General features: G+C 37.0%; 2 protein-coding genes across 3 annotated transcripts; one reads left to right on the top strand and one right to left on the bottom strand.

Moving 5' to 3' along the window:
- Window positions 1-11058: 11058 nt before the first annotated feature.
- On the bottom strand, window positions 11059-53969 carry LOC103437031 (uncharacterized). 2 transcript variants are annotated; one of them, XM_070823973.1, is made up of 65 exons: window positions 53717-53969; window positions 53334-53437; window positions 50849-50983; window positions 50712-50762; window positions 50108-50202; window positions 49902-50019; window positions 49200-49301; window positions 48905-49093; window positions 48653-48813; window positions 47950-48120; window positions 47563-47649; window positions 47126-47450; window positions 46914-47018; window positions 46744-46839; window positions 46032-46099; window positions 44877-44997; window positions 44586-44792; window positions 44277-44480; window positions 44004-44113; window positions 43530-43626; window positions 43337-43435; window positions 40821-40985; window positions 40671-40745; window positions 40173-40580; window positions 39741-40088; window positions 39520-39651; window positions 38571-38684; window positions 38294-38487; window positions 38042-38150; window positions 37687-37830; window positions 37238-37528; window positions 30726-31376; window positions 30435-30626; window positions 29228-29331; window positions 28329-28618; window positions 28135-28219; window positions 27647-27982; window positions 26773-27132; window positions 26172-26661; window positions 25501-25664; window positions 24402-24564; window positions 24010-24279; window positions 23523-23717; window positions 23045-23087; window positions 22542-22666; window positions 21892-22389; window positions 20568-20943; window positions 20182-20339; window positions 20000-20073; window positions 19546-19894; window positions 19366-19464; window positions 19141-19296; window positions 18598-18779; window positions 17134-17637; window positions 16230-16407; window positions 15998-16134; window positions 15264-15390; window positions 14816-15037; window positions 14376-14735; window positions 13873-14031; window positions 13506-13787; window positions 13217-13429; window positions 13048-13100; window positions 12212-12320; window positions 11059-11707 (listed from the first exon to the last, which is right to left on the bottom strand). In XM_070823973.1, the coding sequence occupies exons 1-65, from the start codon at window positions 53811-53813 to the stop codon at window positions 11360-11362; spliced, it is 12774 nt and encodes a 4257-aa protein (XP_070680074.1). In that variant the 5' UTR covers window positions 53814-53969; the 3' UTR covers window positions 11059-11359. The 2 variants fall into 2 exon arrangements, with proteins under 2 accessions (XP_070680074.1, XP_028960333.2); XM_029104500.2 differs by having other exon boundaries at window positions 20182-20943.
- A 2687-nt stretch (window positions 53970-56656) lies between these two features.
- On the top strand, window positions 56657-57793 carry LOC139196744 (uncharacterized). Its single transcript, XM_070823083.1, has 2 exons — window positions 56657-57191; window positions 57690-57793. Exons 1-2 carry the CDS (start codon window positions 56657-56659, stop codon window positions 57791-57793), a joined length of 639 nt encoding a protein of 212 aa, XP_070679184.1.
- The last annotated feature ends 2436 nt before the right edge of the window (window positions 57794-60229 follow it).

Here is a 60229-nt window from a genome sequence, read left to right as displayed (position 1 = left end):
AGACCAAAATCTGTCATTTTCCATGTTTTGCATCTAAGTTTTGTTCATTTACCGTTAAAACCCGCGTGAAGTGATGGAACTGAAGCTTTTGTTTCAATTGAGTCCCTTGTCTAGAATGTAATTGCATGAGCACGTCAAACCGTTTATGAACTGTTGTATGGTTTTGGTTGTGCATGTTTTAAGCTTTTTATTGTACGTTAATAATGAAATGCGGCTCCATACCACTCTCCTAAAGATCTAGAATGTAATTGTGGGCATGAAGTAGTCACTTAGTACCATAATCTAGTAGTATTTTTCTTCTCTTGTAAGTGAGAGGTCTTAGGTTCGATTCTCGTCAAGGGAAAAATTGAACCACATTTTTTTATAGCTCATTGTGAGGTTAAGCTCATTCTCATGCTCGTGTAGATAATAATATCGTTTGTTCAAAAAAAGAAAACAAAAACATTTGAGGCGTGCCTAGGTGACTTCGGAGGTGGGGCAGGAATGATAACACATTTGCCCAGTGGGAGTAGGCGAAAACTTGCCTAGACGGCTAAAGACAGTTCACTGGGCGTTCCCAGATCCATCAACAATCTGAAAGTAAAGTCGAAGGGCTTTGTCCTTTAGTTAACTGTTACAGTGCGACGACATCTTCAGGAAGAACCTGACCATAAAATAGAAGATTTTTTTTCTTTTTTCTAAAGACTTTGTCTAAAACGACGTCATTTTAGACAATTCTTTAATTTTTTTTTAATTGACTTGGCTCAAAACAACGTCGTTTTCATCAAGTCTATTTTTTTTTATAACCCACAATAGTCCCTTGTTTTTTTTTTTTTTCAAAATAATCCATAGATGTCCCCAATTATACTCACAACAGTCCCCAATTATTTAGGTCCATTAAGGCTTCGCCTTACACCTCAAGACTTTTAGTTAGGCGGGGCTATCCATAAACGCCTTGCCTTCGCCTTTTAAAACATTGGCTAGCATGCACGAATATCTGTAGGTATTCTATTCTTCTTTTTCTTTTTCAAATGCTTGTTTATCTGTGAAAAAAGAAACGAAACGTCGGGCCTATATCTATAATTTGGTGTGATAAGCATTGGGTGGTTTTGTTTTGAACAATGTAGAGAAAACCCACAAACAAGCTAGCTAGGGTTGTGCTTGGTCTATGTGTCTTAGACGACACTGCATTTTTGTGGATCAGAAAATATCTCTGGAATTATAAGTTTTCTTGGCTAGCAGGTGGCCCTCAACCATTGGTGGAGGGAAATGATGTTTTTGCATGACAACGGTGAGGGTTCGAATCTCATCAATGACAAACTAATTTCTAATTTAACGACAATATCACTCAACGCAAAAAAAAATAAAAATAAAAAAATAAATAAAGAAGGTTTTCTTGGCTTTGGTTGATTTAGGATAAGAGAGAAGTAGTAGTGCTGGGAATGGCATTAGCAAGTGAGCATGTGGTTTTCACCAATGTCTTTGCTGCTTTCACTTGTCTTGGATTTTATTTCTTTCCATTAAGCCCTCAACTGTGGAGTATTCAAACTTAATCGCTTCAACGACTCCGTATTTTTTTTTTTTTTTTTGGGAATGCTTTGGCCGCTCACGTATGCCTCCGTCTCATAATCGGATCGTCTGTACTCATCACGCGATGGGTAGATGTGAGGAGGAGGCGTATACGGCCGGCCATTCCCATCCTAGTCGCACCACCGGCAACCCCGTGATGAGAAGACCCCATTAGGGGTGGGCACTTGAAACCGAAAACCGAAACCGAAACACGAATCGAATCAAACCGCACCAAACGGTTTGGTTTTGCGGTTTTGAAACGGTTTCGGTTTCAAAACCGAACCGCGGCACACAAAACGGTTTGGTTTCGGTTTTGGGTTTTCAAAACCGCACCGAAACCGAAACCGAAACCAAAACCGCAATTTTTTTTTATTTAGTTCATTCAACTAGGTTATACTTATACATTTGGTTTTGCGGTTCTGGGTTTGCACCGAGTGGGTTTGCACTTTCAGTGACTGCTTCTGCGCCGCCTCCTTGCATCTCTGCATCTGCCTTTGCGACCTGGTCACCTGACTGCCTGCTTGCATCTGCTTCTGCCTGCCTGCCTGCCTGCGAGCGACTGCTTCTGCCTGCCTGCCTGCGAGCGACTGCTTCTGCCAACTCTATTTTTCTCTCCCTCTCGGTCAAAGATAGACTCAGTTCATTTTCATATCTGAAAAAGTTAGGGTTTTGAAATGTGGAGGGAGAATGGCACTCTCTGAAGCAACCTCTGTTGTTCCCCCAAATCCCGAAACCCCCAGCACCAACCACGCTCATTCCGACCAAGGGTCTCTGCCTTCCTCCCCGGATCCCGATCCCACACCGTCTGATCTAGATCATGCGGTCCTCGACGAGCTTCAGAAACTGGATTTGAAAGAGCCGGTGGAGGAGGGGGATAAAGAACCTGATGAGTTGCAGAAGCTGGATTCGACAGAGAAGGTGGAGGAGGACGGAGTTGGTGAGTTGCAGAAGCTGGATTTGAAGGAGGAGGAGGACGGAGCTGGTGAGTTGCAGACGCTGGATTTGAAGGAGGAGGACGGCTGGGAGGGAGAGGAAGAAGAAGAGAAGAGTTCCGGTGAGAGAGAGGTTGAGATTGGATTTGTTTGTTTATATTTGCCCAGCCTCTGTTAGTTTCAGCTGAAATTCTGCAGCAAAGCCATTTATGTGTTTGCATTTGTAAGGTTGTAGCTGAAAATGGTGTTCTTTTCGTTTACATACATTTTCAATGAGATTTTGCGTTAAAGAATGGTGATGGCGAACTCTGAGTGGCTTAGACTGCATGATTAGAACATTTCTGCTATTGGTTCTCACTTTCGGTTTACATACATTTTCATATTGGACGCAGAGATTTGGGGGCGTGATTTTGGGATTTTGGGGAAAGAGGAGAGGAGTTTGGTCGCAGAGAGTGGGTGCATGTTTTGGGGGATTGTATTTAAGTTTGAAACCGCTTGAAACCGTTTGAAACCGCACCGAAACCGTTTGAAACCGCACCGAACCGAACCAAACGGTTTGGTTTCATTTCGATTTTGGCTTCAAAACCGCACCGCACCGCACCGCAAAAAGTTTCTATTTCGGTTGTGGTTTCACTCGAAACCGCACCAAACCGCACCGCGCCCACCCCTAGACCCCATTCCAGGATTTTTGGCTTTTTTCGACCAATGCCGCGTTAAATTCCCTCTTGAGGAATGGCCGGTTTGGTGGGGTCCAGTTGAAAAGAGAAAAACTGCAAGAGATCAAAGCAGCTCAGCTCATATTTTATTTTATTTTATTTTATTTTATTTGTTGGTCTCACTCAGGTCACTTTTTCAAAGTCATTTTCTGTATACGTGGTTACACTTACACCTCTTCCATTCTGACAATTTCCAGGAAAATGTGAATTTTCTTTTAGGTTACAAGGAACTTTGGCGTTTACATTGGAAGCAAATTGTATCAATGATCTCCTTAACGTTAATTGAATTGAAGTAATGGTGTTTTAACTAAAAATTAATAGTTATTGATTTCTTAACTTATAAAAACATGCAGCTATGATCTTTTCATCAACTTCGTCAGAACTTCCATCAAAATGAGTCACATGTCATGCACGTGAAGCTAAATTAAGGGAGAAATATAGAAATCAAAAGTCAAAATTGTCCTTAACTTTAATCCAATTGGAGTGGTTCCTCAACTTTAACGTAATTAGAGAAATGATCCGTTAATTTTAATCCAATTATAATAATAGTTCTTCAACCATAAGTCATTTTAACAGAAGTTCTAACCAAATTGACGAAAATGATCATAGATGCACATTTTGATGAATTAAAGGACTAATGCTCCAATTGGGTTGAAATTAAAAGACTATTGCTCCAATTCAATTAAGGGACTATTACTATAATTTTCTGGTTGAAATTTTAAAACTGATTAAAAAATTTGAACCACCTTTAATTTGTACTGGTTTTGTTTCCCTGTTTTTTTGGCCTTGACTTATGGACCAACTTTCAAGGGTATATTAGTCATAAGACGTGGATAGATTATAGATATTTTAGTATGCTGAACACACTTGAAGCTGCAAGCATTCATGCATGAATCTTGATTGGATATTCTTATGTGATTAAAATATCTTGAACTAGCTCTTGTGATATTTTGAAATATCTTGAGCTCCTCTCTCTAAAGATGAAAAGATCTTCAACCGATGATTCATCTCGTCTAATATTTTGAGACCAAAATCTGTCATTTTCCGTGTTTTGCATCTAAGTTTTGTTCATTTACCGTTAAACCCGCGTGAAGTGATGGAACTTAAGCTTTTGTTTCAATTGATTCCCTTGTCTAGAATGTAATTGCCTGAGCACGTCAAACTGTTTATGAACAGTTGTATGGTTTTGGTTGTGCATGTTTTAAGCTTTTTATTGTACGTTAATAACGAAATGCGGCTCCATACCACTCTTCTAAAGATCTAGAATGTAATTGCTAGCATCAAGCGACCACCTAGTACCACAATATAGTGGTATTCTTCTTCTCTTATAAATGAGATATCTTAAATTCGATTCTCGACAAAGATAAAATTGAACCACATTTTTTATAGCTCATTGTGAGGTTAAGCTAATTCTCATGCTTGTGTAGATAATATTGTTTGTTTAAAAAAAAAAGAAAAAAACATATGAGGCATGCGTAGGCAACTTCGGATGTGAGGCAAGAGTGATAACGCATTTGCCCAGTGGGAGTAGGTGAAAACTTGCCTAGACGGCTGAAGGCAGTTGACTGGGCGTTCCCAAATCCATCAGCGATTTGAATAACTTACAGTACTGTTCATTTTAACGAAAAACCACATTTTTACACTAAAAAATCAATCTTGATACTATTCACTTTACCCTTTATTTTGTCATCATAGTTAAAACTCAAAGTTTTCAATCTATTTTCATTAGTTTTCTTTTTTTTTAAATGACTTGGCCCAAAACAACGTTATTTTCGCCAAGTTTATTATTTTTTATATAATCCATAATAGTCCTTTTTTTTTAATAACTCACAACTGTCCCGAATTATACCCACAACAGTCCCCAATTATTTAGGTCCCTTAAGGCTTCACCATACACCTCAAAACTTTCACCTGGGCGGGATTATCCATAAACACCTTCGCCCTAGCCTTTTAAAACATTGGCTAACATGAACGAATATATGTAGGTATTCTATTCTTCTTTTTCTTTTTCAAATGCTTGTTTATCTGTGAAAAAAGAAACGAAACGTCGGGCCTATATCTATAATTTGGTGTGATAAGCATTGGGTGGTTTTGTTTTGAACAGTGTGGAGAAAACCCCACAAACAAGCTGGCTAGGGTTGTGTTAGGATTGTGTTTGGTCTATGTGTGTTAGACGACACCGCATTTTTGTGGATAAAAAATATCTCAGGAATTATAAGTTGTCTTGGCTAGCAGGTGGCCTTTTACCACAGCGGTGGACAAGAATGATGCTCTTGCATGATGACGGAGGTTCGAACTGTGTTAGTGGCAAATTAATTTCTAACTTAACAGCAATATCCCTCGGCTAAAAAAAAACGAAGAAAGGTTTTCTTGGCTGGGAATGGCATTAGCAATTGAGCATGTGGTTAACAAAGTCTTGGCTGCTTTCACTTGTCTTGGATTTTATGTCTTTCCATTAAGCCCTCAACTCTGGAGTATTCAAACTTAATCGCTTTAACGACTCCACATTTTTTATTGTTTTTGGGAAAGTTTTGGCCGCTCACGTACGCCTCCCTCTCATAATTGCATTGTCTGTACTCATCACGCGATTGGTAGATGTGAAAAGGAGGCGTATACGGCCATTCCCATCCTAAGTCGCACCACCGGCAACCCCGTGATGAGAAGATGTCCCATTCCAGGATTTTTGGCTTTTTTCGACCAATGCCGCGTTTGCATGGATGATAGATGGGAGTCGTATATCTATTTGTGTACATATATCCTAGTTCCCACCTGTGTTTCAAATTAACCAAAATAATGGAGGTGGATTGTCTCCCCTCCCATTTCCATACTCTTTCCATCAATTCCTGTTTTATATGGTCACGGTTAAGTCAAGTCAACATTTTATATTCTTATTACTTTTTTTTATATTATTTTTATAAAAAAAATAATATAAAATGTTGATGTGGCTTAACCGTGACCACACAAACAGGAGGGGATGAGAAAAATATCGAAATAGGAGAGCAGACAATCCACCTCCCAAAATAACCTCTACATGTTGCGTGTGTTTTCATAGACCGACTGAAGTTTTAATGAGAAATATTTACTTTATTGGATATTAATAATAATATCTGCAATGCTCCAAACTCGAGGTAGCAAATTAATTTATTGGGTTGTTAATAGGTACTCGTTAAGACCCGTTTAATTTGATATACTATAATATAGATGTGAGATCGGAAGTGGTGGTGATGGTGTAAAATGAAATCAAACTAAATGAATCTGGAGACATTCCAAATATAAGTATTATGACTGGAGTGTTCTACCGACATCAACAAAAAAAATTTGCCTTTCGGAATACATGAGCCAAGGTCTAGAAAGTAATATGATGTCCTCAATAATAGTTTTGAATCGCTAAGGCGCTCTGCACTTGGTCCAAAATAGAAAACATGAGTTGGAATCTTGAAGATCTTTATGTTGATTTTTGTTTTTTTTGTTTTTTTTTTTGTTTTTCTTTTCAAAGTGACGATTTGTGCGGGCATGTACTTAACAAGTCTACCATAAGTATTCTTGTGGAGGTTACGAAAACCTTATCTCTTCGACGTTCTCACTTCTCATATCCGATTCATCTTTGTCTCAATTCATGAGGAGAACCCCAACAAATTACAAGGAAACTGAAATCCAAAAGGGACTTGTTAACTAATAGGCAATTGGTTGAAAATTCACAACCAAGTGTAAACAATGAGCAGAAAGAAAAAAAAAGGGGGGACAATTTTTCCCATATATTAGGGTTTCTCTTTACTGAAAAATAGACTAGCTCTTGACTTTGTTACGGTCGTCCATTCTTTCGGGAACTAGAAAGACTTAGAGGCATTTCAACCTCTCCCTACCTATCATCTTTGGAGTTTCTAACTCTTACAGAAACACTTTCTATTATTTGAAACCGCTTTTAGCCTCTCTCCCTTGAGTGTCACATGCAACATATTTAGTGTAACTTCGAAAATAGTCGAATAATTAAAATGCCGACTTGAAAAGAAACAAACACAAAAATATCTGTCATGCCTTAGTCGGGAATCATGCAACAAATTAACTTGCAATAAAAAACCAAAACTAAAAGAAGGGAGCCTTACATATGGAGATAAAAATATACACAATATTTTGAGTAACTACTAGTTTTTATACATTTCAAGAAGAGTAAAAACACAAAAATACCTAAAGTCCAACCAAAAAACATGAAAACAATTTTTTAAAATACTAGTCATACCCCTAATAATAATTCTATTTGTTAACATAGCCCAACTTACACAAAGAAATTAATATGCTCCATCAACTCAATCCCTCATTGACCATTTTTTATGGATCACTTTCGAAACAATATATAGAATCAGTTTGTATCCTTTATTATTAGAATCAGTCTAACCCCTCATTGATCTTTTTTGGCAAAATTAATTTCAAGCACATGTATTGAATCAGGGTTTAGTACGCAGTTGAAATCTTCTCATGGTTTGGTCATAGCTTCCTGAAAAATTGAGCTCTAGTTAGATAAGTGAAGTACAAGAATACCAAAGATACATTATGTTAATAATTTTGATAAGGGAATTGTTATTAAAACTCTAAAAATCTCATTTTGCACTCCAAACTTTCTATAATAGAAAGAAAAAAACATTTGTGAAGAGTGTAAAATGAGATTTTTGAAGTGCTACTAACAATTCCCTTTTGCTAAATCGCAAACCAACTAAAATTCATCTTCAATACTTAAGAAGCTTGGTCTTGAGAATCAACTTTTACACGAAATCAAGCTCTAATTGCATCGATGATTTACCAGAAAGCTGATTTGAGATGGAAAGTCTCTAACTAGTTTTTTGATAAATCATCGAACAACAAGAATTCACCTCCAACTGTCCAAAAAAAAAAAAAGGATTTTGGTCTATATCAAATCTGAAATACATAAAAACGATATATGTAAGTAGTCCAAAAATATCAGTAATATTTACCATGAAAGATACATTTGAAATTTAATCAGAATCTACTAATTAAGCTAACCTAATTAATAATAATCTACTATATATATTACCATAATTTAAGAAGGTCAATAATTATTATAATAGTGTTCGATATATGAAACTTAATACGCTAACTAAAGAATTAAGCAAGTGACATTTTACCATAGTGGTGAAAAGGTGTTGAGTCTTTGCATGACGGCGTGGGTTCAAACTCCGTCGATGACTAACCTAATATCTAATCTAATAAAATCTATCGTTTGACCAAAAAAAAAAAAAAAAAATTAAAGAATTAATGTTTAAAGAGAAAAAATTTGAGAATGAAAAATGCATGCATAGTGGATCTTGATATGTTAAAGAGACCTAACTAGTACCAAATATAATCATTCTTAATGTGGTCAATCCTTAACTTCAATTAGTATGCATATATGTGGATATCAGTCAAGTTTGATAACAAATATATATGCTAGGTTATAATTTATTTATTTTTAACAAACATTATTACCTACTCTAAGGAAGAGATGAATAAATTTTTTGGGCCCAGAAGGCTAGAGCGAATTGGCTCCAACTTGGTGATAAAAATACAGAATTCTTTCAAACTATGGCTAATATTATACGAAAAAGGAATGACATTTCTAGGATTAGAGATAATTCTGGTATATGGTGGACAAAAGGTGAGGGAATGGAGCAGGTGTTTGTGCAGGATTTTAAACTGCGTTTTACTGGCCGTCCCTGTAGCAATAGGTCTTTGAACACAAGTTTTACAGATATCATTGAACCATGTATAAGCGATGATCAGAATGCTACCCTCTGTGGTGGCTTTCATGCTGCTTTCTTCCAAAATGTTGGAAGGTTGTTGGACCTTCGGTAATCGATTTGGTCAGGGACTTCTTCACCAGTGGGTCAAGTCTCAAGCTTATTAATCATACGAATATTGCTTTAATCCCTAAGGTTGATAATCCGGAAACGGTCTCAAACTTTAGACCAATTAATCTTTGTAATGTCACGTACAAGATAATTATCAAGATTATGGTTAATCGATTGAAACCATTTCTTAACACTTGTAATTCTTATAACCAAGGAGCTTTTGCTCCTAACAGATCCATACAGGACAATATTCTTATAGCTCATGAGATTTTGTCCAATTTTAAACGCATGAAGGGTAGAACTGGAGCTATGGCTGTTAAGCTAGAATTGGAGAAAGCTTACGATATGCTAAGTTGGGATTATATTAGAGAGGTCCTCGTTAAATTTGGCTTCCCAATTGTTAATGACAATGCCAAAATGGAGCTGTTAAAGAGAATTCATAAATTCATTAATACAATCAAAGATATTTGCCCGTTGTGCAATAACAAACCCAGAGAACCAGAATCATTTATTTATTCTTTGTGTCTGTGCTAAGCAGGTTTGGGGTTCTCTTTCGATGGGGAACCCTCCAACTTCTAATCAAAACCTTAATTTACTTGATTATAGGTTTGTTGACAAATCTGGAAAATGAGAAACCACGTTGTTTTCCATAATGCTAAACCTTACCCGTCTGGAGTTGGTCCTTTAGCCGTTAGTTTGGGTAAAGACTACGTAAAAGCCCTAGTATTGCTAAAAATAATAGTAAAAGAATCATTAGATGGATGCCTCCTAGGGAGGGTTTCTGCATTGATGGCTCAGTCAAAGACTCGGTGGAGAGGTTTGTGGTGTGCCTGTGGTTGCTGGTGCTAGAAGATTGGGGTCTCCTTGCTCTTAAGAGTGGTGCATTGAAGATATCAGATGTATTGCGTGAAGCAAACTTTGTGGCTGATGCTGTTTCGAGTATTGGCTTCCATTTTGGCAACCTTCACATATGGGATAGGTCATGTCCCGCTGTTGAGTCTAGGGCTTTGTTATTTGACTTTCTAGGGTCTAGTTCTTCTAGGGGTGACTCCCTCTAATCTTCTTGCGCTTTTGTATCCAAAAAAAAAAAAAAAAATTTACACTAAAGAGGAGGGGATGGGGTTAGGTTCATAATAGACTAACAATAATGTGGTTCAAATTTGCGTTTGGCGATAATCGAACCTAAGACCTCTCACAAGTGGCCTATGTCCTAATTAACAACCTTAAAAGTCAATCTAATTATCCTCATTTATGCAAATCTACGCAATTGTAAATTAAATTTGTAAATATGTGATAACAATTTTATAAAAAAAAATTAGAGTAAAATAAAAGAAAATATTTTTTAGAGACTTTTGGGTATTTTTCTTTCAAAAGATGCTATTTGAGGATTGAAACACACATTGAATACACCTGACCTGTGAATATCTAGTAGTGGCCGCAGAGTTGGAGGTAAACTATAGCCGGTCGTTGATTTACCAAAAAAATTAGTTACTGAGTTGGCATCTCGATTTAACTTTTCGATAAATAAACGGTTGGATTAGAGCTTAACTCCATAAAACTTTGACTACCAAGTTGCCTTCACAATGAAGGTGTGCATTCTAGTTGAAGCAGCCAGTAGGTTTCCACCATATATTTCATCCGATTTAAAAGACTGATCACTGATCACACCCCACAAAAGCTTGTGATGGAACAAAATAATGAAACAAATAATGGGCTAACAAAACAGTGTAGTATGTAGGATTAATGAATAATGCTAGTTATACGCAAGTGGCCCTGGTGGAGAGGAATGTTATTCTTGCACCACGGTGTGGATTTGAATCCAGTCGGCTCTCTAATCTAACAAATCTATCGTTTGACAAAAAAAGAATAACGCTAGTTGTACTATTGTAAAACCACATTACACGACAGGTCTAAATTGATAGTTTATTCTCCCACATTCGTTTTTGTATAGAGAGAGAATTGCTCATTCACTTGAAAAATAAGCAGAGAAGAAAGGGTAAGGCCAGAGCCCAGACCTGCATATAAGTATAAATTTTTCTTTTGACTTGCCAGAATCCAATCGCAGTCACACGATATTTGGTTCCCAGGCGTTGATTCTAATTACCACAATGAAATTACACACACAAGCTGTTGATCTATAATTAGCACCTTGGGCAGAACATCAACAATGGTGATACAAATTGCATCCAACGCTATACGAGAGACGATATGCTATACAGCAAGCATTGTAAAAGGACGGAATTTTGTATGCATGATAGAGCCCTTAGAGCCCTTTTCTCACCAGCAAAATTTGGAAAAGGCCTTTACAATATAAACTCACATTTCAGTTCTCTTTTAGTGATTCCAATAGAGGCCGAGGATCGTTAATAACCCTCATAGGTTTCCAGCCAGATTCTTCCTTGGTTTGCCTTAGAGCCACAAGGTGAAGTGCGTCGCTTTGGACTTGATAAATGTGACACGCCCAGGGGTAAGAATCTGGAGCAGACCAAACCTTTTGCCCTTCGAATTCTGCCTCTTCAGCAAGTGATTCAGCCACACAATATGCTATATCAAGTTCTGGCTCAATAAAACTAGGCACAGCAATGCATCCGGGAGACACATATCCTTCTGGAGCCCGAGGATGCCAAATTGATACCTGTGCTGCATAGTCCTCCCGGCAGTTCCTCCATACCTGCATATGTACGTATGGAGGTTATCAATATATGAACAAAGGAAGGTTATCAATATATGAACGAAGGACAAAAATTGCAAACTTAACCATGAGCTAGATCAAGATTAGAAGGTTTAAAAGCAGTTTGAAAATGAGTGAATGGTTTATGATGACAATTCCAATATCCCCTACTTTCATTCCAATCGTTATTATGTAATAAAAATGAAACGCTCTTGACTATTCCACATGTGATCTGCCTGTTATATATGAAAAGAAAACATACAACTTTCCCCTGAATCCTGATGATGATTAAGTTGATCATCAATATCTACAATTTGTATGAAGGAACAAGAAAACACTGAGCTTCAACAATTCGTCTCCATTTTTCAGGAGCTTATTGAGAGACATGCCATTAAGGCAAACCACAGATGTAACAAAAAAAAAGATGCGACCTAAAAAGTTCTATTAATCCTCATAGACTAACTTAACTAGGATATAAGTCTACTGGTGATTATAACTTCTTACCAAGTCATAACCAACTGGAAGTGCAAACAATCTGTCAATCTTGCAATAAACAGCAGCAACGTTTGGAGGATGGCTGCCAATGTGAGCAATATCACCAATTGAGACATAGCTGAAAATATAAAAACCACTCATCAATTTTCAAAATGACAACGAGCAAGTTAGTAGCATCTCGTAGTGAAATGCATAATTTCAGGAGACTGAAATGTTGAACTAATAAGAGAATTGAAGCACGGTTCTACTTTCATTAGAATATGGGGTATAAAAAAATATTTTCATCTTAGCAGAAACACTTGAGACATGTTTTTCTTTTCTGTAAATCACATTATATAAAAGGCTAAAGAGAACCATATATGGCCATTTTCGTTGTTTCTCAACTTTTTCTCCCTTGATTGGGGGAGAATAGGATGGAGCCCTAAGGGTAGGGCATTAAACCAGCGATATACCATAAGCTTTAGCTCAGCTAGAGAAACGTCTAGGAACAGCACTTTTCAACATGCCAGTGGGTCCCTTTAAGTTGAGCAAGAATGTGACAGTGCTTCTGCAACTTAATGAAGTTCAATAACAAATAGCCTTTAAAAGTATCCTAGCTAATCATGTCTTGGTAGAAATTTGCGGTTTTTTTTTACAGTAAATGTCAACATTGCAGATAAATATTTTAGGAAAAAAAGAAAAAGAAACAGCGCCTCTTACTGATGCAACAGAGCATTCACGTGAATTTATAGGCTCTTTGATTGATACATAGAAAGATGCATTTGAAGTCGGAGACCAAAATATAAAATGCAATGAACATTAATGTTTTCAAGAAAAATAGAAAGTAGAAAATCGATCATAATTACCCGTCAGGACAGATGGGTCTCCAAATGCTACATATTACATCATCTTCGGGAACCTAAATATATAAAACAGTTATTCATCTGAGACTACAAAACCATAAGCTGCCAAATCTTGACCAGATAACAAGAAAGTACTAAAAATGGAAACAAGGTAACGTGAACAATAAATCACCTGTTTTCTGCACAACGTGCATCGACTTCTGGATTCTTGTTCGCTGCTCCAAATCTTAGAAAAGTTGATATTGTGTTTAACAAATCTATCATTCAATGCAGAATTGTATGATGGAAGCTCTCTCAGTCTAGTAATTGCCTTGTTCTGTATACAGTGCTCTCTCCCATCAGCTTCAGACCAGGAAAAATACACATGTCGCTGCCTTGATGGAACCTGAGAATGGTGAATCCTATTAGAATTATGTATATGTTACCTTTTAGAAGAACTAATCTTCATGTACAGTATTAACCTTCAGCATTAGGCTTTTCATGTCCGACTGATATGCTTTCCACATCTTACGTACTATGGAACAGATCCTAACAGCTTGGGGTTCATTTCCCGGAACTTCTTCAACAATGCACTTTATCACCCGAACAAAATTTTCTGATCTCCTAAAATTTTTAAGGTGGAGGATCAAGTGAGATGGTTGATTGCAGCCTGCTTTTGCCAACTCCACAGCCATGAGCTCTTCCCAAGGTACATCCCACATGATCTTGCAAGGTTTCTTATCCATTTTATCTGGAGCCAAACACTAGGAAGCAAAGAAAAAAGATTGAATGTCAAGCTTTAAAAAAACATTGGGCACAGTACAGCTATTGCAAGACCACTTGACTAACCTGAAGCAGCATGACTCGCTTATTCGTCACTAAAACAATCCGTCGGTAAGGCACAACATAATGATCTTCATAATAGTCAGACAAAGCAAACTTTGATGGCTCCTTGAATATTTCAGTACAACCAAAGTGCCGATGTGCTTCTGCAAGGTATAAAATCATCTGCCAAAAAGAAACAAAGAAAGTAAAAAATAAATAAATAAGACTTATACATTAAGATAATAGCGACGACTTTTTGGTGTGAGGAATGTGACAGTGTCAAACAAAATTACCCCTAGCCTCACAAACATTTGTAGTAGAAGGCTAATAAATAACATATACTTTTGATTCGTATTTGATATGTGTATGTCAAGAATCTCAGCATTGTGCCAATTGAAATGAAGACTTAAAATCACAAAACTGAATCTTTTACCATCCCCTTATGCATCCTGTATCCTACTCACTCACACTTCCAGGAAAACCAAAGCAAATAGTTTATTTGATCCTGAATTTAAGTAAAAATTTACCTGCCCAACAGCTTCTCTCTCACAATATTCTCTAAGCACAGCATCAGCATGGATTGCTCGGGGATTTCTAATTCTCTGGAAGGTTGTCTTGCTATTGAAAACCTCTAAACATTTGGAACAACTTGCTCCAATTCCATCAACAGTCAATGACAAGAAGTCCAATGCCCCACTGACTGGTTGCACTATCACTCCTAGACAAGCACGCCCAAGCCCATGAATTAGTCCTAAAACACCATCTTGTCTTGCGCTCTCGACAGGCTTATTCACCACTCCAGATACCCCAAAGGCAACACCTTGCACAAGTGCTTCTGTACCTTGCATAATTCCATCACCCACCCCAGTTACTCTCCTTGACGTCACCTGAAACCATTTCAAAAACAGCCTTTCGTCATAACATTGCATTACTAATTTTTATTTCTTGGTTAATATGGAAACCTTACCTGCTTCGAACGCAGTTGCTGAAATTGTCCATCAGTTGACAGCTCAGCAAACCCTTTACTAAGAGAAGCCAATGTTGAACTTGTCATACCAAGTACATCGACTGAAAATATCAAATGTAAAGGATTATGGATCAGATCTCTCCAAATACGGTGACCAATGGCAGAAACAATGGAACTTTTCCGCATGAATCTGTCTTTGTGCATCACCCTTCTCAAATGCACCTGCAGCAACGACATATTACTGTGATGACTATAGCCTCATCTCAATATTATGATGGATTGGAAATATGTTCTGTAGTTTACATATGAAGACTATTTATAAGTTTGAGAGACTGGAGAGCAAAATCATAGCATCTGAATAGAGAACCACCCATCAAAATAAAATGAATAGTGATACTATTTTGCAGATAAAACATATTTAAACATCCAGACAAGGTATGGGGCTCACCTGAATCTTGAATGCACTTCCGACAGCTGATAGTATGGGGCTCCACACTCCTAGAACCCCATGAGGTCTTTGGGCTGGTGCTGTTTCCAATGACACCTTCAGCCTAACTTCTGAAACATCTATTTGGCTGAAAAGAAAGGAAAGAAAAACAGAAAAAAGAGAGTTAAGGAAATAGAACTATTATCCCAAAATCAAGTTACAAATTTAATCCTGATAGTTCACAACTCATATTTCCCTAACAGTGGACACTTGCAAAGTTTGCAGGCCTTCTGCAACGTCCCACACATACAACTCCAAAATACCGCCACTAATTCAAATATTTGGGTGATAATATTACGGGAACATGAGGGGAGAGAGAGAGAGAGAGAGAAAGAGCACCCAACGGGTAAGGGGGATGGAATTCGTAAGGTATCAATGTTTACTTATATCTTTTCTAAATTATAAAACTTCTATGTAAGTCTCATATGGCTAATATTAAAAGAAAGGAAACAGAATAAATGCTATTGCAGATAACAAATGAACCATATTTGATTAATGAAAAGAAGGCCAAATGCCTTAGAATATGAGCTTAACCGCCAAATAAGGACAAAGCAGTGGTGGTCAATTTTTCCCCCTTTACAATTTCTTTTTTGTTTGGTGAAGGAAAAACAGCTCTCTTCAGCGCTCATAACTATATTGGTGCAAATCCAATGAATTGCAGTTTTCTGCACACAAGCAGAAGTTGTGATACTTACTCAATGCGTATTTCCGGATCAACTACTGTGACACTAGGACTTTTAGGCAAACGATCTAACTGTAGATTATTGTAGAAATCCACCAAAGCCCAAACTATCGGTTCGTGAATATTAAGCCTCCAACTCTTATCGGTTACCTATCATGTCATCACAAATTTTGGTCAGAGCTTAGGTACTTCTCACTGTTACGACTGATAACATACATTTTAGGCATCATGTAAAAAGGCTTTACCCGTATACAAACATAAGGGTACACCTGGACGCCGTCACTATTATCATTGCGCATTGTAATAGTCGTTTTGAATACTGGATAATGCATGTCAGAGTTCATTTCTGGAGCCAACAGAACTGGCATCACTGTTAGAGGGAGCTGGTTGTCCAACTGCAGATGACCCAGTATGAGCTTGAACCTAGCAGAGAGACACAAATGTTAAGTGTAATTGTAAAGCATCTTATTTAATAAGAAAAGCTACATTGGAGTGAGGATGGATCTGAAAACACGGAGTTAGAATGAATGTGCTTCAATAGTAAACATTTGACACAGATAACGAATCACATATTCAGAGAGTTTTGTAAGGTCAAACTACAGTGTTTAGCTTAAAGAACTTGGGTTCTGAGTCTCCTGACAGAAAATTAAGAAGCAACAGTTGCTTTCACAGGCCAGAATTTAGTCTACAATAACTTTATTGAATATAAACCCTAGAACTTGGTTTGCAGGAAATTTGAATGAAAACTTATTTTAGGTCTTTTAATTCAAACTTCCATACTCACAACACCACCTTTACAGCTATAATTCACCAAATATTCAGTGGTTTTACTTCTATTTAATAGTCATGACAATACCAAACTGGTCCTCGATTTATACATACTAAAAATAGGCAATTCATACAATTATTTTTAGGCATGCAAGTGAAACAATTCTTTTAAACTGCTTCATAGTTCTAGTATGTTTTAACGGTTTCGTAAGTGAGGTGAATACAAATCACTAGTCCTCATTAATTAATGTCATTAATAGCTCAATGCATAAGATAAATGAGTGATAAGAATAGTTGAAAGTTCAGAACTTCACATAACATTACAGCTGAAAGACATCCTTAAGAAAATGATATAGGAGTATACGAAGGTTCTTCTCTTACCTGGTTGTTGTACCACCATCATAACCGGTCGAATATGATACGAAGACTCTCTCAAAATAAAAGTAGGAGACCTCTTTTGGTCTATGGTCAACAATAGAGATCCCTACAATTCCAAACTCAATTATAAGCTCAACAGGCGAGGCACTATTATTTTGAATGGTGTTTTGCATTTGAGAATGCCTCCAATTTCCAGCAATTTGCAAATCCAAACTTGTCCCAGAAGTTGTGGTGTCTGTGAACCTAGCTACCTTGATATCACCAACTTCCATAACATAAAATTGTAATTCAAGTCCCTCATCTTCATAACATATCCCGGTCCTTTCCAAATCAAGTTCCCAAGGCCCAATTGTAGCACTGTCAACCTTTGCTTCCATGATTTTTTGGCCATAAGGGTCTTCCCAAGAAAAATTTGTAGTTGAAAGAGGCCCTAGGCGAATCCAGGCATCCTCACCGAAAGCAGACTGGCGAATTCTAATTGTTTTACTGACTGTTCTGTTCTCAATTCTGCTCAAATGAAGCTTTAAAAGGTTAAGTTACCTCTCTTTCTCTTTCTCTCACACACACACATATATATATATGTGTGTGTATATATATACACACAATCACAGAACACACACACACACACGACCCTTTTCTTAAAAGAGATGCCCTTTTGCTATTGACTAAAACAGATCTCAAGTGGGCCCAACCATCACTGCTAAAAGTTCAACGAAATCGCAAATCATTTAGCCATCTAACTACAACACAACAAATAAACTAGCACAATGTGTCTGATAACACTACGACATTTCATTGTGATAATCAAATAGTGTAACAATTTTCGACTTATATGAGTTTTTGCAAGGGCTTATCCCCGAGCGGGGATCGAAAAACTAAACTTCGGATCACTTGATCACACTGTGGAGTGCACAGTGATCCTTAAAACTTAAGAATGGGGCGGTGAATAGGTGTGTGTACATCAATGTGCATGTATGCATGTCAACCTCCTTAAGAGGGATCACCATAGTTAAATGGTTGAAAGGGATCATTGGGAGGTCAATAATTTGAATAGTCCAGTTTCTAAATCACTAAAGGAAATCAGCCAAATCCTAAATCGTTTGACCATTTGGCGATCTTTTCGGTCATATTTCATTGATCGATAGCCTTCTAGCCAACATTTTGACAATACCCATACATGTCTGTTCCTTAATACATACCGTACATCCTGCAAAGAGAATGTATATGTATGCAACTATGCACATATATAGGGTTAGGATCCGGGGATATATATAATACACACCATACTTCTAACCCATATATATGTGTGTATATATATATATATATATATATATATATATAATATTTATCAGCACATAACCAAAACATGAGAATATAAATGTATGCATATATATAGGGTTAGGATCCATAATACACACCATACATCCTAGCCCATATACAATATTTACCAGCACATGATGCAAGTACCTGATGGGACCACTGGTTGATCCGAGGCAGAATACAACGGTGAATCGTGAACCTTCTTCATAGCCCCGAATCTCTGTTCTTAAAAATGTCCGAGTACCATCATGCTTCCTCAAAACAAGGGAAATGGTGTCCTCCTTTACAATTTGAACAGGGAATGACCAGTCGGTATTTTCTAGTCGAACCTAACAATGGAACCAAAAGAAATAAATAAATTTTTCAGAATGCATAAAATGAAAGCTCGGACATTCATCTATGTAAACCGAAACAAAAAACGTCCAGCATGATTCCTAAAGAAAAGGTTCTAGTTCGGGCAGGATACGACCAAACGAAGCCTAAATTAATCTATCTGGCTTTCATGTAGCTTTTGCTTCTCCAAATATGACATATTTTATACTATAATTCATAACTTTTATCACATAGGACATGTCAGGGACTCTGGGGTCACATGTCCCTGATTTTCCAAAACAACGGATACAAATACAAGGACCATTGGTACATATGTTTCTATAAAGATAATGATATTACAATATACACTCCACTAACCTGAAGTTTATCATGTCCTTCTGACTCACGATGTACAAATGAGACCGTTGCATCAGATGCTCGAAGGATCTTTGGTTCATCCTCACTGCATAACTTAATGGATATGTCCCGACCAAGTCTATTGGTAAAAGTCATATATGGTCGGACAGAAATTACCTGGAAAGAGGGAAAAAGGGTCAATAACCAATCTTAAGATTTATTAGAATCTCTAATAATTAAATTTACCTTTGTGGGAACAGACTGATATAGGCATGGTTTTGTTGTAATAAAAATCCGCATACAACTGCCTTCACCATCCTGAGCATAGAGATCCAAAGACCCATCCTAAAAAAGAAGGAAAGAGAAAATCTCAACAGGATTTCTTGACCAATAATGGATCAATATAAAACTGACATAGACATCTACCGTGTCATCAAGGGGAGAAAGATCTTTGACAGGTCCAAATTGCTCATGTCCAGATTGATCAATGGACAACGCAAGGCCCAACAATTTAAATTTCAAAGACGAAGCAATTGTATGACCTTCATATATTTCCTCTTCAGTTATTTCCTCCAGGATAGTTTCATTGTCCTTTGTAGAACGAAATGGATTACCAACCTTTTGCATATGTTTCTTTCCTTTGATATCTAGAAGCCTAAGTTTGAGAGGGGGACACCGAGAAATTGAATACCAATAAGGAGCATACAGCCTAATGATCTTAGCTTGCAGTGGCCGTTCTTTGTCAGAATTCTGTTCAAGAACAATTTGAACAATCCTGCAGAAACAATTACCATGGAACTATCAGACTAAAAGAAATGCACTTCAAGCAATGTAAAGGTTAAGATACACAATATAATTTATGATGCAGATTATTTGAAACCTTCCAGATATCGAACTTCTCAAACTTATAGTTTTCGGTGGAACTTCATGAGGATGGGAAAAAAGAACAGCTTCCTGCAAAAGAAATAAATGAAAGCGTGGGATTTTATTAAAAAAACATTATGCCAAAAATCGAATTATACAAAAGAAAAAAAAAAGGACTAGTTTGGTCTTAAAGCTCACATGTATAGGCAGCCACCCTCTTTGCGGAAGCAGTGAAAGGAACAAAGGGCTTCTTATGTCAGCACTATAAACATTGACACTTTTTCCTGAAAATAATACTCCTCTCGAGCAAACAAAAAAGTTGCCACTATCTTGCATCTCAAAAACAGAATATTCAGCTGCAAGTGGAAGAAAATTGGAGATAAATAGCGGGGACTTGATTACAAGAGTCCAATCCTGGATAGGATCAGAATGAATATCTTTGGCAATCTCTGTCGCTTGTACACTCATACAAAACCACAACTTATGAGAACTTGAAGAACTACCACTTATCTGAGTGCAATATAACAGTTCCTCGGACTCAGTGAGAGAAGACACACTTATCCCAGAGCATAATTTTGACTTACCAGAATCCTCTGTTTGTTCAGACCCATCCACCACTGAACTCCAAGAATACTCACTACTATTGCAGAGAGAGGGCCTCAAACACAATACGTACATTTCAGGTTGTGTTAACCCATATAGAGGAAGAGATACCGTATCTCCAGGTTTCAAAAGTCCAATAGATATTTCCTGATGTGTATCATTTTGTTTTCTATTCCTGATCCATCTCCTTTGCCTTGCACAGTTTGCAGATCTTAATGGATCAAATGACTCGGGCCATTTTAAACTCTCAACATCTGGAGCATAAACCCAACCATCAGCAGTGTGAACAGATTCTATATCCAAATGCCAATCATCAACCCATTCCCAGCCCAGTGGTAACTCAACTGCCGGAACTCCCTGCATTACTGACAGTAATCAGAAACAATCTAAGAGCTCCAGAATTAGTATTCAAACCTGTCTAATAAAAAAATTAAAAAATTAAAAATAAAAAGCTTAATCATCCCCTAAATTAAAATACAGCCAATAGTCACAAACATTTGTTACTTCTCATCCGAAAAAAAGAAACAAAAAGAAAGCTGAGCCTCAAAAAGGAAGACTCTCTGCACCGTCACCTTCACATCAGTCTGTGTCATACAAAGATGTGAGTGGGTTTCTTCTAGATTGGAGTGGCCTTGACCAAGAAAGTGTAGTTCACCGAGGATGTTTTTCGCAGAAGGCTAAACTTTGTAGATTTGTAGTTTTGGTTACTACTTGAGTAAATGTATAAAACAACAACCCAGTATACCATTCCACGGTACAGGGGTTTGTTTTCCAGGTGATCAGGTATCCTTAAGTTAGAGGTCTATGAGTGTAGCAGTACTGGGCTGTGTTGGAGCGTTAGGGTTTACTCCTGTTTATTTTGATATTTATGATGTGATTCAGTTAAAGTAGAACCTTGTTAATTTACTTTTCCGTCAGGCTCTGATGTTCAGATGTCAGCATGCCGATTTTGGGCGAATATCTACATTGGGGTGTGACACAAGATGGGGGAGGAGGTTTTACAAGTTTTATAAATGGTTACATCGCATTAATTTCTCTTTTTATAAATGTTCTCATATCGTCAGTCGTAACAAAAGAATAATAGTGTACCCTTTAATCCATATAATGATATATTTAGGGACACTGTAGCTACCAATTTTGGATGAGAATATGTAATAAAAGTAATATACAACAAAACTATGAAAATCAACATGAACCATAAAGCTAATCATGTAAAGCTTCAGTCGGAGAGATTTAAATTCAAGGTTAAACCTACACAAGTAATCAACACATGCACATGCCAAGAACATCAACAAATATCTTTACCTGATGAGATCCTCCACTTTCAATGATATCTTGGCTTGGTTGAGCAATGTTGCCAATCCAACCAGTACCAGGGCTGTATTTTTCAGTTTCAAAGAACTCATCAGTCTGAAGTTTCTTAAATTGTATTTGACCTTCAAGGGTACTAGCATTGTTTTTTAGAGTGGTATCTTCCATGGAAACTTTAGGTACAAGGCACAAATCAAGTTCAAAATCCGTACTGTTCCGTACGGAAACAAGAGACCTAATATCCACATATCGATTGCCATCATTCACATGTACTTCACTAGCAACAACGTCATTCCCTAACCTCCAACAAGCAGCTGGTGCAGCATAATTTAACCTCACTGTAGTCCAAGGCCCTTCCCTGCTTGGACTGATCTGAATAAAACCAGATTTTCTGCCACTGTCATCGGTTTGACCACTTATCTCAGCTTCAGATGTCGGTGACAACAGCACTGAACATCTGATTTTGCCACACGACTTTTCGCCATTATATCCCTGAATCACAACTCACGTAAATATTACAAGGTTGATCTACTTGTCAGTAAACTCTTGATAAATTTCTATCCCTAGAACAAGGTACATGTTCTGACATAAAACAGATACGATAAGAAAAAAAGATATTTCTAAAACATGAATGTGGCCTCTACCGTAGATTCTGTTTTGGATAATTCAACCCAGGTCCATTTGTTCACGCTATCATGTGGGTAAGAATTATCATGGACGATCCCCGCAATCCTCTTTAAAGGGGTTGAAAATAATCCAAGAGGGACCCCTAAAATCAAAAATGAAAAGTTAAACCCGTCTTGCCCAAAATTGATAGTTTGACAGACAAGAATGCGTAGTTCTTAAGTACAACAAAATTAAAAACAATTTAATGAGAGCAGAAAATACTTAATATATTTAGGTCCAAGTTGAAAAATAGCATGCATAACAGAGGAACTAAACAAAACAAACTATAGCATACATTTACACTTTTTAAATGAGGACAGTGAGTAGGATAGAGGTGGTGCAATGAAACCTGAAATACTATCTTTAGTTGCCATTTTTGTTATCATGATGACAATGAGAGTTTCAATACAATAGAGAAAAGGCATCCTATTAAATAACAAATCCAGGCGGTGACAGATCAAATAAAGAATAAACGAACTACCTTTTCCCAGTTCCGTCACAATTAATTGCACTGAGTAGTAGTCCTGCACAAATTTGGATGGAATGGCTTGAATGGGATAACCAAGAAGATTACTTATATGTTCATACAACATCCAAACAATGATATATGAAAATACACAAAATGGTTTATACTGTTTTAATGAATTATATACATCTATAAGCAGGATTACTATCTATCATTTGAAATGTATGAAGCCAACATTCAGTAAGTGACAGATTAGAAAATTCACTTAGCATGTCCCAAAACTACATTTTAATTAAAAGATGTTACACAAATTTCATAGCACAGGAATAATTATCCATTAAATGTCCAGTAATCATCCTTTTGGTAGAAACGTAAAATCAAAGTTCAGTAATAACAGATGTGAAAATCAATGTGCAAAGACCTATCATACATGCAGAAGCAAAGCAGTTAATTAATTGGAAAAACATGCTAAAAAGAAAAACATTCTACATACTGGATTGTCGACTTTAAAGAAAAAAATTTCATTCCACTTGACCAACTCAAGCTCTGAAGACAAGTGATCTGAGCTGCTTCCGCAAGTACGTGCACTTTGTTGATGGCTCAGTGATCCACTAGGGAGATTCGGGTCAGGACTAAGGCGAATTGCTACGGTATACTGGGGGGATGTTAACCCTCCAACCTGTGGAAACTGAAATTGCAGATAAATTTGAGTAGTCAAGATACGGAAACCCATGTCACTATCTAATACAAACACACACATAGCTAATTTCATGAAATTCATACATTTTTTATTATAAAATAAATAGAAGGAAGTGTAAGCAAATTTATTTGTTTATTCTGAAAGAAAGAAACTTTTTTATTACAACAAAGACAATAACTAACAATAAGCCAAAAAAACTGGTCAAGATATCCACTGGAAAAGAGAAGAACAAATGGAAGGAATCATAAGAAATTTATTTTTATGAGGAATGAGAGTATACCTGCCCGTCCACTATGATAAGGGTAACCATTGTTCTAACTTTACGGAAAAGTTTTCCTTGCAAGTGAGAGTCCAGCATATTCTTGGAAACAGGAACTTTCACGGGCCTCATATCCCCAGACGGCATCTTAATTATGGTTGCGAGTCCCCTTAATTCTGTAGCTCGAACAAAGATATCCTGACCAAGTTTGTTTTGTGGCATTATATTGTAGTTTCTCTTGTGATGTGCGTCAATAGCAGATCTTCCACCATCTGTTGGAGAGGATACTTCCTACTCGATGTCATGTTAAAAGAAAAAAAAAGGTGAACTGTAAGCAATAACCGTTATATGCTGACAGGAGAAAGGGTGTACAAGAAAAACTTCTTTTAGTGATGGAGGCAGCAGAAACTCACTCTTTTTCCATCATATTCGTGCACATGAATAAGACTGTTCCAGCTTGCATAAGCTTGAATAATCATATTAGCGTTAGATACAGAAACATTCAAGTTCAGATCCCTGGTACAGGTAAGGCGTAACTGGGAAGCTGTAGATGTAGCAGTAAGATCATATTGGTACCTGTATGTGGGCCAATATTAATAAATAACTACGGATGTTTCCAAAGTGAAATTTTAACCGAATATGAGCAGAATTGAGTTATAGGTGATGAGGAAAAGGAATACAAAGTTTCACCCCAAAAAAGATGGAAAATGAAGCCAGAAAGAAAAACACTAGATGAGATATAAGATCTATTCTTTAACCTTTCAACTAGTGGAAACTTCCTAAGCACCAAATCTAGAAACACTTTTGACTTTTCTATTTCTTCTCTACTCCACATTATCCATTAGATTAGATATAATTGCATTTCGATTATCATCACCTAAAGTACACAAATACCAAACACCTTCTAGCTCTCCAGGCGCAGTACGGGCTCCTCGTGGGCGAGTGTATAAGCCTGACATATACAGTTGGACAGTTCACCACCAACTTAAGCTTTTGGAGAATGTAGATGAGCATTTTCCATGAAAGTTACTATTGAACTGACCATACTGTGATATCTGGTATAATTAGGGCGGGATACAAAGTCTTCAATGAATTATCCCTCACGAGTCATAACCCACAATCATTGACAGCATCATTTAACATATTTTAAATCCGAGCATGGTCAACAATGACCAAAACATGTACCAACGCCCATACTGTGATATCTGGTATAATTAGGGCGGGATACAAAGTCTTCAATGAATAATCCCTCATGAGTCATAACCCACAACCATTGACTACACCCACAAAAAGATCCATAACCTTGAGATCCCATGGCCCTTTACTTGACTTGATCCCTTCAAAATTTCCAATTTTTTTTCCATGCCACCCACTATGTATGTTCGACTTTTCTAGCTTTCTAGGTTCCACATGGACTCCTTTTAAATAATGAATTCAGAACTGATAAGCTACCTAATGCATCCTATATATTTTCCTAGAATTTTTTAATATTGAGGTAGAACAGAAAATTACCTTAAGAACCCATCTACTGGCTCAACAAGGGGTTCCCAAACTTCATACTTATCGTTATATGATCTAGCGGCCAAAGAGAAGCTCACAGTAGAATTCAAGTAGTCGGTTCTTCCATGTAAACTGAACCCAATTCCACTTAAAGAGACATTAAACAATGGAACCATCTGTCATATTCCATGAGACAAAATCATTAGACAAATAGCTGTAACTAACAGAAAATTAAAGTAAAAGAAACTTGAGCTTTAAATATAACAACCACCAAAGCTAAATATTATGTACTTTTGATCTTAAATAATTAAATACAGCGTAAGAAGTTATTATAAATAAAGCCAACTCAGCCAAGAGCATACCATTATTGTACATAAGGTTAAACTTTATGAACATAACAGAATTGTACATAAGAGGTAAGTTTTCTCAATTCCTTGGCACAATATTGCTAATATGATTGGAGGCCCATTCATTCCTTGAGCTTGGCTCATATTTATTAATTTAGAAATATAGCGTCCAGTTATCACTTATCACGGATGGATAATTGACACATACAGAAAAAAAGTTTGTATTAAGATTTGGAAGAAGAAAGGTTCCCTAATCATACTTCTCATACTTCATTATTCAATTACACATTACTATATTTCATACTCCATATGTGCTATTTTAGTATGAATTCTTACCAAGCCACCATAGTCATCAAAAAGTGCAGCAGAAAAAGTTCTGAATTCTGCATCAATTACAGTATCATCTGAACCACTTGGCACATTTGACTCGGCCAGCTTTAAAGCAAACCTTCTTGGAGGTTTTTTGAACCCACCACGAACTATAAAGGTCCCCAACTCATTGCCAGCTGACCAGATACTAAAAGAAACTCTGGTATGCTTCGCATCAGATGTATCCCATACACTTTCCTCTGAAAATTGATCTCCAGCTACTATATCACTGCGCATGCATCTTAATGAGCTGAAATCAGATTGTTTTGGTGTTCCCTTGCATGCAATACAACCAAGGGAAACAAACCCTGGAGGAGCCTGAGGAAGCCAGAAAGATATACTCTCCATTCCCCACTGTTTCTTAACTTGCCCAACAAGCTGGAAATCAAGAGGGGCTTTGAAGATCCCGTCATCTCCTGTTTCATGAAGAACAATGCAGGTATTTGGGGGCTCGTACCTATGTTTAGTAACCACCAAACTTATGTTACTTAAGATACAACAGAAAAAGACATACACATAAGCATAAAGTAATATAGATAAGATATCCATGAACACCATTATCATATACCCGTTGATTGCAATATCACCAAAATATACCATCCCATGAGGGACAACTGGACGCCATATAGACAGTTTCTTCCTTGAGTTTGAGCCCTGATTCCACCATATCAATTGGAAACTAGCTACAGCTTCATAATGCGGCCCAGAGTTTACGGTTGCCAACCTTTCTGATTGGACATCATGACGTTGAGAAGAAGTATCTTGGACAGTGAAACGATTAGATGATTTTTCAGATGCTTCTGAAAATCCAAATATCATGTGACGCAAATCATAGGCTGTACCCATTACACTAGACATATTTGGACCTGCTGGCAAAAAGGTGCCAACAGAATTATCCACACGCCAGAATGCTAAAGTTGACTGATATCTGCAATTTAAAATGGAATAAAAAAATCACAATCCAATCATTTCTTATCAATGTAAACAGGCCGACCTAGTGGGAGATCTAACATAATATTTGTCAGATTCCCAGGAAGAGAATTTGGATAGCCCCCAAATCTAATAAGAGAGTCATGATAGAGCGTTAAAAGTTTGAATCCAATAAAAATATATTCCAGTACCTCTTCCATATGGAACAGACATGAATTGAACTATATTATAAGAATTTATCTGACTTTATGATTACTCTTTAGAAGAGGAAGAAAAAACTATGATCCACCTTTTTCGTGGATAAAATCTACTAAATTTTGTTTACCAGACAAAAAAAATCTACTAAGGTTTGTTTACCAGACAAAAAAAATCTACTAAAGTTTATATTACAAACCATCAAATATGTTTAAGTCTTGCCAAATTTGGAACTTTGGAACCTTAGTGTAAACTATTGGCAATGTTAGTGCAATCTGAAATTATTAAAAATGAGAGAGTTTGAAAGCACGACATACGGATTGTTGGTACTGATTGCAATGCAATCCCTTAAGGAAGAAGAAGAAACTAAAGAAGCCAAGATACAGAAAGCAGAAGACAGTGGTGGCTGTGTTCTTCCAGGGGAAACTACACAGCCCAATGTAACATATCCCTTAGGTGCTTCAGGGAACCAAATGGAACAACTAGCTCCGTCAGAAAGGACATCATTTGGTAGTGAATCAGAATCATTTACACTATCAACAGACGAGCCCTCAGAAGGTAAAGGTGGCCAAATCAGCTTAAAAGACAGGGGCTTCTTGACTCTAGCAAAATTGGTATTTACAGCAAGAACTGCTTTTGTAGGCGGCTTGTCCCTGTCATAAGAAAATGGTATTATTAACATTCAAAATTTTAATAAATGAAAACCCTCACATTGTTAATAACTCTGATATTTAAAGAGCACCATGAGGTACAACTAAGATATGACACTAAAACCATAAATAACAAAAGAAGCCGTTTTACTAACAATGGTGTCAGGTAATCCCCAAGAACTGCAAAACCAGTAGGTGCTTGAGGCCTCCAGAAAGTATATATTTGATCACCGAAGGGATCTGAAAATGTGACGGAAGCAGGATATATGTATCAGCATGTAACTACAGGCAAGTTAAATCCTTCGGCCCACAATATAGAAAAATAAACAAATAAAAGACTGTAGCCTACCTCGTATTGTTCCAATTTTGTCAAACTGAGAGCAAACCACTGTCATTTTCTTTGATGTTGTTCTTAAAAATGCCAAGATATCCTCTTCAACTGCTAAAAACAGTCTGAGGATGCTGAATGAAAAATTCATAAATATATCTGAAACACTTAGATGTATATTGGTCTTTCCAGAAGCATTTGAATATTTCACAGAGGCGTCAAAAGGCTCCAGAATCGTGATTCCATTACTCTCCATAGTTAAACCAAGCACATTTGCATTCATCTCCATGGTATCACCCTTCATAACAAGCCTGGAGGCAGCAAGAGCACGTATAATGTCAAGTTTCCATTACATTTCTGTAATAGTTTAAACATTCAGAGCATGGAAACTGATGCAAAAGTAAATGGAAACTGATGCAATCTTAGCAGACTCGTATGCATATGTGTGTGTGTGTGTATATACATATATATATATATATATATATATATATATATATATATTTGTATGCATTTCAGAAACAAGAGAAATCAATTTTAAAGCATTAAAAAATTTGTATGAAGTTCAAGCAAATACTACACCAATTCATAACGCGTCAATTAAACATGAAAATTTCATGGAGCAGTATTCCATTGTAAATATCTCTTGATAATTTTTTATTTCGGAAAGATGCCGCCGAAGAAACCCCCCCCCCCCCCCAAAAAAAAAAAAGGAAAAAGAAGAGACAGAAGGTAAAGGGAAATCCTTGGGACCCATTTGAGAAATAGAACAAGGTCCTATCCATAGTTATTTCTAATAATATTTCTAGCTACAGGAAAAATGGCAAAAAAGATAAATAACATCAAACATCCATAAACTTGTAAACATGAAAATCCTGTGAAATTTGCATGCGTCTAAACATGATAATCAAACGAAATTTGACCTGCAGAATCCATCCAACTGTGCATGCAAAAGTTGGTTGGAGAGCACAAGTGATTCCCCAACATCTTGAGAAGTATTATAGAATGTCAGCTCTGGACCAACCAACTGCAGCGAAATATTTCAGTTACAAAATAAAGTTAGCAGTTCCAGAAAATGAGTATGGCCCGACATTGCGAAAAAGCAAGGCATATTTTTTCCTATGCCCCCTGGAACTCAATGTTAATCTCACTTTTCCTTTGAAAAACGCGTCCCTAAACCCCTTGGAACCCCATTTTCGTCCCAAGTTGCTTGATTCTGTCAACTTCGTTAAAAAAATCTGTAAAATCCTCTGACGTGGCTTAGTGGGCTCCAATTATTTGATGATGTGTTTTCCATGTGTGCAAACAATAATAAAAAACAATTTAAAAATTTTAAAGATGAAAATATTTTAAAAATAACAGATTAGAAATATCTAAAAAATTATTTTCCTCTCACGATCCCACCCTTTCTCTTCCTCTGTGACTAAACCCCACCTACCATCTCTGCCCATCAATCAATTCCAGAACTGTACCCATCCACCCCAAATGATGGTGAAGAAAACCTCCCTTCCTCATGTCTGCACTAACAGGTCACTCTCTCACTCTCAAATGCCAAAACTTGAGGAAGACAGGTGGCAAACTTCCGATGAAGATTAGGAGGAGGAGACTGTCAATTCGTCGGGAGATGGTTTTGTAAGAGGTGGTCAGATTTGGATCAATTGGTGCCATCATTACGTTTATTAAGGTTTGATTAGGATGGACAAAGAGAAGCTTTGATTGGGGTTGAGTTGGGTCAGGAGTAGATCTCATCACGTGCCATATAACGTTTGTTTTCGTTCTCGTTTTATTTTCTGATATTGAATTGAGAATTTGGATATCACTTTGCTGCGTTTGGTTATCTAAGGCTATTGTAATGGATGGAGAGGGGGAGAGAAGTCAAGTTGGGTGGAGCGGGGGCTATGTTGGGGTAGTTGCCGGGTTGTTTGTTTCTTCAATCAATTTTAAGAGACTTAATGGATCTTTTGCCAGAAATGACTGAAACATGTGTCTGTCAAAAATCTAGTTTCAGAGTGTTATAAGTGAAGCATTTTGCATTTCGGGGGGGGGGGGGGGGGGGGAAGTGAGACTAACATCGAGTTCCAAAGGGCATAGCAAAATAAAAGCCAAAAAGAAATAAAGCAGAGCAAAAACCTGCAACTCAATAACAATCTCTGTGGACTTGTCGGCCACAATACTTTGAGGTGGCACATCATTGACACTTTCTGTTGAGGAATTCATATTTGAATCTTCATTCCCTCCCACAAAGGAGACCTGATCTTCCTTCAATGCTGAATAGCTACTGTTGGATCCCATAGAAATGCATGAATCTAGGTACAGTCCATTCTACACCCACAGAACTCACGTTAGTAATTTAAATATCATAGAAGTTTTTTTGGGAACTAGCATGCGGATAAACAAAAAAATATATCGTAATGGCATAACCTTGATGACAACATTTGTGAATTGCAACCTCTTCCCGTCTCCTACATATATTATTGGCTCTGTACTAGGGCCGGAGAGAATAGCTCCCTGCTTATCTTTCAAATATAGTGTACCACCATTGCCATCATAAACAAAATGACCATGCCTTCCATCATCAGCTATTAAAGGCCTTAGAGGAGAAAGAGAAAATTCAGTAGAGGGTTGCTTGTAAGTTGACTGATCCAAGATCACTGCATCCATTCCATGGATGGAGTTCTGTACTTCTTCACTTGAAAGAGTATTGCTGATTGTAGGAACAAAAAACTCAACAACACCCAGCAGAAAATCAAGTGCAACCAGCAGTTGTGGCCTTTGGATGCATAAAGAAACAACTGTTGACAGCTGACAAAATTTTGCATCAAGAATGAGCATCGTAGGAACTAATTTGAAATCATTCACTTCTGTATCATGTGCACCGGAGATTTGTTGAGCACCATCATGAGTCACAAAATCTAGGGGACTTGAACCAACATACTCGGGCTTTCCTACTGCCAACCTAAACTCTGGTTCAGTACCCTCACGATCATCAAGCACAGCAAACCCCTTTAGTGTTGCTGATACGAAGCCTTCTCCTAATCTATTTGACTTGTACAGTAACCATGCACCACTGATCTGTACGAGGAAGTGGTGGCATTATAAACCAAGAAGATATACATGTGCATATAACATCTATTTCTTTTCTTAAAATGTGGAAATCAACCGTGGTGAATTTTCAGTACTCATACACACATTGTACTACGATGACGTAACTCCCTTGATTCCAGTGACCACACACATTAGAGAACCTCATACAAGTTTAGACAAGAAAACAATATATTTGAAAATAATAATGGACAAGTACTTTGAATAAACTTGAAGAATCCAACATGATCCTATTATGCAAATATCAACGGTTTAACCATGTCAACAGTTGATTATTGTTAGGATTTTTGGCTCGTCAAATATGTCCTAGTCGGTTTGGGTTTGTTTTAGGAAAATTAGAGGTATACCGATTCTTGTCCTAGAGGGATTAGGAAAGAATTTCAATTTTCTTTATTCAATTTAGGTTTGGATTTCTAGAAGTCTATTTGGATTTGGATAAGTGTAATTTCCTAATCCACTTAGAAATAGGAATTCAATCAGCCTTGGGACATGTAAGCCTACCCTATGCCTATAAATAGGGTGTGGCAAGGCTTAATTTTCCAGAGAGAAAAACAGCCACAGACAACCGAGAGTTTTGAGATTAGTTCTAGGGTTTGCAAAAGTTCTGTAATCTCTATTATTAATCAAAGGAGCGGTGATTTCTCTACCTAGAGAAATCACAACTAGACGTAGGCAAAAGTTATGCCGAACCAGTATAATTCTTGTGTGTTTTTAAGTTTTCTATATTTGCTAGTTTAATTCTTGGGAGCAGCCTCTCCATAAATGGGGGTAAGGCTAGCCGACATTCACCTCTCCCAGACCCTGCGTAAAGCGGGAGCCTTGTGCACTGGGTACGACGAGTCTATTGTCGTTCGTTACATTAAAGAATAAGGTCTAGTGAGCATTTTTCAACAATTGGTATCAAGAGCTAGGTTCAAGGTGTTCTACGATGTCGAAAGGGAAGATGAATGCAGATCTAGGACCTGCGTTAAAGCCCTTTGACGGCAAGGATGACTTCACGGACTGGCAAAGGATGATGAAGAACGTACTGATACAGCAAGATTTGGATGATGCACTCGATGGTGAGAAGCTGGAAAACATGACAGAAGCAGCATGGACTAAGGTTCTCAAGAAGGCCAAGAGTTCCATCGAGATCCATCTCACAAGATCAGTTCGGTCACATCACCGAAAAGATGACTGCCCAGGAAGCATGGGAAAAGTTGGAGAATGTTTATTTGGGTAAAACCGTGTCCAATAAACTTTTTCTAAAGGATGAACTATTCGGACTTCGACTAGAAGGAGGTGATATTGAAGATCACGTATGCAAGTTCCAGAATTGCATAGCTAATCTTCAGAAGGTCGAGGAAACTTACAAAGATGATGATATGGCTACCATCTTGCTGAGGTCTCTATCTTCGTCTTTCAAGCACTTCCGAACAACTCTAATGTTTAGAAAAGAGTCCCTGAAGCTTGTAGTAATTCAAGCTCTTCAGGCATGTTAAACTGGATGATATAACTGAAAGCTCTCAAGGCCTTTATGCCAAAGGCAAGGATAGGGGGCGGGATAAGACAAAGGAAGAAAAAACCGGCAACAGAGGTAGGTCAAAATCCAAAAAGAAAAAAGGAAACGAAGGAAGGGTGCTTCGAATGTGGTTCAGCCAATCATTGGAAGAGGAACTGCAAGATTTGGAAAGAGAAGAAAGCCAAGATGGAAGGAAGCTCGGATTCAGCTAGTGCAGTCACCGAGCATGAGAGTGACAGGGAGCTTCTTTCAGTAACATCAGGCTCCAAGGCTTTCACAAATTGGATTTTAGATACCAGATGCACTTTTCATGTGTGCAGTAAGAGAATGGTTCCATACTTGCAAAGAAAGGCTCGTGGCTAAGGGGTACTCACAAAAGGGATGGGTGGATTATGATGAGATCTTTTCACCTGTAGTCAAGCATACTTCTATCAGATTGTTTTTAGCAAAGCCAGCTTAACATGTCATGGAGATTGAGCAGATGGATGTGAAGACAACATTTCTTCATGGGGATCTAAAGGAGACGATTTTCATGGCTCAACCAGAAGGGTTTGTTGAATATGGGAAAGAAAACCCAGTATGTCAGCTAAGGAAGTCCCTATATGGCCTGAAACAGTCTCCATGGCAGTGGTACAAGAGGTTTGATTCCTTCATGCTGAAAATCAATTTTAGAAGATGTTTATATGACTGTTGCGTGTAATATCATGTGTTCCAAGATGGGATGATCATATTACTATTGCTATATGTGGATGACATACTAATTGCTTGTCAAGACAAGTCTAGAATTCAAGACTTGAAGATGTTGAGCGAGGAGTTTGACATGAAGGATCTAGGTGCTGCACAAAAGATCCTTGGCATGGAAATTCAGAGAGATAGGACCGCTGGAAGGATCTAGATATCACAAGCCAAATATATTCAGAAAGTTCTTGAGAAGTTCAACATGCAAGAAGCAAAGGTAGTCTCGACTCCTTCTGCGGCTCACTTCAGGTTAAGTGGGTAACAGTGTCCTACGTCCGAGGAAGAGCAACAAGTAATGGAGAAGGTGCCTTGTGCTAATGTCGTGGGCTGCCTCATGTATGCAATGGTATGCACACGTCCCGACATAGCTCAAGCAATCAATGTCGTTTCCAGTCTTTCCAGATACATGGCAAATCCAAGAAAGCAACATTGGGATGCAATCAAGTGGATTTTGGGTTTTTTGAAGGGTTCTTGGTGACAAAGGATTATGTTTGAGAAGCAAAAAGAAAATGCAGGGGTGTTAGGATATGTAGATGCCGATTATGTAGAGGTCAACTTATGGTTATGTGTTTACATGCGCAGGATCAGATGGAGGGCACTACTGCAACCAATTACAGCTTTGTCGACCACACAGGCAGAGTATTGCATTGGCCAAAGCTAGAAAGGAAGCAATTTGGCTTAGTGGCTTGGTAAGTCAAATGGGAATCACTCAAGATTATGTGAAGCTGAAGCAATGTATTAAAAGCGTGAGGCGTGGGTGAGGTGTCCAAGGCGAAGCCCGGCCTAGGCGTGAGGCGAAGCCTTACGGGAATAATTTTTTTTTTTTTTTTTAATATATATGTTTATGTATTATACATTAGCAGACCCCACTTAGTGGGAAAAGGCTTTGTTGTTGTTGTTGTTGTTGTTGTTTATGTATTATACATATAATTGTATAAAAAATAATACTATGTAAAATAAACATTCATTCTCAATTTTTCATTCAAATCCAGTCATTCAAAAGATAATATCATCTAAATTCATCATTCAAAGGTAATATGACCCAAATTCATCATTCAAAAGGTAATACAAACAAAGAAAACAATCATTCATCCAAATCTTTCCTAACTGCATGCTATTAAAGAAACAAAGTAAGAAAAAAACAAAGTGCAACACATTAAGCAAAATCTTTCCTAACTGCATGCTATTAAAGAAAAAAACAAAGTAAGAAAAAAAAAAAATTTCCACACAAAGGTTTGCAAATAAATAATGTCGTACCCAGTGCACAAGGCTCCCGCTTTACGCAGGGTCTGGGAGAGGTAAATGTCGGCTAGCCTTACCCCCATTTATGGAGAGGCTGCTCCCAAGTCTCGAACCCGAGACCTACCGTTTGCAAATAAATAATGAAAAAAAACAAAATAATTCCACTAGAAGCATCGATTCATTTCTGCCTAAACACATAAAACTTTATCACAACTCACAAGTTCTACAAGTTATAAAGGCCCTAAACAATAAAACCCAGCCCTACAACTACAAGTTATACGATTCTGTTCTCAGCTGCCTAAACAATAAAACCCTAATCTTAAATTGGGGATTTCTGGGCTTCCTGATGGTGCTGTGGCGATGGCGGCAAGGTGATCATGGTGTGGCGACGGTGGCATGGCGACTGGGAGAGGACGGCGCCTGGGGTGACAACGGCAGTGTTCTGCGCCTCTGGCGCGCGGGAGAAGAAAGTGAAGAAAGGGATCAAAGCCTTCGAAGGTATGGGGTGGAATATGTTATCTGTATTCTGTACCTAAGTCTAAAAACCCTTACCCCAAACGGCGTCGTTTTGGGTTTGGGTGGTTTTTTTTTTTTTTTTTTTAAAAAAAAGGGCAGAAAGGCCCCTGGACGGCGCCTTGAGGCGCGCCTCCGCCGCCTCGGCGTCTCCAGCGAAGCATTTCACCTCCTCCAACAAAACAGAGGCGTTTGCCTCACCGCCCAGCCTCAAGGGCGCCCTAGGCGCGCTCCGAGGCGAGTTCTTTAAAACATTAAGCTGAAGTGTGATAGTCAAAGTGCCATTCACTTGGCAAAGAATCTAGTTTTTTCTAGAAGATCAACACACATTGAAGCAAGGTATCACAAAATTAGAGATTGGGTGGAGTCTAAGGAGATTTGGATTGAAAAGATTCATACAGATGACAATGCCACTGATTTCCTTACAAAGATAGTGTCGGCCAAGAAGTTCAAGCATTGCTTGAACTTGATCAATCTCGTTGATTGATCAAAGTGAAGCACCTCCTCACTTGAGGTGCAATGAGGCAAGGAGAAGATTGCCAAGGTGAAGACTCTTGAAGATTTCCAAAGTTGCTTCAAGAAGGTTCAAAGTTACTCTGGGGTGCAACTATCAAGACTTGATTTGACTCACCAAGGTGGAGATTGTTGGGATTTTTGGCTCGTCAAATATGTCCTAGTCGGTTTGGGTTTGTTTTAGGAAAATTAGAGGTATACCGATTCTTGTCCTAGAGGGATTGGGAAAGGATTTCAGTTTTCTTTATTCAATTTAGGTTTGGATTTCTAGAAGTCTATTTGGATTTGGATAAGTGTAATTTCCTAATCCACTTAGAAATAGGAATTCAATCAGCCTTAGGACATGTAAGCCTACCCTATGCCTATAAATAGGGTGCGGCAAGGCTTTATTTTTCAGAGAGAAACAGCCAAAGATAACCGAGAGTTTTGAGATTAGTTCTAGGGTTTGCAAAAGTTCTGTAATCTCTATTATTAATCAAATGAGCAGTGATTTCTCTACCAAGAGAAATCACAACTGGACTTAGGCAAAAGTCCTGCCGAACTAGTATAATTCTTGTGTGTTTCTAGGTTTTCTATATTTGCTAGTTTAGTCTATTTCGGTTGGTTACATTAAAGAACAAGGTCTAGTGGGCGTTTTTCAACAATTATTACCTGCACCACAAAAATTTAAATAAAATTGTATTACTTCCTTCACAATAGTGGATGGTTAATTAATTGAATTTGGTTGTGGTGGGTTGAAATCAATATTAAGTATCATATCTATATGTGACACTATTTCGATAGGGGAGTGATTTCTACACACCATTTTTCTCCCTATGCACCCCCATTTGTTTTCGGCCTTCTAATTGAAGAAATCGTAGAAGAATCAAGGGACAAAAGCACGGGTGTGCAGAAATCATTTCCCTTTCTTAACTGCGTGGAAGAATATTAGGTTTGATAGGTTGGTCAAAGATTGTTGATGAATGAAGACCCTGTTGGTCATATCAAAATAAGATAGACTAAATTTGATTTTACTTTTCATCTTTCTTAATAAAGAAATTCTGTTTGTCAAAATAAAATGTAAATCACTTTAAACAATGAATGTCCAATTACTGTACACTGGACCAGAAAATTTTAACAGAAAAGACATTTATATCGATCCAAGTATTCATGTTTCAATAAAGATGGATGTATTGATCAATCAATGATATTAAGGTGACTTGCAGGGGAAAACTCAATCTGTTAAAATGAATATAATATATCCAATTTTCAAGAGATTGAATATCAATGTCAATGTTGTATTAAATTACTGACAGTTGAAAAATCCACCAAATTAAGAAACTACCTGTACAGTGGCTAGAGGTGCATCTCTTGCTACTCCAGTATGCAAGCATAATTCAACCAAACCAATAACAAGAGAGACTTTCATCATAACCCAAGCTCCCTCATTTGCATTTTGAGATTCGAGTCCAACAGGGTCTTGAGGAGTGATGTCTTCTTCAACATCAACTGATGGTATCATAGACTCATGGTTCAGTGGAGGTATAACATGTGGAGTTTCAGAAATATTAGACTGCGCACAATCAGTGATAATCTGATATTCCCTGTTTGACAAAGCTGCTTTCAATTTCTCCATCTGAAAAGCACAAATTATAAACCTTTAAAATGTGACTTCTCTTAAATGCATTTTCATGAACACACCCTACTGCAATTTTACCAAATAAAGTACAAGGTTGCAACGAATAGAAAAAAACTTCGATTCACACACTGGTCAATGAATAAGTGATGCATTACCTTGATTACAGCCTCAATACTTGGTACTTGATGCAACAAATCTCGAAGTGACCTTTGAATCACAACGGAAACTCCCTTCACATCTTGAATTATACTTTCACCTAAATCCGCTTCTGTGCCAACATTTAGATTGATGTCCTCAACCTACATCCCCCCATCGATGAAGATTAATCAACATGCAGAGTGTAAATAAAAATAAAACAACTACGATGCCAAGCACTCAAAGAGTTTAAAAACCCATTTCAACTGGAACCTCCATATCCTTTTCCAGCCACTGCCACTCATAATCAATAAAAGAAAAAATTGAGGACAGATTTTGTACGGTAAAAGAAAAACATCAAATGTACTCAATCACCTGAACTGTTAACACTTCCATATGAACAGCATTAATTTCACTTCTACTTCCACCAAACCATTTAAAGGTGTTCCGGACAGTAATATGAACAATGTCAAGCTTCAAGTAGCTGAAATAGAAAAATTCAGATAATTAAAGAACGTACATCAGAAATATCAAATAAAGATATGAACTATATCGGTGCACCTACAGAGCCTAAATTCAATTGTAAAACTAAGATACATAAGAGTCTAAATTCCAAAGTAAGCATACTCAGGACTGTCTGTTTTCCGAGGCATCAAAATAATAGGCTTCCTAAGCGATACATCCAACTTCAATGCAGGCGATCCCTCAAAATCACTAGTTGTAAACAATTTCTCTGAATTTGTGACTTGATCTTTTAGCTTGACAACACCTTTTGGATTGTTGGGATTCTTGGGAACCAGACCTATGAAGTAACTAGCCACCTACAAATGATTTTACAGACATGAGAGAAGTGGAAGCAAACTAGAGTGCATAATGAACACAAGAGAAGTTAAATGTATATTACCTCCTGGATAAACCGATTTAAATAAACAATGCGTACTTCTGAAAGCTGCCCATAAAGGCTATACTCATAACCTTCGTAGTCTCCATCATCAACACTGAATGAAGTAAAAACTAACTGCATCATAACGACAAGTATTTGTAAAAATATCAAAATATCCATGATAGCCAATAAAAACAATTGAAATAGGAGAATAACAAAACAGGAGAAGAAAAGAACATCCGGCAGAATACAAGTATATAACTGTCAAAATAGTGTAGAACCCTATGATCTCTTTATATATTTACTTTGTGTTAACTATATTGCTATTCAACTTTTCTCTATAAAAGTAAAAACAAAAAAAAACAAAAAACAAAAAACAAAAAAAAAAAACAAAACTAATCTCTCTAAAGATCTCTCTAAGATACAAATTGCCATGACACTACATGACAGCAGCGTGGAACAAGAAGTCAGAATATTGTTAACAATCTGATCTTTCCACCATCAACATTCCCTTTTTCCCATCAACCTTCATAAAAATCTGGTATTAAAAATATATATTTCTTCCCATGTCCTCCCCTTGTCATCATTGTATGTCCAATCACTCAATTCCAACAATTTGATTATATTCATTTTCCTCCTCACAATTTACCATCATATCAACTTTCTGGTATTCACATCGCCCAATTTTCCCAAGCCAATATATCATTTCCCTCCACAAAATTTCCTGGAAACAAGCTCTTCGTATTTTGGTCTTAACTTGCGCTCTCCCTTCGACCGACAATTCCTCCCAATTCAAACTTCATTGAGGAACACTTCATAAATTTTGAAATGTAAACAAAGAATACAAGAAACTGAGATAAATCTTATTTGGTCCATTGACCTATTCAATAACCATCCAACGAAGCACACCATTACTAAGAAATAACTCTTAAACTTAGAACCCTACAGAGGGATAGAGAGAAAGGAATACCTCAACAAATGAACTGCCTCCTGGATTTCTCATGTCACATGCCCAGAAATACATATGGCTGCTAGGAAGACTCTCATCACTTATTCTAAGATTTCCAAGGGCTGCCTTAATACTAAAAGAGGATGGAAAGACCTGAAATACAAGGAAGTTTGGTAGGCACGAATTAGGTAAGTTTTATAAAAATGGAAATTCTTTCAAAGATGGGATGAACTTGAAAAAACCTTAATATCGGTAACCAAATTATCTTGAGACAAAACAGCAAGCTTGCTTTCATCTTCATTCATTAATATAATTTGAGCGCGGGCCATGTTTAATGTTAAATTAAAAACGACCCTGGACTTCCCCTTTCCCAGCAATCCTTTAATAGATGGCTCATTGATGGTAACTGATCGTGGACCATCAACTGCATCATCTCTGGAGATGTCCTGTTTCACAATAGGTGCTGAAGAACTGTCACTGAAAGATTCACATCTTTCATCCTTGATGTTAATAGCAGTAACGAATTCCAAGATGGCAAGAATTGTTGGTCGACGACAGAAAAATGATAGGGTAGCCAGGGTGACCGAGACCTAAAAAACATCCATTTAAAGAATAACTATTCAAACCACAATGTAAGGGATCAATGTCCAAATTTAGTGCAGAATAACACTCACCTGCATGTCTATGTTATGGTACAGAGGAGAGTTCTGGTCATAGATAACTACTTGAGCTTTCACAAAACTATCCAACAGATCTTTGAGTTCAACGTCCTTTGTTGATTGAAGACCAGGGAGCAAACCAGCAATACGGGTAAAACGAGGGGATTTCAACAATAAAGTTTCAGGATCAACCAAATTTTCTGGTGCCTCGTAGAATTCATCTCCATTCGGGATTACATCACTGCCATCAAAACTTTGATTACCAGTGGCACCAGAGGTTAAATTTGTTTCTGCATTGCGGGTAAATGATCTTGCCAGATAGCGAGGCTGAGACATCCTGTGACCAGAAACTAAATCTTCAATCTCCAAAGATTTCAAAACAGTTCCAACGAACATGTCACTTGCTCTAACCGATAGCTCAACCTGTATCCAAAAGTTCAACTCTCTGGAGTTGGAAAAACCGATTGAAAAACAGTACATAAAAAAAAACAATTTGTCTATTGGTTTACTTACCTGGCCACCTATTGCTCGAAATTCAAATAAACGCCTTTCTTCAGTTAGGAGCACTTTCATAAAATTCTGGTCATGCTAGAGAAAAAGTAGCTCTTAGTTAGATCTGTCCCTTACAAGGAAACTTTTGTCAAGTATATAGTTTAGACTTACCTGACTACTGTAACTGAAGCAGACCTTCAGTTCATCAAGAACACCAGTAATAAAGACTCTCTCCATTTTTGATATATCAACCATATCCTCATTGGAATTAAGCTCCGTTACTGAATCCTCAGACTCCGATGAAGTTTCAGTTAGACTAGTCACAGGAGCAGAACCCTGCATGGAAGATTACTTTAAGACATTGCTTATGCTTTTCCTTACAGTTGAAAATGCTGCAATATCAAAGCCAGGAAATTCACAGATTTCTGAAAGATACTTTTAGTTGTACAGTACACACCAAAATACTTTGGATAGTATCATACCATCATAAGGGAAAATGACTTGTCGCAAGAGACGTAAATTTTTCTTTGGAAGAAAGAAAGAAAGTGAAGTTCAAAAAATGACAGTCAACTCATCAAAGGGTAACTTGTCTTAACTGTCTTGTTGCTTTTATATAATTCTAAAGGTAACATGCATAGGAGTTTCGTACCAAATTTTTACCGAGGAAAGATTTTCAATCAGAGATCTTAAGTAACTGATTTCAAATATTAACTGTTTCCTTAACGCTTCTCAGTCAGAGAGCAGAAGGGGATTAACAAATGTTTATTATTCTGATAAATGAATAAATGTTTTATATTCTGATAAATAAATAACCATTATGATAATTTCGTAGTTATCTCCCATAAGTGATTAACAAAGTTTGAAAAGAAAAGCACATAACAAGACTTCGGCAAAAAAAAATTCACTTAATTATGGACCATGATAATGATACTCTGGATCCCCAAGTCATCCAATCCTCCTACTCTTCCATTTTACTTCAAAGCACATTGTAACCCTGAAACAGTGCACTATATTTTTGTTTAAAGGAATTAAAAAAAGGTCGTACCCAGTGCACAAGGCTCCCGCTTTACGCAGGGTCTAGGAGAGGTGAATGTCGGCTAGCCTTACCCCCCTTTATGGAGAGGCTGCTCCCAAGTCTCGAACCCGAGACCTACCGCTCATGGGCGAAGGCACTTGCCATCACACCAAGTGCGACCTCTTTTGTTTAAAGGAATTAGAGACCGCAAATTTTTTTAGAAAAGCAAAACACATAGAAACTCCAAAAATACATACTTATCAATCTCAGCTGTAAAAATCAACTAACAGGTTACAGCTGCATCCCAGGTTCCAATACAAATAAATAATAGAGGAGGATAGTTCCTAGAACTGAACCGAAACCCATATAGAGGACCAGGACTGAACTCTCTTGCATGGTTTATCCTCTCCTACTGTTTCTCTTCGGAAATCCTGTAGTTTGTTGCATCCAATAACCCACATACATTCAGTATCCACTGATCTTGAAAGAACATTGCTTGCCTCCCTAGCCTCAACAGCAGCCTTAATGTCATTGGGCAATGTAAAAACACATCATCCCCACTTTCCCCCTCCTTTCACAAGACACACCAACTGGGTGAGATGCATGCATTGGGAAGCATTTCAACCACATCACATGTATTAGCCTCCCAACACGTCAGTACTAATGTTGACACATGCACTTTGCAAGGGACCTTCACCTTCCGAATTGACCCAAAATGGTTGAAAGAAAGGATCTTCTAGCCTCTCACCAGCTTCAAAAGTTCAAGGTTCTGGTGTTTTCGAGTTTCTTAGTGTCAGGGTGATGTTGGTTTTTATCCTGTTTTTGTTTGTGTTTTTTGCGGACTTCTTGTCCGCTCTTGTATTTTATTGTGTCCTTGCAATAAAAATTTGTTTCTTCTTGAATAACAAGGTTTGAGGTTCGTAATCCAACAAGACAGATTCTCTAGACTGGACAATTGTCAATTTAATTCACATAAATGGCCTTGTCTTAACACAAAATATGCTTGTCCCTAAGACAACTTGCATGTTTTAAAAAAAAAAGTAAAAAGGGTAAACTGCACATATCATTTTTTTATTACAAGCAATATTTACCCTAAGCTAGAGACTAAGAGGAGAAGGGGAGGGTTTGAACCATAGACACAGTAGGTTGAAGAGGAAGGCCCCATCCACCAGGGCAATCCACCACTTGCACAAATATATCAATTTTATATACTTAATAACATTAAGGAATCTGTCAATTTTGTGGGAGTACTCCCTATGAAATACCAAACAAGTTTCATTAACGTAACATAAACACTTATAAGAGAGATTGCCTAGCAGGAAAGTAATGATAAGAAATGCTATATTCAAAGACAGAAACAACCTCAATAATTACATTAGTACCAGTAATTCTGTTTACGAGTTATTTGGCTGGTATCAGGAAAATAGGAACACATATCAAACAAGATAAGGAGGGGAGGACAAAAGCACTGTGACGAAAGTCAAAACACCTATCTATGATTACAGGACCCAGGTCGTTGTGAACGACAATCTGAACAACCTAAAGGACACTGGGCTGTGAGCCCACAAGAGGTGTGATTTTAGCAGTATGGACCTTATATTGGCAGGTTATATGTTTGGGTTGCGGTGAATAATAAAATACTAATTTCAATCAGAAACTACACAAGAATTACCGATGAACGATAGACAGCCCCCTGCAACCGGCTATGCCAAGCTTTCTTTGAATCTTCGGAGTCACATTGCAATATTAGTGCATTTGCATCCTCCACCACCTATATAAAAAACATCACATAAGTATACTCAACAAAAAAAATTTATAGGGGCAATCGGAATAATTTACTTAAACTATAAAGATGGAGCTACAACTTTGATATTTGCTCGTGCGGCATCACAGACAGCCAATACAAGATCAGCACCACCAACAGACTCTGGGGGGACCTGATATATGTGTTTTCCCCTTAAGCTGCAATAAGCATATAAATCCAAGTACAAATTACAGTAAAAACAAAATCTCACAAACAAAATTTCACTTAATATAAAGTGTTACATTAAATAAGGCATTGCATACAAATATGATGTATAGTTATGAAATATTGAAAACTATTTCAGAATTTACCAGTACAATCTAAATAGCAGTGAATTTATGTGTCCACAAACAAATAGAGGTATTGGTAAAACAACAGGACAAAGGCCAGCAACGAGTCTAAATAATTTGGAAGACTAAAGTGCATTAAAAAATACAACTAATAAAAGGAAAAAGATTAACAGCATCTCTCTAGGTAAATACGTCAATTTTTGTTTTTCTCTAAGATAATATTAAGTAAAAGTTGGCATCAGAACCTGATACACAGTTTGTACGATTTAGAGCTAGGGTCCTCAAGTACATAAAGAAAAGGCCCAACTAAACATAGGTAGCGCCGCTGCCACACTGCTTCCCTATTTCCAAGACCCTTCACATTAAAATAAATAAATGAGTACATATTTTTTTACTCAAACATATCACTATATAAAGGACATGAAACTCTTTTTGAAAGTGTTTGTTTGTTTCAGGGATGAGTGGGAAAAAAGAAGGGATAGATTGATTGATAGAAAGACAGCACAGGAGAGAGAAACCTTCCGCACAAGAAGAGACAACCACCCCTCGAAGTCAGCCTCATTCCAAGGGCGAAGAAGAGCTGAGTCCTCACTATCCTCCTGCTCAAACATCTTAACGATTTGCATCAATCGATGATACCGAGCTGGAGAGAAGTGAAACCGTAATGATGGCAGCCGTACAGCAACTCTTGTTGACGGGTAGGATGGGTTCTCTAATCTAATCTGGATAAAGTGATAAAATAAATATAAAACATCAGAAACAATCTTTACACATTCAACAGAAAAAACATGCTTTAGTTTTAAAGCTAAAAAGGTCCCAGCGTATACCTGTTGAAGCTTTACGTTGACCCCACATTTATCAATAAAAGGCAACAAACTAACATCATTTGAGTTGGCAGAACCAGAAGACATCTTTGAAGGAGATTGACTCCAACAGTAGTCACCATCAACCAGAAAAGCAGATACGTCGCTTAAAACTAAATTAAACTGCAGATACAAATCTAGCACCTCCTGTGATCCATCTTCATAACTATCCTGTATGCATTTTTAAACTAGATGTAAATTTTTAGAAGAAACAAACTCATAATTAGACAACTGAGAATCAATTTTGTTGTAAACCTTGGTAACAATGACCAAATTTCCCAAGTCAAGCATGAGCTTTGTTGGATGCGTGTTGTCGGGACAAAAATCAGTAGGAATTGCAATCTTGGGGGCTGCAATATCCAAGTCCAACAAAAACCTAACAGAAGATAATAAATGATAAAGAATACAAAACATACATTAATAAACAGAGACATAAAGTAGCTAAAGCATCAAAAACTTTTATTAAGAAAATAATCAGAAATCACGAATAGATGTGAAGTCCAAAATAATCATCAAACAAGAAACTCAAAAATCCCTCAAACACATGAGGTTCTCTAAAAGAAAATCCTAAAATACATTATAACCAGAAGCCAAATGAGAGTGTACAAATCTAATTCTATTCCATAGTAATCCCACTTATTCCACCTTTGCATAAAATTAAAAGAAGAAACTATATTCATTTCCAAGCGTACAGTCCAGTCCATGTAGGTCAATAGCACACACTACCAAAGAGGAATTGCTTCTAATTGTGCTCCGATGCCCAAATCATATTCCACTATAGCAACTATGAGGTCATGGGTTAGGATCGGGGAACACCCATTTTCTGACACACATGGGTTAGGATTGGGAGGACACCAGTTTTTTACACACATTTTGCAGACCCACTCCCATACTTTTTTCAAGGATCCGAACCGTCTATATTTTAATTCATTCTTCATAGATAATCCTTGCAAAAAATTAGACAAATTCCAAACTATTAAGACATTCATTTGTAGTGAAGAAAATGGACAATTACGGTTTTGCAAAGAAACACTAAAATGACTATCATTCAATCCAACAGTCATATCATTTCGGATTTGGTGATATTTTATAGAAGTGATCTTAGAGAGAAAACTTAAAAGGGGATGATTCGGATCGTTGAAAATACATTATGAAGTGGGCTTCACAAAATAAAATATGAGTCCCACGATCCTAACCCTATATACACATATACATATATATATGTCCACCTAAGAAGGGCCCCTACTATAGTGTATATCTAGGTAAATAATCAGCACTTCCAAGCCCTTTTACAATTGCAGCATTAGAGTGTTATGGGCAATTATCCCTCACTGTAACATGAACAATACAATTTAACAGGAAGGCCTCAAGTTACTCCATAAAGAGAAACAAAGAACCTAAACAAAAAACCTGGAATGGTCCTTCAATGCTCTATTCACTTGTTGCTGAGCTGTGCGCTTGACTCCATTGATTGTCATCTGGTACATAATGAACAAGACAGTTTTAATACCATTAATTCTTGACCACCATGCTTGGGAGAACAGAATAACAGGCAGCCATGGGCCAAATGAAGCCATGGTAAACACTATAATCACTGTTTCACTGAATTCTTGCTAGAACATTCCATCTAAAGCCTGTTCAGAAAAAACAACATGCAAGTTCTGTACTTTATTTAGCATCCTCACAATATTTTTGACATTTTCTTTATCTTGCATCATGACAAAGCCATCGAGAAGTCAGAAGTGACTTGGCATAAAAAAAACACTCTAAAGTACTTGTCCAATGCATGCATGTTTCCCTTCAATATTTAATAATTTTTCCTAATTTCCTCTACGTATTTGCACTAAAAGTCTCCCAGTATTTGCCCCCATGAATTACATGCCAATCTAATAATTTAAATTTAATAGTTTTAGAAGTTGAAACAACAATCTTCAAATAAAAGAAACACACATACACACACAATGACTGAAACATTTTTACATGTTCAACAGCAGAAAGCAAGGATACTAGTTATGGGAAAGATACTATTTTATTACAAAAACAATAAAACGAGAAGGCTAAGATGCCAGTTTAAGGAACCATTTAAGCATATTTCAAAGAATGAGCACAAGCTAGATAGAACCTGCACTGCAGCTGCAGTTTCCAATGCTATTGTCTGACTGACAGCTGTACTGCTACGAAAGAATTTGATAATTTGATCGATTGCGTCCTTTAAATACTGCCAATGAGATAAAATCAGTAAACAATCACAACTTTGGAAAAAGAAATAATTTAGGCATAGCAGAAACATACTGTCACGTAACAAGGAGAAGCTTTAGCAACCAAGCTCCAGTCCACATTTTTGTTGAAAGGCCTATAACAGAACGTGCCAACTAAAGAATCATAGGCACTTGCACTCTGCAGGGAAGTAAGTAGATGATATGTTGTTTTACTAATCACGTAGGGAATTAAGCCACAAATGTGGATTGAAAAATGACAAGGAACACATCAGGATAAAGGCCTACCTCTGCAAGGAGACCACTCGGCGTGGATAACTTGTATGATCCTAATTTCATGTCAAAAATCTTTGCCTCTGGATAAAGCTTTATAAAGCAATCCAAGCCTTCACATGATAACTCAGCAAGACACTCCAGGGACTCATCAACAAGCTTAGTAGCATTATGTTTCATGCAAATGCTCAAGGATGTCTGAAGAGCATCCACCTTGTCATTACTTATAACTGAGACATTATCATCACTTTCCTTATAGCCAATGATGCTACTTAACTGCTTCCAGTCTTCCTCACTGAAACTAAATGGCTCACTCTCACCTTTCTTGGACCGACTCCCCCTGGAACAGTAGATAGAATGAAGGCAAAGAAAAACAAATATCAAGCCTCAGTATATGCAAATAAATAGGGTGTCGAACAACCTAGTTTCATATTTGAAGGTAAAATTATTACCATCCCCACCAAGGTTTCTTTGCTTTCTGTTTCCTCGACGCAAGGTCCGACTCTAATGACTGCTCTACAAACTTGTGAGCCAACATCCTGCACGATTGATACAACAATACTATCAAAATCCATCTGACATAAAACCATTTCAAGTAACATACAATGTTATATCTAAGCAAATAAACTTAACGCCACCTATCACAAGAGTACTGTTAAGCATACCGTAATTTAATACCACTTGACAAATATATAATCAATATCCAACAAGATCATATCACTAATTGACATGGCACGTACACATCACTCACCACATCATGTGGGATTAAAATATGGTACAAAGACGTGGCTTGTCTAGCATTATTGCCATCAGTTAATACATTTACAAGAAAAGGATACCTCCACTGGAGTATCAGTTCAACATCAAGCCCACGATCTAGCTCCTCAATATCTTGGTTGTCATCAACCACTAACCGACGAGGATCAGATCTAAGAAGTGAAGCATATAGAGAGATATATCTTTTACGCAAGCTTGCATACTTCAGAACATGGTCCCATGACAATCTCCCACTGCCACAAAGATATTACTTTAAGCAAATAAAAAAAATATAATCCAACTTTTGTTTCAGAGCATATAAATGAAGTTCGCTGTCAGTTTCATTCTGTGAATAAAAATTGCACAAATTAGAATGCATTGAAAAAAAAATGGGTAAGTTATTGGCACTCCAAAACCCTCATTGTGCACTCCTCACAAGTGTTTTTATTCTAAGTATAGAAAGTTTGGAGAGCACAATGAATTTTTTTTTTTTCTAAATTAGCTGGTTAGATAAGAAGCCCTTTTCTTTACTCTTTCAAATAAGTATTTCAACATTTTGGGATAAAAATATCATATATGTGAACGTATCAAGCAAAGGAGAATTTTAAATATTCTCTTCATAGGAGTTAAAATATATTAAAGAGATATGAAAATACAAAAACAAAATGGCCAAGAAATCCATCAGAAACACAAATTACTCACCAACAATTCATAAGGGTGGATAATTAAAAAAATTAGAAATTAAATTAAATTAAAAAATAAAATAAAAACAACAAGAGCTGATACCTTGCCTTCTTCATTTGGTCAGCAACAACTCTATAAGCATACTTCCACCAAGATCTAGGGTTAGATTTTACAGAGACATGTGGACGATAATGAGCATACTTCAATCGCTGATTAAATGCAGCAATATTATCTGCTAACTTTAGCACATCCATGTATCCATCCTGCAAACAAATAATACTCAATAGCTTTTAAGCGAATCAAATTACCTACCAGTATCAAATCTGAAAGGATAGAAGTAAGATGGAAATTAACCTTTGGCAAACAGAGAGTCACATCATCCAAATTAACTGCTGCTTTGTGCAAAGGCTGGCCGCTATCAGCTAATTCATTTGGCAGTAGTTTTGAGTACTTAGCATTGCCAGACACAGGTTCCAGTATGTAAGTGTGCCTTTTGGGTAATCTATCCGCTGGTTTACCATATTGAGTACCAAATCTAAAAACCTGAAATGCCAAAATTAATATATAAATGCGTATGCACGGGTACATGCAGGTGCGTCTGATCTATTTAATATTTATTAGTGTTAAAAAGCATTCATTGAACATATACCTGGACCCACTCTGATGGAAGCAAATCCTCCCATGGTTTGTTAACATGCCATGGAGCAATATCAGAATCCAAATAAAGTGCAAGCCGATCGAGTTGAACAGACTGCAAACAATGCCAGATCATAACATCAACAAACATGGTAGGGACCAACATATTGATGAGGCCAAGTGATTCACTAGTATAAGAAATGCTTCTTCTTTTTTTCTAAAATACAGTTTTAATCAGTCAATGAAAGGATCCCAGGAATATAAGAAATAAATATAAAAAAATTGAACGATACGTGAAAATACAGTGACGTTGCATTAACATTTTTGGAAGTTTGGATGGAGAGGTATATGAGAATACTAAATGCTGAGCAGGTAATTTGTGGGAGGGTTCGACTTCGGCATCATTACGGGTTACAATAGCTTCGGAGTTGGGACTATTTTGCTTCTGTTATTCTGTTGTTTGTTCTGTCTATGTTCTTTTTATATTGTATTTTCTTTCTTTGTTTTATTATTGTCTATAGACTTTTTAGTGAAGAGCTGGACGTCAGTGGAACTGGAAACCCTTTCCTATGTAATGCAATCTCTCACTTTCCATTTATGAAAGTTCTTTTTTCTTATAAAAGCATAAGTACTTATAACATTTTAAACGTGGAAGAGAAACTGAATATTGTGTGGCAACTGGCAATTATAATTTCATGACATGATGAAAAAGAACCTTCTGTATACAGTCTAGAGCACCCCCAGTGACAAATGTTTCATTTCCGTTGCTATCAACTGTCATAGCGGAAAGGCTTTCCAAGGTTATGCCTGCTGCAAACGGATGGCCCGGGTTGCTATACCATAGAAGACAAAAGCATAAGCTCAAGACATAGGAATTAAAAAATAGCACAACATTCAAAGTGGTTTTTTTGTTTCTTTTACCTTTCAATATCCTCGTATCTGATGTGAATATTTGAAATTGAAAGTTTCAAATTTCCAATTATTGTGCTGATCAGGGATCCTAACCATGATGTATTCTTCAAAGAAAAACAAATTATATATAGGTAGAATATCATAAAACATAAAGAACATAGGAATTCTAGCAAAAGAAATATATGGAAGATAAAGTTCAATATTGAGCATAATCATATTAAAGCAAATGTTGCATTTCAAACCAATGTGTAGGAGCAAGGTCAAATAAGATACGACTTGGGAAGAGACTCTAAGAAAAGACTTAGAGTACTTGGATCTAACATAGGACATGACACACGACCAAGCGCAATGGCGTTCTAGGATTCATATAGCCGACCCCACTTAGTGGGAAAAGGCTTTGTTGTTGTTGTATTGAGCATAATCATAATAAAGCAAATGTTGCATTTCAAACCAATGTGTAGGAGCAAGGTCAAATAAGATAAAGGTAAAGTTGGATATGTGCACTGTACAGTGTGCATTAGACATACTAGGTACACATGCAAACCTACTAATATCAGAATTTCATAATGACAAACTTCACATGTCATGGCACTTGGATTATGATCAATCCTACCATGTCTGACTTTAGTTGCTGCGTCCTCTCTAAAAGCTTCATTTCCATTTCCTATTTAGAAGGGAAACAATACAAAATGGTCACTCAGCTATTGGCAAAGAACACTATCATTCCACAAACTGATTACTATGTCTCACCCGAATTCGGTTTTTCTTAGCTTCCTGTACAGCATCCTCACTGGATCCTTCAACTTGAGTTTCAGGTTCAGCTAACAGAAAAATGCGGTCCAAAGAAACTAAAACTGGATCCTGGCCAAGCCTGCTCCATGGAACCTTGGTTCAAGAAAATAAAATAACCTCATTGGAGAAAGGCAGTTAATTACAGATATCATAAGAAGTGAACAATATTCCACACAACAAAATACCGGCAGTAAATTCAAAAATAAAAATAAAGCGCATACTAAGGAAGTAAATAGGAGGTGAAATTGCAATCATCCAACAATATGTTCATCCCAAAGTCATAATACAGCATCTACATAAACTTAACATCTGGTGTCACCTTTGTAATTATGCACAAATCCCTTCAGCATTTTCGGCAAAGAAAACAAAAGAAAACACAAATTTAAAAAGTTATGAATGACGTAGATATATGCCAGCTATCTATAGTACTATCTATAAATTATTACAGTGGAGGGTTTTCAAAAAAGATCGTTAAAAGTAATACAAATTTTTGCAAGAAAAGCCAATTTAACAGGAAAAAGAAAATGCAATTCAATCCTACGATGAATGGAAGAAAAATACACACACACACACACATATATTCTCACCAAATATATATAGCAAAATTATTGAATTCCACAGACATCACATCTTCCAAACCGAAAGACTTCAAATTACTAGTCAATGACCTTCCCGCACCCACTCTAACTATTACAATTCAAGTCATTCGGCACCCTTACAACTCCAAAGAAACACTCTTCCTGTACCTCATTTAACTAGGAAACCATAACGAGAACAATGTTTTTAATTCCATAATGCATCATGCATCTTGACATCTCTGCTTGCATTCCCAAATTGTTCCTTGAAAGCTAATGAATGGCATCAAATTACCTTTTACTTAACAAAAATACATCATGGTGGACCACTGACCCACTTGAGTAAACAAGACAAAACACACAACGTGGAACAGATATACAACTGTTTCCACTTCCAGAATGGCCTCATTCACAACCTATATGGCATCCTGCATCTTTCCATTCTAGAAGAATAGCAGAAAGGAGCAATCCTTGAACTCTTTCGTCATTGAAGACCATAGCAAGGACCAATACTTGACCATCTGAAAATGCTTATCCAACCCAAATTAGTCAAACAAACAAAAAAATAAAAAAAAATCCCACATCCCCACAATACTTGGCACTCTTTCCTCCCTGAATTACTGCTAAAGCTTTCACATAAAGAGTAACCCCATTTCAGAATATAAAGAATTATGTCTTGTGCAGGGTTACACCACAGCTCAACTTTAAGTCCTTACCTTTTTGCATTGGTAATGGACGAGTCAATGGGACACATTCAAGATGATACCCCTTGGTGTATGCTTTTTGCGAATGATATAGTGCTGATATATGAAAAACACGAGGGAGTAAATGTGAAGCTTTACCTTTGGCGGGAAGTATTGAAATCTAAAGGTCTTGACCAAATTAGGTCAAAGACAAAGTATATGGAGTGCAAGTTGATTGGAAATGGGTCCAAATGAGATAGGAATGCGGATTGAAGATCATTAAGTACCAAAGTGTGAATGCTTTCACTATCTTGGATCTATCTTGCAAAAGAAGGGAGAATTAGATGAAGATCTAAACCACAAAATTACAAGCTGGATGGATGAAGTGGAAGAGTGCACTGGGTGTGTTATGCGATCGTCGTATGCCACTTAAGAGAAAATTTTATAGGACGGCAATAAGGCCAGCATTAATGGCATGGAATGTTGGGCGTTCAAAAATCACCTCGTGCAAAATATGAGTAGCGGAGATAAGAATGCTTCGTTGAATGTGTGGGCACATGAGAAAGAATAGGATTAAGAACGAGGTATCCGAGGAAAAGTAAGAGTGCTGCAAATGAAGATAAGTTGAAAGAATTGGTTAAGGTGGTTTGGACACGTGAACCGAAGACCTACAAATGCTTCGATTAGAAGATGCAACTATGAGACGAAGGCTCAAGGTAAAAGGGGTAGAGGAAGAACTAGGAAGACTTGGAAATAGACTTTAAGAAAAGATATGGAGTACTTGGAGCTAACAAAAGACATGGCGAAAAACCTAAGCGCATTGGTATTCTAAGATTCATATAGCCGACCCCACTTAATGGGATAAGGCTTGGTTGTTGTTGTTGTATGCCTTGTGTAACCACCGAAGTTAATATAAACAGGATCATTTTTATTATGTGAACAAGGCAATGATAAAGTTTCCACATATCAGTAATTTTATCTTGTAAAGCCAGTAAATGATATATACATGAGTTCAATTTTATTATGAGATAGATCCAAGGCAATTATATGAGACTTCCAAACATAATACAGACCATTATTAGAATGAAGTCAAATGTCTCACGTATTGTCCAATACAGAGCTGATCAACATTCAAATAAGCCAAAAAAATCAACAAAATCATAAATATTGATGCTAGTCTCGCACCTTAAGTTTCACTGATCCAAGAAATCCTGCCTTAACCTTCACTGGTAATTCTAGTGCATTGAGTGCCTCAGGCTTCAGCTGCATATTTTTTAGCTCCACATCACCTATTTCACATTTAGCAAGAAATATGTAATAAGGTTCTCAAGCTCCATCGTAATAAGTGTTTTTTTTTTTCCTCTTTTTGAAATGAAAAGATGAAAGTGCAATAGATAAGAGAAAATGTACAGAAAATTAAATATCTACTAGACTCTCTAGTAGATATTTAATTTTCTTATCATTATACTGATATTTCTGCCAAAAAAACAAATTGAAATGTGCCTTTATATGTTGTTGTCATGACTCTATTTAGGAAGCATTTCCAAGGAAGGAACGAACGAACGAACCTCGCCAGACACTGATCTTGAGGGCCTCCTTGTTGAGCCCCCTCACGTAGTCCCCCAAGTACCTCTGCAGGAGGTTCGCCACCTGATCCTCCAACATCTTCTCTTCGCCGGCTTAATCTTCCTCCCAAATTGCTATCTCATTTCGACCGACTGATATCGGAAGAAATCGCCAAGTGTTGGCTTCCAGACGACGCGACCTACTTATACCACTGGAAAATGCGGCCCGCATCATCGATTCTCTGTTGCGCGGAACGGATTGTTATTGTGTTCCGACCAGTGCAATGTAGCCGTGTGTGCGGAAGGGTTATGTGATCTTACGTGGCGGGAAAGCATACGATTCTGAGGGTTGACTGTTGGTTGAGTGTGGGTCATTGGCGGTGTATGCTTTATAAAGGTGATGTCGATTGGCGCCTCTCTATGGTCTGCGTGTCGGGCTCGATGCCATTAAAAGGCCAAACATCATATTCGCATCCCTTCCATATAATTCGTCAAATCAAAAGATTCGGATATATGAAATTTGATTTTACAAACAAAGATCTTTTTAAAAATTATAATAATTTTAAATATTTGATCAAATTTTAAGGATTCAAACTTCTTAATTTGATGAATTAAATGAAAGAGATCCGTCCCTATACATTAAAGGCATCGTTTTCGTTCCCTGTCTTGGTTTTGGAGTGTTTAAAATATCTGAAAATCTATATCCAAATTTTTGGAAGCCCAACCGACAAATAAGGAAAAGCATATGTGCAGCTAGGGAGGTCATTGCAAAATGTTCAAGATTGTTGTAGGCAACAGAGAGAAGATTTTTTTTTTCTTTTTTTTTTTTTTTATCAAACGATAAATTTATTAGATTAAATATTAGGTTAGAATATGGGAAGATCGTTGGGAAATGTCGAGGATATATTAAATATTGATAACAATATCAGCTTCTTTCAATGGAAATAATAGAAATTTAAAATGAAACTTTAAAGATTGTCAAACATTGGTTTGGACGAAATATAAGTGTTTTTTTTAAATTTAATAGATGTGTCAGAATTATCAACGATATCTGTCATTTTAACCTAAACTTAGTTTCTCTTATAGGATGTGAAGTTTAGATTTCACCCCTCATTTCCATATTTTTCTATGATTTTTTTGGATATTTTCATGAAAATATCGATTGTAATGAAAAAAATTTAAACACTAGTTTGGACTCAATGTATGAGATCACTGTCTTTTTCTTTTTTTTTTATTCTAAAATAAACAATATGATCTACACTAAGACCATGTACAACTCTTAGGCTAAAACCTAAAATTTTTAGCCCAGAAAATTTAGGGCATATTTGGTACTATACTTGAATCCAACTTTTTAAACTCAAAAATAATTTTCAAGTTTTAGACCTTAAAAACTTATTCGGTAAGCCTATTTTCAAAAACTGAAATCAAGACTAGCGCAAAAATGTAATATATTCTCTAAAAAAACAAAACGTGAGTTTTTAATTTCTTTCTTTTCTCTCCCTCCTCCCCTCTCACTCCAAATTTATCTTTTCTTCTTTCTATCTCCCCCTTCTTTTTTCTTTTTCTTTTTTGATCTTCTTCATCTCTCCTCCAATCCACTCTTTTCTTTCTCCCAGTTCTTTCTCTCACTTCTCTTCCTCTCTATCTCCTCTGATCCTCTCTCTTCCTTCTCTTTCCTCCAATCATGTCTTACTTTCTTTCCTTTTCTCTCATCTTTCTCCCTCGACCCTCTCTTTTGAGATCTCTTTATCCAGTTTAAGTTGTAAGATTTAAAATTTTTAAATCGCATACCAAACAAGCTTTTGAGTCTTAAAGAAAATTGTTTACAAGAAAAGTTCTTAAGAAATGTTTTGAGAAATGATAAAAAATTTCAAATATAATACCAAACAAGCCCTTAGGTTTTAACTCAGAAACAACTTTTTTGCTCAAACCCTTGTGGGTTAAAATTTTAGCCCAAATCATTAAAGAATGAATTTACGCTAATTTTTTTTCTTGAAGTAACTTTTTAAAAGAAAAAATTATGTAGACTATCCTAATTTAATTTTATGAACATTTTAACCTAAAAATGTTTAAATTCCGACAAATATTGAAAAATCACTAACCGACACCATGAAACTCGTGAAACACTATGAAAGAATATGAAACGCATAAAAAAATTAATTACTTTAACTGTTGGATTTAAATTTGGACCATCAGATTTTTTTTTTTACCGTTGGATTTCATCAAATTAGATCTTAACCGTTGAATTCAATGAATCTATAAATGTAAAACTAAAAGAAAAATATACATATATGGTAGACCAGCCTCACTAACCCTGAGGGAATCCTGGGCTAAATTTGGCCCTGAAATGAGTTTGGACCTTTAACTCATATTTGCCACAAGGGTTGGAGTAAATTAAGGTAAGTTTAGAACCTAAATTTGAGTTTTACTCCAAGGGTTGGAGTGGGTCTAAGACTATCTCCAACCCTTGGCTTAAAACCTAAAATTTTTAGCCCATTAAATTTAGATTTTAACCTAGAAACAGTTTTTCTGCTCTAACCCTTCTGGCCTAAAATTTAACCCGGAATTATTAAAGAATGAACTTAGGCTAATTTTTTTCTTAAATTAACTTTATAAAAAAAAAAAAGAATATGCGGATTATCGTAATTTAATTTTATGAACATTTTAATTTAAAAATATTTAAATTCCAATAAAAATTGAAAAATCACTAAATCGACATATGAAACTCACCAAACTTTCAACTTTCACCAAAATTTCAACTTTCACCAACCGTTCTACTTTCATCAATCATCCTTTATATAACCATAGGACCAATTTCAACTTTCAAAGTGTTTTTGTTTCCTAAAAATCATCAATATCTCATCAATGGGTGATAGAAGAAAGCGTAGCAGGGCAATGCAGATGCCACAATAACAAGCAAGGCTTGACATTGAGGATGAAGAAATGATCAACACCGAAGCTGAACTTGCAAACTCGCTTATGCAATATGAGCACCATGCTGAATCTAGCCATCGTGGTTCTGTCACGAGGCATTTATTTTTGCAGCGTGATAGAGAAGAGTGTCATGACCGAATGATGAAAAATTATTTCATCAAGCATCTGAGATTTCCTGCTCATCATTTTCGCATGCGGTTTCGCATGAGAATAGAGCTTTTTGAAAGCGTATTGAATGCAGTTGTCAGTCATGACCACTACTTTGCAAGGAAGATAGATGTCGTAGGCCGACAAAATCTATCACCTCATCAGAAGCTCACATCTGCATTTCGAATGCTAGCTAATGGGTGCTTCGCATACTCAACTGACGAGTATTGCCGACTTGCGAAGAGTACTATTATTGAGAACCTGAAGCATTTATATCATGCAATTCAAGCCATATATGGATCCACATACCTCCGCAAGCCAAATCGTGAAGACTTGAAAAGGCTTCTATGTAAGGCAGACAAAAGAGGCTTCCCTAACATGATAAGAAGTCTTGATTGTATGTATTGGAAGTGGAAGAATTATCCTACTACATAAGCTGGCCAATTCAAAGGCCGTCATAACAAGCCAACCATCGTGCTAGAGGTTGTGGCATCTTACGACATATGAATTTGGCATGCATTCTTCAGTGTTCCTGGATCAAACAACGACATCAATGTTCTTTAGTCTTCATCTCTGTTCGATGATGTTGTCAATGGATGGGCACCAGAATTTCGGTATAAGGTAAATGGTAATAGGTATGAGCTAGGTTACTACCTAACTTATGGTATTTATCCTAGTTGGTCTACCTTTGCCAAAAGTTTTTCTTATCCCAATAGTGCAAAGAAGAAATTATTTTCGCAAAGGCAAGAGTCTTATAGGAAGGATGTGGAAAGAGTGTTCATGATCGTACAAGGTCGATAGGCCATTGTTAGAAGGCATGCACGACTTTGGCATACCGAATTCCTCCATTCAATCATGATGACGTGCTTAATTTTGCACAATATGATTGTGGAAGATAAGTACATCGAAATTGAAGAAGATTCAGACAAAGCTATTGTAAGAGATGTTGAATATCTCGCTAAAACCACATATAAGACCCTACAGGATAGGGTCACATAGATTGAGTATATGAGACGTTTAAATAGAATTCAAGCTCCTCAAGGTCATGACACACTCCGTAAGGATTTGGTTGAGCATGTATGGCACCAAAAAGGTGACCGTTGATGATATTGGTTGAGCATTTATGTAATAGTTTTAAGTGTATTATGTTGGTATTTTCTAGTAATAAATTTAAGTGTCTTCTGGTGCAAAGTATTTTGTGTAGTACGTTAGATAAATTATTGAATGGAGGTTGAATTATTGAAGGCATCTATTCTACATCAAAGTGTGGAATAATAAGTACAATAATTATTGAAGGCATCTAGATTAATAGAAACAATAATTAATACACACAACAATTAATAAAGTACATAAACTTAATACAAACGATAATTAATAAACCACATAAACTTAATACAATAAAAAGTTCATAAACTACATAAACTTAATAATGATATCCACGATCTTGATTTGGCAATGGACTTAGTGGTGGACTTGGGATATAGTCTTGAGATGAATTATCTTCTTGAAATATACTCATTGTGGCATCCCTTTTGCTTACCACGTAAGTACTTTTTCCTCTATTGAGTGTATTTGTTGAGGTCATCCATCATCAAATTTATTTCGAACCTCTCTTGCTCCCTATCCACTTCTTCCTTCATTTGCAAACACATTCGGGCCGCTTCTTCTTGGCGAGCTATGGGTTTCGCTCAATTTTGCAATTCCGGTAGCAATGTGTCCACTCATCAGATCTTGGGATTTCTCTTTTCTCTTTGTTTCCTTTTGCTTATCTATTCCCGAAGGGCTTGCAAAAGAAGAAGTTGGGGTCATTTGTTCAACACCTTCATTTAAATCATTTGGGGGCGGGGCTTCACTAAGAAATAATTTTCCCTATTGTTGATCCACATCGGTTCCCCACCTTGGACGATCCTTAAGGACATTCTAAGCATGATGCAACTTAAAAGCTAGCTTTTTTGGTGTAATTCTTGTCTTGTAAATTGTCATTGCTTTGTCACCCTATGCATCAAATAAGTAAAAATAATTAGTTTAAAAATACTATTATGTACATGACAAATAAAATATCAACAAAGAAACTCACAATTTCTGAGAAGCTCCTTCCACTAGGCATGTCAACCATGGCTCTCTCCAAGCTTCCCTTCCACAAAGTGCACGCTTTGTTGATAACCTTCCACTGAATATAAACATCACCAGCTTCCCTTCGATCAGCGTTGGAGTTTTCATGGAACTTATCAATGATTTTACCCCACAAAACTTTTTTATTTTGATTTGTGCCGACGGCACCTTCTTCGCTGATGGAAACCCATGCCAAACATAAAGTAATATCTTCCTCAAAGGTCCAACTACGACCTTTAACATGCTCTTTTGACACACCCCGACTGAAGTCGAGGTGTGTCGGCCGTCACGTGAAGATAACGTAGCCAAGTGCGCAACAAAAGTGATAATAATAGGAAAATGCGAGTAAATAAAAACCTAAAACTAAACTTATTCAACTAGAGATAATATAAGAGTGTGAAGGTGACCAAGTATAAGTTACACACATATCAGAGCATAGGTAAACGAAAGTGAAGTTGAACCAACTAAGTACTAATTATACAAACAGGGAGAAGATCCCTACAGTTATTTAGTAGATCGTCAGAACCGCTGAGAAGTTCTTGTGAGCCACCAAGATGCACCGTTACCTAGGACCTGGAAGGGTGCAAAACAAAAGGGTGAATGGGCAAAAACAAAACTTTTGAAAACACATTTCTCTTTTCTGAAAATAATAACCCCTTGCTATAAAACCCGTATAGTTTCCATAAAATAATAATAATAATATATATATAAAGCAGTGCACAAAGGCAATGAAACCATAATATGCCATGTCATAATGTTTCAGCTCTAAAGCATGTAAGCCAGGTGTAGAATCAATATAAAATAACATGCCAGTCGAAGTCACCTACTGTGACATGTACAACTGGAACCATAGCTCATCAACCTAGGCTAACACACGAGTCGAAGTCACCTGATGTGACCTGTACGACAGGCTAGGTATAAATATGTACGTTCAAGTGCTACGATCACGTGAAGGCTATGCGATAAATCACGGGTCACCTACGAGTCAGAACCACCTATTGTGGTATGTACGACAGGCTAGCACAAGACTTAGATCCAAGGTGAGTATGCGGTGCGAGAGGTGAACAATGAAATGAAGGCTAGCCCTAATCCCCATGTGGAAACACTAATACCGGGTGCAGTCCTGATTAGCTCTAAATAAATACATGCATACCAATGCAACACAACCTATTCAATCACATCATACTCACCTGAAGCTTACCTGAGTCTCTACAGCATCACACAATATAATTCACAAGTAACAGTGCAATGCTCAAAGTGCAACTCATTTCAACATGGCATTCAAAGTATAAATCATTTAAGAAAACGTTCTGGAAACCATAT

The sequence above is a fragment of the Malus domestica genome, chromosome 06 (genome assembly GCF_042453785.1).
Source record: "Malus domestica chromosome 06, GDT2T_hap1".
NCBI classification, from domain to species: Eukaryota; Viridiplantae; Streptophyta; class Magnoliopsida; order Rosales; family Rosaceae; genus Malus; species Malus domestica.
The sequence above is the reverse complement of the archived record's forward strand: the minus strand, read 5'-3'. Positions and strand labels throughout refer to the sequence as shown.

What these genes read in the sequence shown, in the direction of transcription:
- LOC139196744 (XM_070823083.1), top strand. Translation starts at nt 56,657, where the DNA reads ATGATCAACACCGAAGCTGAACTTGCAAACTCGCTTATGCAATATGAG. An exon ending in CATGATAAGAAGTCTTGATT is followed by an intron (nt 57,192 to 57,689) that starts GTATGTATTGGA and finishes TGATTGTGGAAG; the next exon opens with ATAAGTACATCGAAATTGAA.
- LOC103437031 (XM_029104500.2), bottom strand. Translation starts at nt 53,813, where the DNA reads ATGTTGGAGGATCAGGTGGCGAACCTCCTGCAGAGGTACTTGGGGGAC. An exon ending in AAGAAACCTTGGTGGGGATG is followed by an intron (nt 47,451 to 47,562) that starts GTAATAATTTTA and finishes CTACTGTTCCAG; the next exon opens with GGGGAGTCGGTCCAAGAAAG. An exon ending in GGTGATATTGCAATCAACGG is followed by an intron (nt 26,662 to 26,772) that starts GTATATGATAAT and finishes TACTAAACATAG; the next exon opens with GTACGAGCCCCCAAATACCT.